This window comes from Meriones unguiculatus, chromosome 5 (genome assembly GCF_030254825.1).
Source record: "Meriones unguiculatus strain TT.TT164.6M chromosome 5, Bangor_MerUng_6.1, whole genome shotgun sequence".
NCBI lineage: Eukaryota > Metazoa > Chordata > Mammalia > Rodentia > Muridae > Meriones > Meriones unguiculatus.
The window spans coordinates 103,259,369-103,331,266 of NC_083353.1; the positions used below are offsets into that span (position 1 = coordinate 103,259,369).

General features: G+C 47.5%; 1 protein-coding gene across 4 annotated transcripts; it reads right to left on the reverse strand.

Moving 5' to 3' along the window:
* Window positions 1-213: 213 nt before the first annotated feature.
* On the reverse strand, window positions 214-29,058 carry Ssuh2 (ssu-2 homolog). 4 transcript variants are annotated; one of them, XM_021636496.2, is made up of 12 exons: window positions 29,010-29,058; window positions 25,443-25,541; window positions 24,998-25,079; window positions 23,186-23,315; window positions 21,839-21,899; window positions 20,805-20,929; window positions 19,533-19,595; window positions 17,875-17,960; window positions 16,685-16,777; window positions 15,813-15,918; window positions 14,967-15,074; window positions 214-547 (listed from the first exon to the last, which is right to left on the reverse strand). In XM_021636496.2, exons 1-12 carry the CDS (start codon window positions 29,035-29,037, stop codon window positions 497-499), a joined length of 1,032 nt encoding a protein of 343 aa, XP_021492171.1. In that variant the 5' UTR covers window positions 29,038-29,058; the 3' UTR covers window positions 214-496. The 4 variants fall into 4 exon arrangements, with proteins under 4 accessions (XP_021492171.1, XP_021492170.1, XP_021492167.1 ...); XM_021636495.2 differs by having other exon boundaries at window positions 23,186-23,318; XM_021636492.2 differs by lacking the exon at window positions 214-547 and adding an exon at window positions 8,731-9,680 and having other exon boundaries at window positions 23,186-23,318; window positions 29,010-29,037.
* Between the last annotated feature and the right edge of the window lie 42,840 nt (window positions 29,059-71,898).

Consider the following 71,898-nt stretch of genomic DNA (forward strand, 5'->3'; position numbering starts at 1 on the left):
GATAATGAAACAGTGGCTTGGAGAAGTCCAGCCACTTGCCCATGTGAAGTCAGCAGTGGAGCTGGGTTTATGGTTGGATCTCAAGCTCTTCACCACTGCCACCCTCTATCACGGGTTTAGTCAGTGACCCAGCTTAGCCTTTCCTGCTTCTTCCTAACACACAGCAGAACACTGGGACTCAGCAAGGCTGGGTGTCCGATTTTTAGATTACCTGTGATTTTGTATGAATGGCCTGCACAGACTCGGGGCTCCAGGGCTTCCCATCTAGTGTGTGCCCACAATTTTTCCATCCACATGTCACAAAGCCTTCCCTAGACCTTCTGTACATTCTCCTCCAAAAGCAGCTGGCTGCTCAGGCGTCACTCAGAAGAAGCTGTGGGGCAGATGTGTGAACTAAAGCCCTAAAGCCGTAGTGGCTTTGTTAAGTGCTTGGCACCAACACACCATCAAGCTGCCAAAATTCCCCTCCACTCCTTGCGCCTCAAGTCCAAGGTCATCATATCACTTTCTCAAGAGTGGTGAAACGGGCCCCAGAGGGGAGAAACATCTGGAAAGCAGAAAACAAACATATACTATACTTGGAGCCAGAGAAACTCGCCCACATTGTACATGATTGCTAACAAGCACCGGGCTCACCTTGGGGGATCAATGGGAGAATAGCTTTCAGGTGGGAGCAGGAGCTAGGGGTGGGGCCAGGAAATGGAGTAGAGTCAAGACCTTGATGAGAGGCACTAACTCAGTCACCTGACCTAGTTACTTCTCAAAGGTGTCACCTACCGAATACCTTAATACACCATATTTGGGGTTAGGATGTCAGCTATGAATTTGGAGGAAGAGCCCCAAACTTTCAATCCTGTTGGCCAGACACAAACTGGCTTGTCAACCAAACTCAAATGACACTTCTTATTAGTCAGAAGCAGAGAGAGCATCCCAATGGTCAAACAGAGGAAGTTTCTCATTGGTCAAACGCAAAGGAAACTTCTACTGCTTAAGCCCAAAGCAAGCTTTTCATTGGCGAAACTCAAAATTTTGACACTGCTCATTGGCCAACTCTAAAGGAAATCAGAAGCTAGGGAAGACATACCTTGGAGCGCACAGGAAAAGAGAAAAGAACTAAAGAGTGGATCTAGAGGTGGCATAGGGGGAACACAAATAGACTAGAAGCAGCCCCCACCTGCCCCATACATCCAGCAATTCCTCAATAGTTTCTGCTGACTGTGCAGCTTCCCAGCACCCAGTGCCCTGAGTTCCCTGCAAGGTCACCACCTGATGATCAGTCTCCTTCATGGAAGCATTCCCCTGTGCTTAAGTCCGCTCCCTTCTCGATTTAAACTTCTCCTTCCTTAATTATGCAGAGCTATGTAGAAAGCATCCTGTCCTCTGTTCCAAGCGGTCACCCCAACATCTCTCCTGACTGTGCAATGCCCTCCCAGGAGGTAAGCATCTGGTAAACAGCTTTCTCAGCTCGCTTTACATGTTTGTCATTCCTATTGCAGTACTTACAACCCTTATTATCTGCAGACCCCTGCTTGCGGAGTACTGCAATGATAATTTTCCCTAATTGATCTCGGTAAACAAGTGTCTGTCAATACAAATCCCATGCCCCCATGGGTCATTTGCTCCGATGCAGAGACGGGCTCCAAGTCAAAAGACAAAGTGAGGCTCTGCTGTCCCTGTGAGGGGGTGCCACTGAGCAGACCTTTCTTTGAGAGAATGCTCTCTGAGCCAAGCTGGTGGAATGAGAAAATAAATAAATAAATAAATAAATAAATAAATAAATAAATAAGCAGATGCTTGGAGCCAGGAGGATTTTCATGTTGCTATAATCAGATCGGATCTGTTTCCCAGTGAGAGTTCAGATTCCCTCATGCCCACAAACAGTCACAGGCTCAAAGCCACCTGCCCACATCTATACAACAATACCTAAGGTGAGGTCACGCTGGCTTCCACAGCCTAACTATCCTCATTCACTTTCCAAGAGTGCATTCCGAGGCTAGAGAGGTGACTCAGTTGGTAAAGCACACATTGACCACACAAGTATGATTATCTGAGTTCAATCTCCAACACCCACATAAGATGTCCAGTGCAGCTGAGAACCCACAGGCCCAATACCAGGGGAAGCAGGGATTGGCAGCTCCCTAAGCTCACTAGCCAGTCCGTCTAGCCAACCAGTGAGTTAAGAGTATAGTGAGAGACTCCGTCTCAAAAATTAAGAAGAAAAAAAGACACACAATATTAACCTTTGGCTTCCATGTGTATGTGCACACACACACACATACACACATGCATGTGTGCATGCAAACACACCCACACAAGCACTATACTCTGCACCAAGAAAGAGAACACTCTGTCCCTAAGAAACATCAGTGTTCACTTTCCCCATTATCTTCTTCTAGGAACAAGCTGATCACTGATAGACAGGGTAGACCTTGGTAAGGAAGAGAAGCCAAGACGGTGATAGTCCCAACCAGCTTCATGCAGGTTTCTAGCTAGTGTGGACAGAATTTGGCTCCTCATACTCTGTTTCCTCAGAGAAACTCCCCAGCCTGGTGGTGTCTTGCCAAGTTCATGTATGACCTTGAACCAATGCGGATTTACCGTCTTGCAGTGAAAGACTTGGGGACATCCAGACTCTAGCATGTACACAAACGCTAGCCTGGTCGTTTGGTTGTTTTGCTGTCTGCGCCCCTTCTGCCTTGCAAGACGTAACACCTACATTTCCCAGCAGAACTATGACAGTTCGCTTTGCATTGTTGTGGCGTAAAAACACCTGAAAGAAGGAGCTTGAGCGCACTGTTGCAGAGGAATCCAGTCGGTCGCAGTGTGGAAAGCACGGCAGAGCATTTCCAACCTCAGTGATGGGAGCAAGCGGCAGAGACTGTTCTCATCACTGTAGACCAGGAAATAGTATGATGGGGAATGGGAACCAGGGGTCTGGGTAGCATTCATAGGACTGCCCCTAGCCACCTTCTTTAGCTAGCAAGACCCTATGCTTCAAAGTTTCCATAACCTTCCAAAATAGAGCCACTGACTGGGGACCAGCGTGCTGTGTACTGTACGGTATCGTAAATGAGTCTGCTCCGTGGATGCTGGGCAGCAAGAAGCTCCACCCAGGCCATCACCAGCCCTCTTATCCTGTCTAGGCAGTGACAGAAACAGAAAGCCAATGATAGATTCTACTGGGGAGTGGCTCAGGTGGTGAACTGGGCCCAGTCTACCCTGCCAAGAGGCAAAGTCAGCTTCGATAACAAGGTAAGGTAAACCCAAGTCTTCCCTCCCTGAAGACCAGTCAGCCCACTTCTAGCCAGTAGCTGACAGCCAGGGTCTCCTAAAATTTATCACTGTTCCTGATGACCGCAGGGCAGGCTCACTGGTCCCCTGCCCAGGCTTCACCCACCAAACCTTGGTTTGAAGTTGGGTCCTGGGCTTCAAATTCTTCCTGTTCTATGAAATAAGGATGGCAGAGTCCCTAAAGCCAAACGTCATGGTAGAGCATTAGGTGTCACCTTTACAAAATGGCCCAGTGGCACTTGGCACCTGGGAAACTTAGGTATGACCTTCTTGCGTGTTTACTTGCTGGGACAAGTAAACAAGACAAGCGCTGGCCGGGGCTCGTGTGTGAGCTTCTGCTGCCCCCTGGTGGACAAAGCTGTTGCCTCAGTGCTTAGGTTTGCAGGTTTTCTGTGGTCTCCGGGTCTTGCGTGAGCTCCCCTGCTCCCCAGCCACCTCACCCCACATGCACAAAAAATATATATACCTGATAGGCATCTAAAATAAAGCCAGTTCATATTTTGCAGACAAAGAAACTGAGGTTTGAGATACGAAAAAAGACGGCCAGAAGAGTCCAGTGGAAAGGTTTAAGTAGAGGGAAAGGAGACAGGTGAGGTAACCACAAATAGGGACGCATGAAAAATTGGAGGCTTACTATTTTATATTTTCATGTAAATGTATTTTTAAAATAAATATAATAATTTGAATAGAAGTGCCCTCGATTGGTAGACAATACTTCTTTTAGAAGCCATGGGTTAATAAATTAAGATACCTCCCTAAGTGCTATTGGGAGGCCCCAGTATTCCCCCAAAACATGCAGAATATTGAAGCTGACTTTGGTGGCCCACCAGAGCTTGATGATAAGATCCTTTTGCAGAAGACACTAGCCATACACTTTAGATACAGGACACGGAGACACCAAGCTAGCACTGAGACAGCAGCTTCCTCCCCACTGGCTGACTTTCATGCTGTCAGAAGTTGCTAGGCCCACTGCTGAAGGAGGAAAGCCAACAGCTTTACCCAACCATGTTCCTTGTAGGGAGAAATACTGACCCACCAGGCAGGGTGTACCCACCGGTAAATAGTGTGTAGTTATGACGGGAGTAACCATCTTCTTCCTAATTGGATTTGAGGCCCACTCCACAAAAAGGAACCCATACCTGGTACTTGAAAGCTAGTCAAAGAACCTATGGCTGTGGAGGTCATGAGCGGTAGAAGGAAGATTTATGCCACTGTTTTGATAAATAGCCATGTTGCCCAACTGCCTTCCGAACACTCCTTCCTGACCCTCTAGAAGCATGTTCCTAGCAGCCTCCTCCAGAAGAGCTTCTTGCTATGGACAGTGCTTAGGAGAGACACTCAGAACTGGCCAATGTGCCACAAATAAATGATGGTGAAGTGCTCTGCCCTGGGCAGGAACACTTATATCATCTCCTCTATGGCTCAGAGAACATCTCAGAAGTCAGGGTGGAAAGAGTGTAAGATAGAAAAATGAAGAGGCATGCTACAAAAACCTGTCTTCTGGCCACGGAATGGCCCTTGCACTCAGGAACTTATTATTTCCACGGTTATCCAGAGATAACCATGTATAAAGCTAGATACATCGTCACAGATGGAAAGGGGGCTCACGGGATCCTGTCCCTCCCTGAGTGACTAGTAATAGTTGATAGTTGCTGGAGGAAGAGGACTCATTTGTTTCAGTGACATAAGTCAATAGTCAAGGCTCCATCCAAGCTCAAGAAAGAAACTCTAAATTCAATGGGTCACATGCAAAACAAAGACATGAGAGCAGAAGGGGAACTGCATGGGAAGAGTGGCTTCCTTAGAAGAGGGAGGGGGTGAGAGGGCAAAACAACTGACATTCATTGCAGGCATGTATGAAACTGTGAAGGGAGGGAGGGAGGCAGGGAAGAAGAAAGGGAGAGAGGGAGGAAGGGAGGAAGAAGAAAAAGGAAAAACTGAGGCTTGGAGAGCTCTGGCCATGGGGAGCCAGCACTGACACTTAACACTGCTGTTGTCACACAAGATCAGCACCGAAAGCTTGGCCCACGGGGTGTTACTACAAGGAGATTATAGGACCTTCAGGAGGTAGCCCCTGAACCTTCAGGAGGTTTTCGAGTCCTTGGAAGTATGTCTCTGAAGGGGATTGTGGAACTTTGCTTTCCTCCTCCTTCTGCTCATTTTGAAGCCATGAATCTACTCGCCTCTCTATATACAAAGACAATACAGCACTAACCTCCCAGCCAGTCTTGAACCTTGACTCTTACACTGAAAACTAAATAAACCTCATCTCTTTCAAAAGTTAGTTCCCTCCAGTATTTTATTGCAGTCACACAAAGCCATGACAGGCTGGGAGTTGTTGTTTTAACTCCCAACAAAGCCAGCTGCAGTGCGGCAAGCCAGCAAGATATTCTGAAGAGGCAGAGGCAGAGGCAGTACAAGTTCAAGGCCAGCCAGGAATGAAGAGCTGTCTTCTAGAGATGACAAGACCATTGCACTCTTGAACTCACAGCAGCTATTGCTGCCTACAAAACCAAGGCAACAAAGTCAGCCAACACTGCTGCAGGCAACACTAACTGAACTCAGTAAGTTACACAAGCACAATCGCGCGCGTGCGCGCACACACACACACACGCACACGCACACGGATGCACACATGCATACTCGCACATACAGGACTCAGGCCCAGCTGTGTTCATCTGGGCTTCTAGAACTGAAGGTTCAACATGAGTAGAAGAAAGGATGTCCACCACCCACAGGATCTGTTTGACTCAACCTGTACGTGCCTATTTATGAAGGATCATCTTCATTGTCAACTTGAGTACATTTGGAGTCATCAAATGTACTTCAGAGACTTCTAGGAGTGTCTCTGAGGGTTTTCCAGAGGGGTCTGAGGAAGGAATATCTATAGACCACACCATGTACAGGGGTCCAGACCTAGAAAGCAAGCTAGGCACTTCTCCCTCTCCGATCTCTCTCTCTCTCTCTCTCTCTCTCTCTCTCTCTCTCTCTCTCTCTCTCTCTCTCTCTCCCTCTCCTGCTCAACTGCTGAGTGTCCCTCTGAAGCCACTTTCTTCCAGCTAAAATATTCTTATTGAGTTCCCACACCAATAGCACAGTTGAGCCACTGGATGTCAGCCTTAAACAGCTGATATTTTCTCCCCATTCCCAAATAACCACCCCCATGGCCATTGTGGTTTAAGTGTGAAACATCCCACACAGGCTTGGTTGTTTGAATGGTTGGTACTCAGCTGGGATGCTGGTTTGGAAGGTTGTAGAACCTTTAGGGAGGTGGGTTCTCACGGGAGGAAGTGAGTAGCAAGGATGGGCCTTATGGGCTAGAGCGGCCTCTTGTCCCAACTCAATCTCTCTTCTTCCTGCCTGACAAAACCAGTCACCTCACCCTTTGGCTGCTCCAGCTACAATGTCTTCCCCACTGTGATATCCTCTTAAACTGAAAGCCAGAATAAATCTCTTCCCTGAAGCTGTGGCTTGTTGGGTATCTGGTTAGAGCCAGAAAAAAAGAAACATAACTGCCCACATACACTCAATGTTGAACACAAAGGAGAAATTAGGGAAAAAAAAACTCTCTTTATAAAAATACATGCATTTCTACCTGTAAGTGCTCAGGCAAAACAGGAAGTAGGCAGGAATGAAATCAGTTTGTGTGTGTGTGTGTGTGTGTGTGTGTGTGTGAAATTATGTATTTAAAACAAGTTATGGGGTAAATCAAAGGAACAAAGCTAAGCTCTATGTAAACACAAATGTGCTGTGAAGAACTAGTTGGCAAGATTTCTGTATTTACTAATATTCAACTTCAACATCAGTGGGATACGCACGAGGTAAGGAGGATGGCTTTGTCCATGGGATTAGCATGAAGCTTTGCTTGCCTGCCCTCTGTTACCACCCTGGGATAGGGGAGCCTAAAAAGGAAGTGGACTAAAGTCTCAAGCAATAGCCAACTTTATTCAGAACATCAGACAATGTATATTCTGAGTGTATTCTTGATGGTTAAGCAAGGTCATATGAGTTCAGGTTGTATACCAAGGACAACTTATGCTTGGAAACATCATCCAGAATAATAAGGGGTAAGGAGATGAGTAATCCAAAGTGAAGCCCCCTCCTGTTGTACTACTCATGGGAGGAACAAAAGAGCACATTCCAAGAACAATCCATGTTGTGCAGAAACAGAGATTACAAGACTTCTGTCTTGTTTACTTAGACTTTTCTAAGATCTCAGAAATCTCCCACAGCTTCATTCATGGATTGAGTTCCAACACCCTCTACTCAACAAATGCCAAAAGCATTTCTTCCCATCGTAGCAGCTACCATCCCTTTCATGATGGGACAGAAGCATTTGTAATGAAGGTCACAGAGGTGGGACAAGGTACACGGGAGTATACGCTGCAAGCTAGCTTATTAGTGCAGAGCCAGGGTCTCCACACCAGAGCATGGTGGCACTCGAGCAGAAAGAAGCAGGTTCTGCCTTGGGGACTTCTCTCTTTCCCATGCCACCACCAGCTCTGTCCCTAGGGAACAGCTGCTGTCCATGCCCTGATGCACTTCCATATAAGAGTGTGTCCCTTTGGCCATGTAGAGCCCATGGACTTGACGGCAGGCAGCCAGAGAAGGAGCCAAAGTCTGGATCTGGAAAGCACTGGATTCGATCTCAGCTCAGCCACAGGGTCCTATCCCTTGACTTTCCAGCAAAGTTTCCACTGGGCTCTGCAGCCCCAGTCCTGAGAGAGCTGGAGGCATTTTGCCCAGCCCACTGTGAACCCTGCATTACCAGGCTGTCCATCAGGACCTGCCAACGTATGGTTCACCAGGCCTAGGAAATAAATAGCCAAGCTGAAATGGGGAAATCTGGGCTCAAACAGTAGCAGAGAGGTCACAAATTCTCTGCAACTCTGTCCCCCTCATACCTCCCCCAAGCCACCCTCCCAGGACCATATCCTAGAAGGATAGGGCATGGATTAATGGTACAGGTAAGATAGAACTTAGACTTCAAGAGAGAGTCCTGGATGGCCCACATGGGAACAGATCCAGTGGCCACTGCTTCTACACAGCAGCTGTTCTGAGTCAAGGACAGGCATCATGGGATGATGGCCCTCTTGTTCTCCACAGTCAAGAGCACAGTGGCCTTCCTAGCCCATGTACAACCTTTCCAAAGCTGAGCCAGCCTTTATATCCACAGGGAGCTCCCTCTGCCTGCCCAGCCTCACCAGTAGGACCCAGTTCACATCCGCTGATGTCCCAAACCGTATCTGCTCAAAAACACCCTGTAAAACTCCTCCCACAAAACCACAATAGGGATCAGCAACGAGAGCCCCATCCTTCTATCACAGCTGTGCTGTTTTGATTTTTCTGAAGTTTGGGAACAGACCTCTATCGCCGGCTTTTTCATGTTCTCTGTGACGAAACACCTGACAAATGCAACTTGTGGAAGAAGGGGTTTATTTTATTTTCACTCATAATTCAAGGGTACAGTCTGCCACAGTGAGGAGGGCATGGCAGTAGGGGCATGAGACCGCTGGTTACATTGCATCTGTGGTCCCGAAGCAGAAGATGAATGCTGGTGCTCAGCTCACTTTCCCCTTTTTAATTCGGTCCAAGCCCCCAGCCCAAGGTTGCGCTGGTCACAAAGATGGGCCTTGACACCTCTGTTTATCTAATCTGGAAATATGCCCACAGACGTGCTCAAAAGTTTGGCTCCTGGGTGATTTGTAGATGCTAGCAAGTTCACGGGCGACATTAGCCATCACAGCATGAATGCAAGGCAGCCACCATATAACTTCCAGGTACCTTGTGGAGAGGTATCCCGTCAGTGGCTACCTCAGTGTTTCCAGCCCAGAGGATAGGAAGCAGAGGTGCTGTGGTGGAAGTCGACCTGTGAGTATCTTTCAACACCCCTATAATGCTGAACATGGCCAGAGGCTCACAGCAGAATCCACACGAAAACAGGGGTTCATAATACCAGTTCCAACACACAGACAGAGGCATTAGATTGGAGGACATAGGCAGGGTCCCCCACTGTTTACCTTACATCTCTCCCTTATTCTAGAGGAACCTGCTTAGGAGAATTCTGGCAGGTTAAACATGGGTCCCACCAAGCAAGTGCCATCAAGAGTTGAGTCTTGACAGACAGTTCTGGAGTTTGAATGGGGTTGGTTCTCCAACATCACTAACATAACTAAACTAAAAAAAACACTGCTGTCCCCCTGTCAAATGTGACTGGTGGAGTCTGGGGACGGCTGGGCCTATCAGAGGATGGTGCATCCACAGCAGTATCGCTCAGGGTAGTCAGCCACGTACACCTGGTGGTCGGTGCCATAGATGTAGTAGACAGAAGTCTTTCCTTCGTACCAGTAATGGACTTCCGTGATGGGGATCAGCTCGATGGTCTGGCGCTGAGGAAACAAATGGCCAAACACACCTCAGAGTTGCACTCAGGTCACTCACTTGCTTAGGAACCAACAGCAGCTCCCCCACGGCCTGCAGGGTAATGTGCAAAGCTGGGTGCACAGGGTATTCCAGATCCACTCATGCTTGATGCCTCTCCTGCTCTGCTCCTGTGCTAGTTCCATTGCTGTGGCTGTGATAAAAGTCCCATACCAGAAGCAACTTGGGGAAGAAAGGGTTTATTCTGGGCTCATAACTCCAGGTTACTGTCCATATCCGAGGAAAGCTGATGCAGGAATTGGAAATAGCAGAGAGAGAACAAATGCATACATGCCTTCCCGTGGTCATCATCTGTCTCTACGCTTACACAATCCAGGACTCAAACCTACAGAACGGCGCTGCCCACTGTGGGTGGGGATTACCATCCCAGTGAATGCAGTCAAGACAAGCCCCACAGCCATGTCCACAGGTCAGTCCGATCTAAACAAACCTCACTGGGAGAAACTCTTCCCAGGTGATTCTAGAGTGTGTCAACTCAACAACTGCCACTAACCATCACTGTTTCTGCCCATAGCCCAGGTCCTGGGAAAAACTAATTTATATTCAGCCACTGTCTACTATTAAGAGTGAGGCATGGGCACACACCCCCCCAAGGGACTTCAAGGAAGCTACATGACATTTCCAGGAGCACAAATGTCTCCATGAGGTACTGGAGAGGAGTGGAGAACAAAGTGTGGTCAGCCCTTACATTGCCAAACCACCCTGGGGATATCTGGAGTGGCTTACCAATTTTGATTTTGATTTTGACATTAAGATAAAGTGCTAAAGAAAGGTCAATGTTTGGTAGATTCTATCAGGCTTATCTGCTCGGGTTTACCTACCATCACACATGTGTCAGCATGGCCTCAGGGGAGTCTCTTGTTTTGCAGATGGGGAAACATGAGGCTCATGAAACCTCGGGGGTCTGATCATCAAACAGTTCAAGCCTGGGCTCCTCACACTTAGCAGTCCCCACGTTAAGCTCAGCTCTCCTCCCATCAGCCACCTCTTCCTAAACAACCTTCCCCATAAGAGGGAGTAGAAGTCTCCATCTCCCACAGAGCCTGCCTCAATCCTACATCTCCAGCTCATTCTGGAGTTCACAACCTTCCCATATCCCGGCTCTTCTGAGGAGGTGGGGGGGTCGTCCTGGGATTCCTGTGGGGGTTCCCTGCTACCTTTAGTTCCTGGTACTATTTGCCTCTTTGCAAGGGAAACACATAGTTGGTATACAATTATGACTTCTCCTGATGCTGAAGAGGCACATCCTAGGGCCTTTCTGTGGTCTGGCCTGTGCCTTCTGCTCATGCTACTTCCACATCCCACTCCCAGCATTGGATCCCAAACCCAAGAAACGGTGTGACAGGCTCGGAGTCAAATCCTCCTCACTTGCTGAAAGGGTTTCCCATTAGAAGCGCCCCAACCTATGGGAGGGGAAGCTGAAGCCATATTGCTGCCTTGGATTTCTCTCCAAACTTCCTCTGAGTCCCCAAGGGACACTGGGGCAGGATAGGGCCTTGGAGGAGGTGCTAAGGACACAGGACATTGCCCAGGATTGGGGTCGAAAACTTGGGAGTGGTGTTGAGCTCCATTTCTCTAGGCCTTGACTTTATCTGTGGAATGGGGTCAAAACTGCCTCATGGCCAGGTTGGACCCTGCAGGCCCTGAAAAGAATCAGCTGGGTGACCAACGGCTAGCCCATGTCTGAGGGGAAGCCTTCTGTTGGTGACACTAATGAAGATAAGCAGCCAGCCGGGGGCTCATGCCATCTGCCTGCCCCTCCATTCTTTATTATTTAACCCACAGAAAGCAATAAAGGCCCTTTGCCTCTTATTTGTGTGTCATTCTGAGTAAAACAAACAAACAAAAAAAAAAAACTACTGCCTCAGAGTTGGGATAACCAAATGAAGTAAGAAAACTAAGTCATATCCATAGCTAGAAGCAATAACACAACGATCACTTTGGAAAGCAAAAGCAGAAGCCTCCTTCCCCAGAAATTGTCATGCAAAACCTCCTAGATGAGGACTAACAGGTGCATGAAGGTGGAAACCAACACCGCTGCTCAGAAGGCAGGGCGGAGGGTCAGGAGCACTCAGGCTTCTGAATCCTTCTACAAAAAGCAGCAACATCCTTGCCTCCATCCACTGTGTGCTCAGAAGGTCTGAATTTGAGCCCACAAATCGCTCAGCCCCTCAGCCCTCCAAAGAGGGTCCTCTTGTCATTGTTTGCTTATGCGTTTGCCTCTTGGCTATATCCTGCAATGGAGGAGATTCCAGATAGCCGCCTGCAGCAGCTGGGACTGTGCGCATTGTGGTAGCTGCCATTTCTCATGACTAGATTCCGCTCCCCCACCTTCCGTAACAAGAATAAAACACCATCATAGATCATTGGCTCTGGCTCCAGGACCAAAGGCCAGTTAGAAAAGAGAATCCCAGATGTGACCTCAGTCATTCTGTCCCTTAAAAATATTTTCAGTGAGCACATCCCTACATCCCTTGTTTTTTTGTTTTTTTCTTTGTTTGGTTTTGTTTTGTTTTTGCAGTTCCTGGATTTTTCCACAGTGGATCATGTTGCTTGGGGTGAGATTGTGTTACTGGAGGAAGACTCTGGAGGCTACACCAGTCACTCTTATACCATGTCATCTAGGGTGACAGGTTATGAAAGAACTCACATTGGCCACTCCATGAATATGATGTCCCCAGACAGTGACCAGTGTGTACAAGCTGCTCAAATCATGTTGTCTCTCAAGCCCCAGTATTCCTGAGCCCCCTGCCATGCCCACAGTGAATACCTCAACTTGGGGCTCCTCCCTCACAGAATGGAAACCATCCCAGCAGGAGTGGAGATATTCTAGAAAGATACTTGTGTTTATCCCTGTCAGACTGTTGACACAATGGGTCCCAAGGAAGTAGAATTTTCTCCAGGAATCTTATGTGGAGGCAAGAGAGTAGGAAACCTTAGTGTCAGCCAAAGAAGTACCATATCTCCTGGGGAAGGATATCACACAAAGTGTCAGGTACCTTGCAGAAGGTGGGAGAGCCTAGAATCTGATGGGTCAGTGATGGGCAGGAGCATGCCTTGACCAGGACCTGAACCTGTCAGGACCCCAAAGACAGCCCTGTAAGGAGGGGATTACTAGATTTCTTTATGCATGCCTCTCCTCAGCGTGCTGTATTGAGTAGATCTCCTTTGTCTGCTTTCTCCTGTTCCTTGTCTTGCTGGTTCATGTACTGGAACCAGGTGATGAAGCCCAGACTTGGGCAGCCAGCATCCAGGCTCTGCCTAACTACTCAGGTAAAAGCTATAATACTCCACCCAGGCAAAAGCCAGCTCCTTGCGAGGCCAGTCAGTGCTCTGTCCCCACAATTTCCACTTTCTGACAGCCTGCTGCTGCATGCACCCCAGGTTTGAGCACCCCCCTCCCCACAGTCCAATTCTCTGCAATGAAATCCGAAGACTATGGGGCCAACTTTCCATGTCCAGGGCTTATGGGGCCACAAAGGCTGCAGCCCAGCCTCCTGGCCTTCAGGTAGGTGGTCAGCAGGGCAGGACTAAAGCTCAGAACCACCCTAGGATCAGACTGAGGTTGACATGTCACCCCACCCACAGTCACTGAAACATGTCAGGAGCGCAGAGCCACTCTGGGATCAGACTGAGGCTGACACGTAATCTGGCTTGGTTTCCCTCGCATCTCATCCCCAGTCTTTCAAGTAACCCTTCCTCAGTAAGTGACACACTCAATAGACACATCTCAGGGCTGCTTCTGTAGAGCCCAACCTGAGACAGGAACCAACCCTGCCATTATGAACACTGAGGTTCAGGGATGAGGTGGGTAGAGCAGTCCAAACCCCCACAGGGTGCCAGAGCTGAGAAATAGGTACCAACCAGCTGTGTCCTTCAGTGTCTGACTGCTGACAAGGTCCCGAGTCCCACACCCCAGAACCCCAAAAGTCTGTACTAACAACCAGAATTGCTACTAAAAGAACTGATGCCCCTAACAAATTATTACCACTCAAATTATTTCCATTTGTGAGAACAGCCCAAGAGATCAGACTGGGCCAAGGGACACCCAGATTCTTGGCTTTCTAGGGTTGTGTTAGGATACTGAAAAGCCGGAAGGTTTCAAGTAAAAGTCTGAATGCTAGGAAATCTGGAAACACCCTATCATGGGCAGACACAAAGCTGAGTGGAGACTGAGCCTTCAAAGGGCAGCCAAGTGACCACCTGACCCTTGGAGGCGATGGGGTTTGTAATGAGCTTTTAAGTCCCCGCCCACATCCCAGGGGGTCTCAATTTGTTTTAAGGCATGAGTCCCTCCCCTCTCTCTCCTTCCAACAGGAGAGCCTTCCAGAGAAAGGGCTGTGGTTGGGGGCAGTCATTGGAAAAGACAGAGGATAAAGCAGATCGCTATGCCACACACAGGTTAGCACCCTACCACAGGTTAGCTCTCCATAAACCCTTGGCCCACAGCAGCACTCAGGGAAGAAACCAGCCTTGAAGACATCTGAGGCAGCTGCCCCAGGATCACAGGAGAATGCAAGAGACCCAGAATCTAAGCCCTGTCTGCAAGGCCCAGGATCCCCACCACTAACCTCAAGCCCAGGGTATTCCCTGAGGTCAATACTGGGAATCTTTTCCTGCCACTCTCTGGTGTTTGGTTTGGTTTGGTTTGGTTTTGAGACAAGTTCTCTCACTACCCCAGACAAGCTAGGCAACCATGTCCCAGAGAGCTGCCTGTCTCCCAGGGATTGTGCCACCACAGCGAGATTTTTATGTAGGTGCTTGAGGTTTGAATTCGAGTCCTCATTCAGGATCCTAAGAACTACTCTACTTTTTGGCTATTCTGTGCTGCAGTGATGGGGCTTCTACTGGGAGACACTACTGCCACCTAATGGCCACCAGAGAAACTGCCCAAATGCAGATGTGCAGGGCCTAGGGCAAGGACGCTGGATTTCCTTTCTGCTCTCTAAATATGGGGGGTTAGAATAGAAATCACACTAGGACTCATTTCCTTTGAATACATCCCCCAGCCCTCTCTCCTGGTGACTGATGGTCCTGCCTGCCCCTTCAGCATCATATACTGGCCCTCCACTCCAGCCACACCGTCCCAGCCCAGAGGCTTCCTGGGCTGTGCACATCCCAAGCCCTCGATCTCCTGCATCCTCACTCCTTAAGGTAAAGCCTCAGTTTTTCCCCTTGGGGTGACCAGAGAAGCATCCCCAAGCCAGCCCTCATCCTCAGTATCCCTGCCTCACCTGCTGAAGGATGCGAGCACGGGAGGCCAGAGTGGTGCTGTGCTCCTCAATGCCCCTCTGGGAGGCCAGAGAGATGTCCCGCAGGGGGAAGTCCACAATGGGGTACACCTGGGGAGAGACAAACAGAGCACCTCGCTTTCTCTCCCAGAGCACCCCCACATGGAGCCATGAGGGATGCCAGGGCTGACTCCACTAGACGGAAGAGGAGGGCCAGAAAATGAAGGGAAGGGTTCCAAGGCCACACAGCAAGCTTACTGGCTCAGGGAATCCAGGACAAAAGGGGATGCAGACTGCTTACTTACACTTCCACCTGCACCTCGTTTCCCAGAGGACCCTTTCTGTGGGCCTACTATGTGTTGAGATACAGTAAGGACTAAAGCAAGTGGGTCAAGTCTCACACCAACATTGAAACTGCCCACTGTGTGGCAGGTAGGAAAAAAATGAACAATACAGAACCCCAAGCAGCAGGCTGGCAGCTTCATGTAGCCCGTGCATGAAGGCATGGACTCAGTCCCTTGGGATTCCCGCAGTCCCGGGCTGCCATATGAAATCTTCTCTCGTGTGGAGACAAGCCTGCCCTCCCTCACAGCTCCATCTTTAGCTCATAACACTGGCAGCTCAGTGCTCTTTTCCATCCCATCTACCTGTGCAGAGGGCTGATAACCTCAGGGCCCTGACACCAGGTTCCATTCAGGGTCACTCGGGGCTCATTTCTGCCTGGGTAGCTCTGTCCCCATCATACCCATCTTCCCTAACCCCCCTCCCCCAGAGGGCCAGATGCTCCAGCTGGCCTTCAGGATGCAAACTTCCTTGTCACCTGTGCGGGAAGGCACCCCCACCCCTTACCATGGTATTCTCGTCCCTGAAGAGGTTTTCCCCTCGGGCTTTGGCAAGCAGCTCTCCGGGACAGTGGAGTTGGTGTGGAGACACAAACTCAAACAGGCTGTTCTTCCTAGGAGGAGAGGAAAGGGAAGCAGAGAACTGGCTTCAAATCATTCATCCAGCTGGGGCGCAGGGGTGCACACCTGTAATCCTGGCACGAAGGAGGCAGATCTCTGTGAGGTCAAGGCCAGCCAAGAGAAATCTACACAGAGAAACCCTATCTCTAAAAGCAACAATAACAAAATCAGTGATCTAAGCTGTGTGGGAACCAGAGCTTGGAAGAGGAGTGGGGGGTTGCTGGCGGGAGTGCTCAGCCTCTCTAAGCTCATCGTCCTGGCTTCTGAAGAGCCAGCCCCCTGCACCTTTGCTTGCCAAGCATTTAGCCTGTCCAGGCACAGGGCAAAGGCTTCATGATAGGAGCACGTCCATGGCTGACCTAAGCGTACAGACATCAGCATTAGGCCCTTGGTGAGCGCTGCCCTAGCAGGTGATGATGATGGAACGTAAACTCAACATAAACTAGAGCAGGTGAGATGGCTCAGTGGGTAATGGCGCTTGCTGACAAGCCTGACAATTTGAGCTCAGAGCCTGGGACCCTTATGGAGGGAGGAGAGAATCAGCTCCTGCAAGTCATCCTCTGACCTCAGCATGAGGGCCATGGTCCTGGGACACCTGCACAAGCAGCTGCACGCTTGAACATGCTCACAATCACACAAAGTAAATAACAACAACAGCTGTTCCCTCCTGACCCAGGTGGAAGCTCCCAAGAGGAAAAGGCTCTCCGATCCGGTGTACACCCCCACCTCCTCCAGGCCTGGCATCTGGGAACCACTTACCACATGATGACCAGCTGGACAAAGTGCTCCAGCTTCCTCTCCCCCTTGCAGGTGGCACATGTCTTGTTCCCTCTCCCAGAGCACGTGCTGCACCTGTGGCCACAGTGGACAAGACTCCCTATCCTTGTGGCTCCTAGAGGCCCCACCCCTGACCCCCATCAACAGAAGGCTCCTTACGGTGGTACCATGTACCCGCCCACTGTCACCCTCCCTCCGCTGGTAACTGTGCCCTAGAATCCCCCTAGGAGCCGTCCCTTCCCACACCCAGCCCGCTTGGTTCTTTTGATTCTTGTTCCCACCCCTTCTGGCCAGCCTGGCTGGTTACCTCATCCCATCTCTCTGGCAACAATTAGCCAACACAAACATGGACCCAAGTCAATGCGATGAGAACCCCCTTAGGATGCTCTTGGAAGAGTTTAGGGAAGAGTAGCCTTTCCCAGTAACCTGGACCCCTCACCACTCCAGCTTGGATCCAGCTGGATCTGATGCCATCCCAGAAATACTTTTCTTGGACTGTACAGTTGTTTGGGCCTATGGGTGTACGTTTTTTGGCACAGCCTATTTGAGCTGGGTTATTTTGCGTGAAAAAATTAAATAAACCAGTGTCCTAACCAAAACGGGTTCCTCACGTCATGTAGAAGGTACAAGCAAAGCTTGGCCAGCAAGTTTTGATCACTAACCAACTTAATTTTGAACATTTTCACTCCTTGTAGTTTTCTGTTTCCCTCTAAAAGCTTGTAAATTGTGAGAAGACATGAGCTACAGGATGTCACCACCCCCTGTATGCAAAGCCCCAAGAGCAGACTTGGAAGTTGTGCATTGGTTAGTCAGTCAACCAACTTGCTAAGCGGCTCCCCCAACTAGGCCCTGCTCTGAGCTGTAAAGAAGCCTTTGCCTGGAGCCTGTGTTCAGAGTTAAAAATTGCCCTTCCAGCTAGCTTTTTCTCACTAGAGCCTTCACCCTCACACCTGCTCCAGCTGCTATTGATGACTTCCTAACAGGCCAGGCCTTGAGACAAACTTGCCCACATGCAAAGCCCACAATCATCCTATATGTACAGACTCTAGGTTGCAGCTGTGAGAGAGACATGGGGAACCATGCTCCTTTCAGCTTCACGGTGACCAGAAAGAAAGCTAAAAGACAGCCTCCACACACACACACACACACACACACTGCCAACCCGCTCTTACCTGCGCCTGCCAGAGCCAGAGCACATGTGGCATCTCCGAGGCTGCCTGGCCTTGCGCTTGGTGCCACTGCAGGACGAACACCTCACCTGTGGACGTGCCCAGCCTCAGACGCTGGCTCCCAGAAACAGGGCCCAGGCCACCCTGAGACCAGCTTCCAACCCAGCCCCATGACCCTGACCCAGGTCTCTTCCTCCCCTGGGCCATAGCCTTGGTAAGTGATCTGTGGCTTGTGGCTGGTGGCTGGTGACTGGTGGCTTGTGGCTTGTGGCTTGAGGATTGGTGTCTTTGGGCCCTGCCAGGAACAGGGCTTCAAGACTTCAGGTTGATAGATTCCTGCTTCTCCTCTCTGATTTGACCTCATCCCAGGGTCCCAAGACCTGCCTCCAACCAACTGGCCAGAAGTAGCCAGGAGCTCCTGGTGGCAACTGGCCACAGTGAGGGATCCTTTTTAGGAAAGTACCCAGGGGTGGATTCCTGGCATACAAAGCAAGCTCAGAGAGAACAGAGAGGAGGAAGGGATCCATGGAGGAGGAAAGAACAGAAGGACCACCAGGAGCCAGGTGGGGATAGAGTGCTACAGATGGAACAGGGGACAAATAGCTGGAGGACACATGGAGAGGAAAGAAAAGGCAGGATCAGCCCACTGGGACCAGCAGTGAGCAGGTGAGAGGTGAGTACCTAGAAGGAAAGAGCAAGGAGAGATGGCAAGTAATCAATGTGTGTCTGATGAGCAGGCTCCAATTGGAAGCCTTGCCTTGAACTTCTGGCCTCCAGCGCCAACAGATTCTGACCTTTGCAAACGAAGGATGTTGTGATGTGCTGCAGCAGCCTGTGCAGATCATCCAAGCCCCTTCTACCTCACCTCCCAGGCTCTGAACCCCTCTGAACCCCTCTGTGTCCACCTCCCAAGCTCCTGGCCAGCCTCCACAGAGGGCTCTGTTGTGACTGCCTGGCCTTGAAGCCAAGCAGCCACCAACCATCTAGGGACATTCAGCAGAGTCCCTTGCAAAAGGTCATCCGTGCGGGGGCTGTTACTGTTTACACTTCTCATGGAGGGGTGAGGAGAATCACAAGACTATCACAGGAGAATCGAGCCACACCCTACTACCTGTTATATGCAACTCTGCCTCAGGGAGGCGCTAGAGTATCTATGTCTGGGTAGAGGAGGGCAAGGGGCTCCATCTATGCAGAAATGCCTCCATCCCTGCAGGGTAACGCATTTCAGGTTCCAGCATGTTAAGAGAGAAGCATCCACACCCCTGTAAATAACCCCTATCTATCCTTCTAAAGGATGCCAGTAAACTCATTAGTTCCCCAGAATGAACTTTGATGGAATTGTGCCTGTGTTTGTGGTTGGGACCATCTTTCCTTGGGAAGGCATTTTAGGAGCCTGGTCCATTCTTTTACAGGCCCCAGCCCTGTGCAGTTCCTCAATGCCTGTCAGGAGAAAGGTGATAAACTTCTAAATTGAACCATCATTATCAGACTGTCCCAGTCATGGATAAAACAATAGGAGACCTAGAAAGAGAAGCTGACCCACCCAAGGTGACACTATTGGTGCAGGCAGCCTCTAGGCTCTTACCCACTCTGTCATCCCTATGCCCACCCCAACACTCGCACAGGATTACTTGCTCATGTGGCTCATACCCTTGACTCACCACGCCAGCCCCATGGCAGCCGCTGCACTTGTAGCGGCCGCGCCCGTGGCATTTGTGACATTCCTGAAAAGGAAGAGTTCTCCTTGGGTGGAGGTCCTTAAGCAGGCTCCCTCCCAACCCTGGGATGCCATTGAGAAATGCAAGGGGAAGGGGCCTTTCCAGGGAGCTGGAGATCAAAAAGGGCCCTGAATGCCAAGCCTAGGTCTCATCTCAGCACATCCCGAAGTCCAGCTCATGCTTTCCCACATGCTAAGAGGGGGTTCTCTGAGTTCTCAACTAGCTCATGCTCTAGTTTCCTGGCAGACTAAGCCCCAAAGGCTAATGGCATCTGCAGCCACCCAGTAGCTCATTCACGTGGGCCTTGAGAACATAGAAAATGGACAATGTTTGTGCAAAAGGCAAGAAGCCAGCTGCTAGAATCTATCATTAAATGAACATTTTTGCACCATCCAGAAAAGAAGAGAAAGCTTTTGTGACCTCTTACATATATGGTAACTATGAGAACTCATAGAGTCAAATTACATTCTTATATCAAAGTCCTAATGAGAAAATAAACAACTGTGAGACCAGAACAGAACGAGGAGATCAATCAACCAGGGTTTCCCACACTTCCTGCTAAGACAGCTTTCTATGCAACAAACAGATATGAAGCCTACTCTCTTATTGACATCCAAGGAAAAGCCCAAAGGGTATGGGGGTGTGGGTGTTGTTTACTTGTGTGTGCACAGGGGGAAAGCAGAGGTCACTGTCAAGTGTCTTCTTCAATCCCTCCTTACCTTACTTTTTAAGAAAAGATCTCTCCCTGAACCTAAAGCTTGCCGGTTTGGTTACGTTGGATGGCTAGTGAGTCTCAGAGGTCCTCCTGTCTCTGTTTCCCCAATGATGGGGTTACAGGTACAAGGCCTCACACCCAGCTTTTTCCATATGTGCTAAGAATCAAAACTAAGGTCCCATACTGGCTTAGCAAACAATTTATCCACTGTGTTTCAGATTTTAGTTCATGTCAGTTTCATTGAGTCCACCACTTACCTTACTGTCAGTCGAAAATCAAGCAACTGCACATAGCTGCCCTAGGAATGTTGCTATTTCCAGCTGGCGATGGTCCACTCTCTGTGTTGACACCGCCTCACTAAGATGCATGCTGTTCTTAAGTTGGCATAACCTACCCGGCTGAGCTTGGGGTGCCTTTTCCCAAAGGAGAAAGTCTGACGAAGCATGGAGAACTGAGAGACAGGCTTAGAGAGCAACCCGGATGATCCAATCAGCCATTACCTTGACCAGGGAGGAGTGAGGCACTTGGAACTTTCTGGTGTCTTCCTGAAACATCGGAGGCACCTGGACCTTCATGTCCCAAAGCCTGGGGGAGGCACCTCTCTGTGGCCCATCCACGGAGTGGTCTGCCATAGAAGGGGTCATTGTAAGGACAGTAAAGGTAAAGCTTCTGAGTATCCACCAAACAGTTAGGCATCCTCCTTGGTGTGCATCATGAGCTAAGATGTGCACAGGTCTTTCTTGGCCTCCAAGGTTAAGCATTTTGGACCTGGGTTTGAATCCTGGCTCCTCTACCTCTGAGCTGTGTGACTCTAGGGAAGCGATTTAACCTCTCTGGAATTTAATGATCTCATCTCTAACATGAGAATAACAGGGCACTTAGCATATGGGATCTCAGTGACCAGCTGAAGAATGTATAGAAAATGTCCAGCACAGGACGGGGACACTGTGAAGGAACCATCATCACCATTCCCTGTACTCCACCATCATCCTCTTCCTCCAGACAGCATACTCTCACACTGCAAGTACACAGAGAGGGCATGGGAGGCTCAAAAGGCTCATGTACCCTCCTTGGGAGAGAGGAGAAAAAGAAATCCTGGGCGCCTGGAGAGATGCCTCAGAGGTTAAGAACACTGGCTGTTCTTCAAAAGGTCCTGAGTTCAATTCCCAGCAACCACATGGTGGCTCACAAGCATCTTTAGTGAGATCTGGTGCACAGGCACACATGCAGGCAGAACACTGTATAAATAAATGATAGACAGACAGACAGACAGACAGACAGACAGACAGATAGATAGATAGATAGATAGATATCCTGGAAGGCTTCATAGAGAAGGTGACACCCCCAGTTGGGCTCTGAAGAATGGACTAGAGATGGCTAGCAGAGAATGCAGAGCTTTCCGGGAAATAAAGAGAAGCCTGTGGAGCACTTCGGAAAAGGTGGGAAGGCACGGTAAGCGCGGAATCTCAGGGTCTAGAAATCTAGAGCTGTTAGATGGAAGTTGAAGCGCACCGAGTCTCTGCAGTTCACTCACTGGTAACGGGCTGAAATGTCCACTCGCTGACTCTGGATTCGCTGAAGGTCTCCAGTCGATACTGCAGATGAAAACACAATTGCATTGCAAGCAGTGTCCTTTCTGATGACAGTCCTGTGCTGCAAAAGGGTGACACTTTCACCCGCATGGGCCACTGGGAACTGAAGTGTGACCACCCCTACTATAAGACTCCACCCAGGGCAACCCCAGCTCCCCATGAAATTCCACAGAGGAACCATCTACAGGGCAAATCCTGTACAGGGCAGTGCTTGCCAGTGGTGCCTGGAGGCCCCAGGTACCCTGCACATCACAAGGTCCTTTGCCTTAATCCTTATGCTGTGTGTGTGTGTGTGTGTGTGTATGTGTGTGTGTGTGCACACGCACATGTTTGTGGAGGTCAGAGGAAAACCTCAGGGGCTGTTCCTCAGGTGCTGCCTACCTTCTTCTCTGATTCAGGTCTCTCTCTGGCCTGGAACTGGCCAACGGGCTAGACTGTCCAGCCACCGGCCCCCTGGATCCTCCTGTCTCTCCCTCCCCAGAGGTGGAGTTATAGGCACACACCACCACACCCAGCTTTTTTAATGTAGGTTCCGAGGACTGAACTCTGCATTTTACTGACTGAACTATCTATCACCTTGCCTTCTTTCTCTTACGAGGGAGGAAATGGAGGCTCGGTGAGGCCAGCTGCTTTGCCTAGGTCACACGGCTGCAAGCTGGCCTCTTCCTGCTCACTCCAGACCTCTCCACTGCCATGGCCTGACTTCTGCTTGATGTGTCCTTGTCAAAGGAAAAGTCTATGGCTCTAGTAAGTGTGACCTGAGATTCTGTCTGTGGGACCTGTCAGTGTAAGAGACTGAGGCACCTTCTGAGTCTGGATGCCAGAGGTGAGATTTTGCCAATTCAAAGGCACAGGCATGGTTTGAGAGACACGGGGGTGAGCCACGATAATGAACTAGAAGGTTCTTCCTCAGCCTATGCTTCATGGAAAGGTGCAAGGAGGCCTGGGATTCAGGTCAGCAAACCTGACTTTGAACCCAAGATCTCGCATTTCTGAGTATTTAGTCAGGTAGCTCAGCCTCTCATGATCTCTGGTGCTGGCTCCAGGCACTAGAGACAACACTGCATTTTGATAGACAGTGAATGGAGTCTGGTGTAATCTCACCTCTCTCCTCACCTCTTTTCACCTGTCTAGTGAACGTGAGGTCGTCAATCATGATGGAGACTCTTGTGTCCTGATTATTATAGATGCAGACTAAGACGGTTGTAAAAGACATGGCTTGCACACACACCCAGAACCAACTCCCCCTTGTCCCAGTGTCCCCACAGCCCTGGGTATGGCCTCCCTACCCTGCAGAGAGTTTGCTGCCTCAGCTCCTGAATGATAAGGTTGCCAGCAGCTGCATTGCTATAGCAGCACTTGGAGTTCACGAAGCTGAGCAGGGCCTCACGGGCCACCTCCTCGGTCACCGCAGGGACTCTGCTGTGGAGAAGACAAAGGAGCAGATGTCTGGGTGGGGCCTGTGGACCCACCACAACCATCCCCTTAGTGTGTAGGGGAATACTGAGGCCCTTAGAGAAAAAGAGTCAAGGCCTAATGGCTTCAGGAGTCAGTGCAGGAGACATTTAGCCAAAAGGACAACATGACAGGATGCTCAGGGTCATAGAGCATTCTAGAAGACCTCAAAGCCATATTAGACAAAGTATGGAGCTCAGGAAAGAGGCTAAATTATAATTTTTTTTAAAGTAGTCACCGAAGAAAAGTGAATTAAAGGGAAGAAAGGTGAGTTAGGGCTGACAGTTTCCATGGTCACTTGGCTCCAAGCATCTGAGCTGAGGGAAGGACAGAGCAGTAAGTACAGGAAGGAGCCAGGGACTTACTTCCTCCAACAAGACCCACCTCCTCCCAACAGTCCATTCAGCTATGGCTAGCAAGAGGTAAATCCAATGACGAAGTCAGTGTCCCATCACTGACCCATCACTACTCAAAGCCCTTCAGTGATGGGGGTGGGGAGATCAAGTCTCATCTCCAAACTGTAGCACACAAGTGACACTGCCTCTACAGATGGGGAAACTGAGGTCTAGAGGTGATGTCACATGGTCATAAGGAGGCAAAAAACAGATTAGATGAGGTCCCGTCCCTTGGGGAACTAGATCTTGGGCAGAAGAGCTGTGAGGAGCATGAAAGATACTGCTGAGGGCTGGACCAGTGGACACAGCCTGGTGGAGTAGGCCCTGGCCAGCCCTCTCTCGGGAAAAGCTTTCTCCCTGAAATCCAGGTGCCTCCTTGCTAATGCCCTTCCCCAAAACATCTCAGTAAGGAGCCTTTTGTCCTCTGCCTCCCTCCTCGCCATGCACACAGTCTCCCCAATGCCCAGAAGGCCTTGTGTACCCTCCTCCTAAACCCCACCCTTCCCAGCACAGCCGGGCCTAGTGTGGTATCCCAAGTGGGCAACATTGCTCGCCAGCCAGTGTCACATGGGTTTATTCTGGGCCCAGGAAGCAGATACAGGATAGAAGTGCATGCATACAGATGGACAGGGGCCCCAGGAGACCCCTCTAGGGAGACCACAGGGTGTGTTTGTAAAAGGGCCTCACCATATCCCTTTTACACAGAGCTGGTGACAAGCCTTCTCAAAACAAAAAGAAAACACATCTCTCTCTCTCTCTCTCTCTCTCTCTCTCTCTCTCTCTCTCTCTCACACACACACACACACACACACACACACACACACACTGGGGATAGAGACTGGGAAACAGGACTTCAGCAACAGAGAACCAGAGTCAATGTTTGAGCAACATGAGCCAGACAGCCGTATGTCTACTGAGCTCTGCAGCAGCAGGCAGGGCAAAGGCTGCCACGGACAATACACACACAAATGAGTGTGTCCAGATTCCAGTATCACAGGACTTGCAGAAACAGCCTAGGGGCTAGGTTCGGGTGAGAGGCCACAGTCTGCAAAGCCCTAATATAATTTGTGGTTTTCACCCCAGGGGAGCCTGGCACCCTCCAGATCCCCAGGCCACATCCCCAGGGAGATCTGGGTCAGTGGGTGTGGGATAGAGAAAGTGTGCCCAGGGGATTTCGAAATGAAGGCAGTGTCAGGGTTCAAATAGAGTTCCTGTGGGCAATAGGGCATGTGGAAATACACTGAGACTCACCTGTGCTCCAAGACGGAGGACCAAGAGGTGGGCTCCTGGGACCTCCCCAGGGCCTCCAAGGGTGGGAAGAAGACCTGCCTTCCTAAAGCAGAGGGAGGAAAGACATCAGCCCAGCTAAGAACAGGCATTGGTACAGTGAAAGAAAGGTTGGTCTGGTGCTTCTTCAAGGCCAGCCATGCTACAGAGAGACCCAAGCAGAAGGAGGATAAGGAGGAAGAGGAAGAGGAAGAGGAGGAGGAGGTGAAGGAGGAAGAGAATTCTTTTCAGGGCCACAGAACTCTGTCCACTCTCCATCCCATCCCACCTCCTACTTGGCCATGACATGGGCCTCCTCAGGACCCCAGGAGAAAGGGGAGCTAGCTCAGCACTGATCTATCCATCATCCCACACCAACCAGCAAGAGTCCAGCCAGAGGAAGCTGCAGGAACTATGACCTCTGACTTACCACGCCCTTGAAGAAGCCAGTCGTAGCTGGGCAGTCCCTCCAGGAGCTCATCAGGAGGCATCACAGGACTTTCAGCCTCAAAGCTGAGGTCAGCCATACCTGTCGAAAAGATACAAAGAAGAGGGAGGCAGTGCCAACCTTTGCAGCCTCAGAAGAGATGGGCAAAGTCAGCAGGGACTTCCGGGGATGCTGAAACATGAGAGTAGGTACACACAAATGCCTCATTCTTTTGGGGAGGGCACCTCTTTCAAACCCTAGATTGGGCTGAGGGTGTAGCTTAATGGCAGAGGGCTTCCCTAACGCACACAGAGACCCTGGGTCTGGTCCCCACTGTAGAACAAACATGAGGGGGATCCTCTAGACCTCCACTTCCACACACATTAAATACAACAGCCCATTCCTTCTAGGTTAGCACAAGTGGTGAGCAGAATGCTAAGCAGGCCTTGCCCTCAAGGAGAACAGCCAGGCTGATGGGGAAGGCAGTGCTGAGGGTTGCTGAAGATTGCAACTTGTGGCTGGAGACAGTGCCAGGAGAAAAAGGGTGCCGTGAAGACTGAGGCTTCCTCCCTGCCACCCTCCAAGGTAGGAATGCCCTTCTCTAACAGTGAGACAAGCCACCGGTGTCCCTGAGGCTTTTTCTCAAGGTCCAAAACATACAGGGGAAGGTTTGTAGCTAGAGGAAGCATTCTACTTAGTGGGAAGAGGGGCATTTGTGATACCAAATGACAGGGTCCTAAGATCTTCCAATGGTCTTGCTTTGAATAAGGTTGTTCATTTAAAATGTTTAGCTGCCAGGGACCAGGCATCAGGCATTCGTACAGAGATAGGTGAGACTGTTTGCGGGGTTAACAGTTACTGGCTGTCACTGCTGGCATGAAGACGACCACACCCTACTGAGTAAGTGCGGCTTTGTCTCAGTCCAGCATTCTGTAGGAAATGAGATGGGGGTCAAGGTTGGCTCCTGGGCTGTATCTTGCCATCTGTTTTAGAAGCTCACCTGCCAGTTGATGAAAATGCTCACCTGTGGGGAGGTTCAGGAAGGTGGAAGCTAGAATGGGGGTCTTTCTGGGCCAGGGCCCACATAAGCTCATCCACTGTAGTTCCCAAGAGCTCAGTAAAGATCAAGGTCAGGGCTGAGTGTAGCCAAATCCCAGAGGGGTCAAGGGTCACCATAGTTGTGGCTATAGGCCTGTTATCTCCACCATGCCATGCCATCTGAGGTATCACAAAAATCTGTGGAACGTATAGCCGCCCCCCCCCATCAAAATGAGAATATTGCTGCTCATATAACAGGGCTGTGTGAGACAGCCTCCAGCCCTGAGCTTGGCATACAAAAACCACTCTGTCGCTATGTGAACTTGATGTGTGTTCCTTTAAGCTAGAAAGCAGCAACGAAAATGTCAAGTGTGGAAAGAAAGGCCATTCCTGTCTCCTGGGATGGCCCTGGCTGTCAAGCAGCCTTGGGTCAGCTAGGGCATCAGACGCCAGCCCTGGAAGGGAAAACAAAGAAAGGCCATGTGGCTGCAGTGGCCTCCCAGAAACTAATAAAAGGGACAGGAAGATGGGAAGAGTGGCAGGCAGGTGACTGGAGCCCCATCCATCACCCCAGGGTGGCCCTGACCTCTGGGGCAGTCCCAGTACCTCAGTGCTAAATTCATGTCACCATTTTACCCAAATAAGAAAGGACTCCGGGATGACCCCCAGGAGGGCACATTTCCCGTGCCACAGGACAAACACAACAGAAATAAGAGGTTACCAGCATATAGAGGTCACAGCACACTGTCCCCAGGGGATTAGGGGGGGCTATCTGTCACACACAGTGCTATCTAAGGTCACATAAGAATGGCTTCCCCATGCTATGTTATTCCTGCATTTCCCTATTCATAGCACAGCAAAACAAAACCCACAGATTCAACCTGAGGCCACCAGCCCACACAGGAATAACAGAAAGAAGTAAGTGCCCATAGCTCAGGCCCTGCCTCCGTGGCCCCATGGCCCCCTGCACCTGTCTCTAAGTCCTCAAGCAATCTGCTGCTGAGATTTGCCTTGCAAAGACAGATGGAGAGGTGGGGGTCTTTGCTCGCCAGCCACAAACTAATTTTCTCTTGCATAAAAAGAATCGTTCTTGTGAAGGAAAACATAGCTAACAGAGAAGCCCTCTCATCTTACGTCTTCCACAATGTTATTCTCTCTGGCTCAGAACCTTCTGTGTATTAACAGGGTCCCATTGTTATCCTCTCCAGAGAACCAGGATCTCAATGCACATATGCCCATCACATCACAGCCACATCTTGTCCCTTTCAGCGTGTGAGAGCCCCTCTGGACACTGGGAGAAAGAGCGGGCATTCAGTAGACACATGTGAACATCAGGTGTGCAAAGCATCCCATAAGTGCATGAGTGTATGTGGCTAGAATCTCACTTAAGCATGTATGAAAGACATTCAAACCTCTCCACCACCCAACTTCCCACCACACCCCTGCCTCTGGACCTCTCAGCTCTCTGCTTCAGTCCCTAGCCTTGGAGAGTTAAGTTCAGAGAGTTTGAGTGAGCTGAGCTGAGTCACCCAGCAATTAGGAGGCAGAGCTTGGAGCTGAATCTAGATCTAATTTGTTAGCCTAACCTAGTGGGAAGGGAAAAGCCATCTGTAAATTCATGGTCTGCTAAGCAGGCATAGCTTAAAGGGAAAAGATGCCACTGGGTATGCAAACACCTTCAATTCCAGGGTCCATGAAGATGTGCCTGTGTCACAGACCTCCCTAGGGTTCCTCATAAAAGTGTGGAGCCTCTCATTGCACCCCCAGAAACCATTCAATGACACTGTACCCATACAATCACATTCAGACCTCCTGACCCAATTTCCTTTTACATGTGGAAAAACAAAGGCTCAGAGATACTGTTTCTTGGCCCAAGACCACACAGTCAATCCAAACCAGAGCCCGAACTTGAACAACATCCCCCAATTCTCCATCTGCCGCTGCCCTGACCACCACCACATTGCTTGCTTACAGAGAGGAACCTTTTCTTTATTTAAACTCAGTCTGTTTCCTCTGAAACCTGTTTCCTTCCTCGGATTTTCACCAGCCCTTCAATCTCATTGTATTTCTTTCCTGCTAATGAGAGACTGAGGTCACCAAAGCTGTGACAACAGCAGTAATGAACAAGCAAGAGAGGATGAGAGGATGGAGATTTCAATGGTGATGCTGTGACATAGGCTGTATCTAAGAGCGTTGCAGAAGAATCCTGAGGTTCAAGCTTCTATGTGGATGGAGAAGGGGGTGGTCACTGCCACCTGGAGAAGGAAGGAAAGAAAGAACAAGAAAACATGGACAGGGCGCAGTAGGTACGGAAATGTCGTTGAGGTAGCTGTGGCTCTGCCTATCACCCCAAGGAACATAATAGAGAGCCTGTGGGCTGTTACCAACTGTCTTTCCAGAATGAAGGAAGAGAAAAGGAAGGAAGATAGGATGATCAGGACAGAGATATTGATGGAAGGCAGGTGAAGTGGAGCCAGATCTTGCTCCATGTTGGTTGTGAAAGTGGCCCGCTCCAACCCAGGCTCTACTCACTGTCATCCTCACTCGGGTCCCTGTCCATGGTCAAGACGTCCAGCCAAGTGAGAGCCTGTGCTTCTAAGGACTGAGGTTCCAGTCTGAGGGACTCCCCTCAGCCCCTCCCAGCCCATTGTTATCGATCTGCCCATAACAGAGGCAAAGCCGCCATGTGTCAGAGCAGAGCCCCGCCCTATGTCCCAGGTTCTTGAGAGTCCCCCAAGAGCCCTTCACTTGCCAAGCTCACGTGAAAGCTTTTAGAGACCTGGGTCCCTGCTGCATTCTGTGTAGAGTACTCACATCCTGCCATTGTTCCTAGCCAGGATTCAAATCCTTCTGTCTAACACAAGCTCAGCTCCCAGGCATCATGGTACTTACTCCATGCATCAGTTGAGGGCAAGCTTGCAAGTCCCTTAGCAGCACAGGGAACTAAGAAAACTTCCTCTTAAGGGGAAGAGCACATAGGTGCTAAGGCTGGCTGGGATCCCTGATGTCTGAGCAGCTGTCTCTTGAAGGCTTGGAGCAGGAGGGCACAGAGCACATCACAGACAAAGCCAGATCCCACCTCATTCTGTTACCATTCTACCTAGCCCCTGGGGAACACCTGTGGGGTTGTTTGGGGAGGTGTTCTGAGAATGGAAGACAGGACCTCAAGCATTTAGAGGCAAACTGTACCACTGAACTGAGCCCCAGGTTTCTCTGAATTGTGTGTGCATGCATGTAAAGTTGTGGGTGGGAGAGTGGGTTCGTGTGTGTGTGTGTGTGTGTGTGTGTGTGTGTGTGTGTGCATATGCTTGTATGCACCCATGTGGTGAAGGCAGAGGACTGTCGATTCTCAGACCCTGTCCACATTTTGTTTAAGATAGTCTCAGCAGACTGGAACTAGGTTAGTTGCAGGCTAGGCCAGCTAGCTAGGGATCCTCTCTCTGCCTCCAATCTCACCATTACCACAGTTATAAGCCCAAACCATCGCATCCGGCTTTTTATGTAGATTTTGGGAATCGAACTCTGGTCTTCATACTTACACAGCAAGTGCTTTACTGGCTGAGCCATCCCTCCAGCACCCTCTGCAGACTTGGAAAGGTCTTTACAAGCCTTTTTCAGTGAAGCAAAAATCTTTCATCCCTCAGCCTTGGCAGGTCATTCCACTCCTCCAGATGAGTCTAAATATTGACCACTGAAGTTGGTCTCCCAGTGATAGACGTAGAATGTTTGAAAATTATTCCCATTCTCCCCTGTGGCCTTAGCAGGCTTCCTCTGAGGCTGGGAGTATCTCTAACCAAGGTCATGCTGCTCTGGTCTGACATGATTTGCCTAGCCCACCAGTCCTCATGGAGATGTATCATGACAGTCCTTAACCAAGTCAGAGTCATTGACTTGGAATGACTCTGGAAAGCCTGCATTGAGTAGCCACAGTGTATAAGAGACAGCTCCTATGCTGTGTGAGCTACCTTTATTCTCTCTGTTGCCTTCCCCCTCCTCACTCACTGCCACCTCAGGAGGATGCTGGGATCAGCAGCAGAAATGCCTCACAAGCTTGACTTAAAAACAGAAAACTCAATCCTCATAGATAGGTTTTTAGTACGGGTAAAAGTGCCGGAGTTCCTCAGCATGAGAGTTGTAGACATTTTAGCTCTGCAGACATAGGAGTTTAAGAACAGCACCCCGAGTAAGGAGCACAGTCTTTGGGTGCTTGCATACACCAAGCAGTGTTTCCAAGCCAGGGGAAGGGCATCCATGCCTATAGATGACCATGGATGTGTGTGTATGTGTGTGAGCATGTTTGAGTTCAGACCTGACAGATGACAGACAGATGACAGACAGATCAACAGACAGGTACACAGATGACAGGCAGATAAACCAATGACAACATGGTTGTAGTTTAGTTAGAGTGTCCCGCCATTTTATCTGGGGTATTTCATGCGGCAAGCCATGCTAACCTAAACTTCTTTGGCATTTGGAAGAAGCAGTCATAGGGAGTGATTTCAACAGCAAGCAGGAGGGAGCGGAATATTAAGTAGGGCTGAGTACTGGGAGTTACAGAAATCTCAAGGCTGCAACACTATTGGTAACGCTATCTCTCAGGAACCAGGAAGTACCCATCAGCAAGAGCCACAGTCCTTTGCTATACCCCCCAAAAGTTTAAGAATTCATAATAGCTCTTAAAATGCATTAACAAATGGGGATTTAGCTCAGTGAAAGAGCTCTTGCCCAGCATGCACAGGAAGGAAAAGCTTCTAGAACCTTCTAATCTTGCTTAGGGATTAATAGGGGAGGAGACAGCGTGTGCCATAGCATGTCTGGGCAAGCTGGGCTCAATCACAGCCATTAACACGTCGCTTCCGTGCTGTGAGCAAGAGCAAGTACTGCCTATTTGAGAAATCAGATCCAGGTGAGGTTAAAGCTGCTCCCACTTCCCACCAGGACCACAGGGTGGGCAGGGTGGGGGAGATCCCTTTCAGCATGGTAATGGGCATTTTTGCATTCTTTCCGTATCCCTGAGTGTTGTGGCAGTTCTCTTTTCCGGTACCACAGCTCCTTAACACCTCGACCCCCATGAGTTCTTCCTGACACCTCACACTAAGCACACAAAAAAAACAAGCATCAAGAGAGCCAAGAGCTGCCCCCTCCCACGGGCTGACATCTGAACACCTTGTTTCTGGAACTCAACTCGGTTGTAGTACCCTCTACTCGGTCTGTAGATCCCAGAGTATGCCATGGTGGCAGGGAGTATTAGGAACTGGCTGGGCTCTCCCTGGCAGCCTAGAAGCCATCTTGTATGGCTGTCTTTGAATGTGACGGGAAGGAAGATGCCCAGAATGAGGATGGGGTGAAAGGGATTTCTAAAACTGTCTTTAAGTGTTTTAAAGTCTGTCCTGGGATAGAGGCAGCAAAATGAGTCCTGGGACATGATAGTGGGAGATATTCTAAAGGGGGCCTTTGTCTCCCCTACCAAACACCCACATCTGGGTGACCGCATAGGAGCTGACTAATGCATACACCAATAGTAGAACACAGTAGCTTGCGGCTTCAGAGCCAGGTAGAGCACGCTCAGAGCCCACCTGTGAACACTGGTTTGGGAGTAATACCTGAAGGACAGAGAGAAGGGCAATTGCCTGCTCAGCCTCACCTTCTGCCTGAGCCTGCCTGGCCAGTTCCCTCCACCATCAGCAGCTCGGCCCACTTTCTCCCTGAAACTACAGCTTCTGCAGGGAGCTGACAAGCACTGGCCTTTCTCCATTCAAATGCTGGCCACCACATCTGCCTAGAATTCCCACGTAGTTCTCTTCCTGGGGTGGTTCCAGGCTTCTGTTGCTCTGTAGGTGGACGCATGTCAAATATATGAATCCAAGATCCTTCTGAGGAGCCCTGACCAAGCCTGTGTGGGGCAGACCTCTGAGTGTAGATGGTTTTACAAGACAACAGGTGACTCCAGCTTGGGTAGTCTATACTGAAAAACACTAGATGCAGACAGACGGACTGACATAATACACGCACTGTTCTTCCATTCCTTAACAGTGTTACTTCAATAGGTAACCAATTAACACATGTTTATAACCACTCCAGAAACTGAGGGAGGAGGATTGGGACACGTTCAAGGCTACCCTAGTCTACATAGCCAGATCTATACTAGTCAGGGCTAGACTGCAAAGATCTTGTCTTGAAACAAAGTGAGTCAGTGGAATCAAGAGCTTTTCTCCTGAGGCTAGCCCACTCTGTGTGGGACTTTCTTCAGCTCAGATGAAAACCCAGGGGAAGCTAGGCGCCTAATGAGGTCCCCTCCTTCCAGCCCCAGGATACAACCTCACTTTCCTCCTCCAAGACACAGATCTAACAGGGCAATCATCTTTACAGCAGAGCTGAGAATTGGTCATTTTGCAATTGTGGAACATCTTCCCCAGTTCTGTGCCAGCCAGCGGCAGGTAAAACATGAGCAATTCCAGGACTTTCAAACAAAGACACGTCATTTTCTGCTTCACCTCTCCTTCTGATCCCCCCAAGTCTGCCTGAGAATTTACTCAGAATTTTCCATTATTCAGGGTTCATTTGTTGGCTCCCTGTGTGGAGAGGGGAAGGGCTTCAATTCTTGTTAGCAATAAACCATGTGCAAGAAGGTCGCAGCTGTGGTAACATAAACGTGTTTTTCTTCAAAAAGAAAAAAAAGTCATTGAAAACGTAACTTTTGCCATCTTACCATTTTTATGGGAACAGACTAGTATCAAAATGAGACTGTGGGGGCTGGGAAGATGGCTCAGAGAGCAAAGTGCCTGCTGTGTAAGGCTGAGTAGGCTGAGTTCAAGTTCCCAAAACACAAGTAAAAGCTAGGCATGGCAGAGCTCACCTTTAATGCCAGCACTGGGGAAGCAGAAATGAGGAGCTTGCTGACCAACACAGCGAGCCTAGCCTAGCAGTAAGCTCACACACATATATGCAGCCATGCACACACACAAGCACATATGTACTGCACGCAGACTGAGATTATGAACCATGAGCCCTAACTCTCCGCCTCCTTCCTGCCCCTGGGCGTCCGAGACCACTTTCTGTCTCCATGTACCTACCGGGTGCCAGGCTCTGCCCCATACCCCTTCAGCATCCATCTGAACCTAGATCCACCCAGAACCTGACAGGAGCCAACAATGTCCAGAAAATAATTTCTGCTTGGGCCTGGAATCCATGATAACATTGTTGTTGGCTTATCTGCAGGCTGGCGCATGGAGACCATGGTGCCCAGGGCAGAACCAAGACTGGCATGTAGGAAAATGCTCCTGACGCAAATAAGAAATGGTTCCAAGTGGGGTATTCCTGCCACACAGGGCACCTAAACACCTTCCTCTCTCTCTCTCTCTCTCTCTCTCTCTCTCTCTCTCTCTCTCTCTCTCTCTCTTTCTCTCTCTCTCTCTTTAGCCAGGGAGCCTGGCATATCTTGCAAGCTCAGCTTGCAACCTCCTGAGAGCACAGGAGGAAGAGGGACAGAGACTTCCACGTGCCCCTCAGATGCCAGAGATAAAGGGAACTGACCCTCAGAGAGGTTTCCTAATGTAAACTTTCACAACAACCCTGTAAAAGAGACATTGCTCTCTTTAGAGATGAGGATCAGGATGTAGCTCTCGGCCACTGCTCCAGTGCCAGGTGGGGCTACCATCCTCCCTGCCGTGATGATAATAAACTGTATTATAAGAGTTGCTGTGGCCATGGTGTCCCTTCAAGGCAATGAAACAGTAGCTAAGACGCTCCCTGTGTGTTCCCTTCTCCCCTAGATCACTGTGGTATATTCTCATTGGTCTCCCAGGGGCTATACGCTCTCCATCATCTAAACTGAGCACTTTAACAACTAAAAACTGCATACTATGTTCTGTCCCATTCCCAGCCTGACTGCCACCTCCAGGGGACAGGAAGTCAAGCTCTTGCCATGATCTTAAAGAACAAGCTGCACCTTCCCCTCTAGTGCCTCTGCCCTCATCTCTTTTCCACTCTTGATGTCATCCCTGGCAGTCTCCAACCTGCTCCTGGGCCACAGTAAGCATGCTGTAGCCACAGGACCTTTACGCATGCTAAGCCCTCTGCCTGGAATGCGCTTCCCCACCTCAGGCAAATCGTTAATTAGATATCACCTGCCCAGTGAGAATGTTCCTGCCCTTCACTGAAATTTCTTTTAGGTCAATGTATGCTTATTGCTTCATATTGTACATGTTTATGAGGTACATACATGTGTGTATGGTATAGACGATCTATGGTATACACATTTCAGTACATGCACACAGTATGTGTCAGGGTGGTCGGTGTTTCCCTGCCATCTTCTCTTTGTGTTTCAAGCCTTTGAACTTCTCTCTTCTAGATCATCATAAAATATGCAAATTGTTGTATAGACAGAGTTCCACATAGACAGAGTTCCCCCGGTGCCTGCTGTCCCAGTTGTGGCTCAACTGCTTGAGTCTCTCTCTCACACACAAAAGGAAGTTGATGCGTTTAGCATCTCTATGACAGCACGTTGTATTTGCCTGTTTCTAGCTTATTTTGCAACACAGATTGCCCTCAGCCTCCATCGTGTTGTTTAAAATTGAACGCCCACCACTGCAGCACTCACTCCCCCCTTTCCTCATCTCACTTCTATTCACAGAACACATTTGTCTATCTTCCTGTTGTTTTGTTTAAAATCTCTTGGCACCCCGTGATCTGGACGTAACTATGAAGACAAACAAGGGAGGGAACCAGATTTGGGGATACTTAGCCTCCTACAGCATGTTTGACACCCTGAACAGGACCTGGCAAATAACAGCCGCTGTACAAACCTGTGATGAACAGAGAGCAAGCTCGATATTATCATACAGGGACCGCATCTCCTCGGCGCCCCGTACTTCTGAGCTGTATTCTGCAAAGACGAGCTCTGTGCTTCCAATAGGACAACAGAAAGAAGAAAGACCATCCATCGTGCTGAGCATCCATAAGCCTCAGAGAGATTATCATTTTCAACACGGCAATGGGGTCTCAGAGCTGCTGTGTGCAGAGAGGCAAGGGAATGGTGCAGGGTTTGTGGGAATGGTGCAAGCCCTGCCCTTTGTGATCTGGTGGTTCTGGCTCCATCCTGGCCATGCCTATCGTCACTTTCCAGCAGGTCACTGCAAAAGGCCAGCCTGTGCACTGCAAGCTAAACCCACTGGATCTAGTTTCTAGTTTCCACAGCTCAGGCTACTGTCTTCTCTGGACTAGAAAACTGGACAGGGTCTCATGTGGGGGCTCTTGGCTGGCATAGAGGACAAAACTGCTTGTCATCAGCAAGCTGAAAGGCTAATCTCATAAGGCAGAAGGCTGCCTGGCAGTCATTCTACCCACGTCGCTCTGTCCCTCCATTTCTCTCTCCCTTCATACTAATCAGATCCATTTTTTTTTCCTCCAAAACCAATTCGGAATTTTAAAAGGCCAGACTATTTGATTGCTGAGATTTCCAAACACAAATTCAATTTGTTTTGCAAGGCGCCATCAGCCTTCACAAAAATCACCCACCAGCCTTGCACTGGGAGCTTTCAGCATCAAAGCCTCAGGTCTGGCCTGGGGAGTCATTGTCACTGTGGATCGGGAGGGTTGAAATATGAAATGCCCCCTACAAGGTTGGCCCCACCCACAGAGGGTAACGCTATTTTGGTAAAATAGTAGAAACTTTGAGAAGTAGGACTTGAGTGGATGGGTGTGTCCTTGGGAGCTGCCTCCTGCCCTGGCCACTTCTAGTATTTCCTCGGTCTGCTTCCTGTTTGCCACAATGTGAACACACACACACACACACACACACACACCACATCTCCTGCCACCATGATCAACAGACCCAAAGATCATGGACTTTAATCTCTGGAACCATGGGCTAAAATAAATCTCTCCTCTCCAAATGAGCATTTTGGGTCATGTCTATGCAAAAGTAACTCACCATTGCCCCTGGAGACCTTCTTATTGTGCACATAAGGAAATGGGAGGACTTGCCTAGTCACCTGCAGAGAGCACCCAGCTGTGGTACAGTGTCTTCCCTGATACGCATGCTGGCACCAAGCACTGATGTCCCAGATGTAAAGGACTCAACGCCACCAAGGGAAGGGAGAAGGAGCCAGGGACCAGGAATCAGGTGTGGTTCTACTCGTTGTTATAAGCCTTTTGTCTTTGCAGGGACCTTGGTGGGGACAGAAGCCATAAGTTTACATCGACCATGGCCCCGTGAAGGTGCCCCCAAACCAGGAGCCTGGAAGGAACATATATGAATCTCCTTATCGTCTTTCCAGAGAATGAGGCAGAGCTCTCCAAGGACCAGAGGGTCACAACAACTCCTAGGCAGTCTCAGTTTCTTCTATCTCCATGGAGATGGCTAGCTGTACCCCCCCACACACACACACACACCTCTCCATCCCACCTCTTGTGTGCATAGTAAAAAGGTAGGCCAGAGTTTTCTAAGGTCTCCTGAGGCCATGGTGAGTTACTTTTGCACAGATATGACCAAAATACTGATTTTGAGAGGGGAGATTAATTTTAACCCATGGTTCCAGAGAGTATAAAGTCCATGATCTTCAGGTCTGTTGATTTGGAGCCGGTGCCCAGCTCCTTCTTACCTCCTGGGTGCCCTTGAGTCCTTCACATCTGGGACATCAGGCTTAGTGCCAGCTTGTGTGCTATGGAAGAAACTGCACCACACCTGTGGTGAGGAAAAGCAGCATGGTATCAGGAGCAGGTGGCATGTCCCACACTCCCCATCCCACCTCTCAATCCCTTTAAGCACCAGGGGCCACTCCAAATGCGCTGGTGGGGTGGAAACCAGGAAAAGGTGGAGAAAAAGGGCCCATCACAGAGGAGAAACTGAGCAACTGAACCATCACAGGTACACTCAGGGCCCAGGGAATACCTCAATGCCCTTTCTCCCTCCCCTGCTGAGTCCCAGGCCAGACCCCAAGGAGGTACATAGCTCCTTTCTCCCCAGTGCCCCAGGGCCTCGAGTGTATGATGAGAGTCAGGGAATCCTTCTGACCCTAGAATGGACATGTACTTATCAGTCTTTAGAATCTTCCAAATAAATCAGCCACAGGCCTTTTATGTGGCAGCTACTTTTCCCACAGTCTAACACTGGTGATCATAATGCCTACTCACCTAACAAAACTCTGACTCCTATTTTTGCAGACTATCCTACTTGCACATGTACACACACACACACACGATAAGAGAGAAGTAGCAAAATCTTCACCTGTCTGCACTAGAATCTGAATAATTCAAATACAAACTTCAAATCCTCGATGGCTCCCTATCACCCCTACTAGCCTTATTCTTTATGCTTTCCTCCACCCCCGGGTTCTTGTCCACACTCCACTCCTGTATGCCCCCGGTATGCTCTAAGTCACAAACCAAGCCCTGGTGTATATAGTCTCCCCACCTGAAGATCTGCCCCCTTGGTTCACTGCCTATCAAATTCATCTCCCTAGGACCTTCTCAGCTTCCTTCTCCTATGAAGCCTTCCTTGATGTCCATGAGCAAAGCGCGTGTTCACTCCTTTCTGCGGGCTCCTCTCTGCAAGGCTATGGATGTGAGAATAGGGCTGATTGATTTCCCCTGAGAATAGGGAAGAGGACATCCCTGCTCTGGTTAGGACTATGATGAGGATGACTCCTCCTGAGGACCAGCTACTTGAGTGGCTGTGCTGCTCTGTGACACCTCACTTTAGAACTAGCTCAACGTTCAACTGACTTGGCAGTCCAACATAGAGGGGCATACATACACCTGCAGTCTCAGCACTCGGGGAGCCCAGGCAGGAGGATCTAGGCTACACAATAAGACAGTAGCTCCAAATTCAGTGTCTCAAAAAAAAAAAAAAAAAAAAGTGGGAAGGGACTGAGGAATTCATCCAGAATCAACTTCACATTTACACATACCCACATGCATGCATAACACGTTCCGAAGAGACATATTCGGATTTAGTGACCTTCAACTCAAGAAGTATGCATCTCACTAACGATGACCACAGAATCTAACATCAGTCACACACCTCAGAGCCTAAGCAGGAAGGACACCCAAAGGTCACCTGCCCAGATGCCCCATATTCCTTGTTTCTTCTTTAGCTCCAGGATTCTTCTTGATACTTACAAAAAAAAAAAAAATACCATAACATCACGAAAAAAATTTAAAAAAACATGTATGCACAAACAAAAACATTAAAAGTTAAAACTTATAACTACCCCACTTCTAATGCATATGTAAATCCAAATGCATATTTGAATGTAAATTAGAATTTCTATAAAGCAAAAAGGAGGTCATATGAGAAATAGCGCTCAGAATTATTTGTTGAAAAATTAAAATATATTATGAACATTTTTCTATGTCAGCGTGTATAATATATAACAATATACATATAATATTATATAACTTATATCTAAGCCGGTTGATTTTGTTGCTGGTTTTGTAGCAGGTTTTTACCTTTTCCTTCCATAAAGCCCTGGGCTAGAGCGCAATAAAATAAAAAACAAAAACAGATCTTGTTTACAAACAAGTTCTTACTCATAATTCTCATTTCCTATTCTTTTTTTCAAACATGAATTTTTATTTTCTCTTTTGTTATTAATTACAGTTTATTCACTTTGTATCTCACCTAAAGCTCCCCCCTCCTCTCCTTCCAAATCCACCCTCCCTCCCTCTTTCCCACACATATCCCCCCCCCCCAGTCACCTGATAGGGAAGGTCTTCCTCCCCTTTCTTCTGATCCTAGTCTATCAGGTCTCATCGGGACTGGCTGCATTGTCTTCCTCTGTACCCTGGTAAGGCTGCACCCTCCTGAGGGGGAAGTGACCAAAGAACAGGCCAATCAGTTCATGTCAGAGAACTGTCAGTTCATGTTCCCATTACTATGGAACCCACCTGGACACTGAACTGCCATGGGCTACATCTGTGCAGGGGTTCTAGGTTATCTCCGTGAATGGTCCTTGGTTAGGGATCAGATTCAATCATTTCCTATTCTAATATGACTTTTTATATTTCACAAATTTTATTGGAATATCACACATGCCCCAAAACCACACATACAACTTGATGAGTTTTCACAAAATAACCCCACCCATGTGGCCAACACTCAGATGCAGAAAAGAATATGGGTCAGGCCCTCACTGCTTCCCAAAGCCCAACTGATCCCAGTCCCAAAAGCCTGCCTCCATACCCCATCCCAGTCCCAAAGCCTGCCTCCCCACCCATCCAAGGACAACTTTCTGCTGACTCCAGTGCACAGCTCACATCTGTCTGCTGTTGGTGGCACAGGGCAGAGATCCACACAATCCACTCAGGCCTCAGACCAGGAGTTTCAAGATAAAAGCTGATTTTCTCACAGCTCTGAAGACCAGTGGGAGCTAAAGGAGCCAGTGTGGGTAGGAACTAGGGAGGGCCCAAGTTCTGGTATGCAGGAAGCTGTCTGCTTGCTTGCTGTGTCCTCAGGCCAGGCAAAGATGGAAACACACAGAGACAAAGTCAGAAATACAGAGATAGAAACACACAGATTAAGAGCACTAATCCTACAATTAGAGCCCCACCCTCATAGCCTCATCTCATGATGATTCTTTCAGACAAGCCCTATCTCCAAACACCTTGAGGATTAGGGCTTCCCTGCTTGAACCAGGAGACAGGTTAAGCTATAAAGGGACCCCTTGCTTGACTCCCATGGACTAATATGATGTGAGAATCTTCCATTGTGTCTCTGCCTCATTTTTTTTTTTTTGTATTTGTTTCCTTTGGTTGTTTGGTTAGTTGGTTGGCTGGCTAGTTAGCTGGTTGGTTAGTTTTCTGGCTGTTTGGTTAGTTGACTGGTTGGTTGATTGGTTGGTTGTCTGGCTGGCTGGTTGATTGGTGGGTGGGTGGGTTGGTTGGTTTTTGGAAGGGTTGCTAGTTGATTGGTGGGTTCGCTTTACTGATTGGTTGGTAGGTTGGCTGGTTGTTTGGTTTTACTGGTTAGTTGGTTGGTGTTCTGACACAGGATCTTGCTCTGTAGTCCAGACTGACCTGGAACTTATGATCATCTTCCTATCCCATCCTTCTAAGTGCTGAGATTGGAATCACGAGCAACCCTGTCCAGTGCCTACTCGCTGTGAACACTCCATAGTACCCTATCTTAGAAATGTTCAATGATGCGTTTAGCTTTTTCCCCTCTTAATGGATACCCACCTTCTTTCCTATTGTTTCCAGTTACTGTCATGATCTTTAACAATCTATGAACATATGTGCCTTTCCTTAGAACAGACAACCTAGGAACAACTGGCTCGTTTTACAGACAGATGCTGGTGCCTGGGGAGCAGGAGTGTCTCAGTGGGCAGAATTCTCAAGGTCATCTCCAAGAGCACAAGGCTGGCAGCACAAGGCCCTTATTTCCATCCCTGACAGGCTGGCTCACACACCCCTCTCTTCTGTACACTGTTGAAAACACTGGCCTGAAAATTAAGCACACATCTTCATTGAAACCCCAGAACTGTGTACAGACAGTTTTTAACAGGCATTAGAGCTGCCAGCTTCCACAAAGGCCACTCCACTCCACCTGTTTACAGAAAGGCAGGTCACCTAATCACTGGGTCTCGTCACCTTTCAGCTTTGGTCCCCAGAAAGCCCTCAGTGAGTTTGAAGCTGGAAGCCTCCAGCTCTAGTCAACAGGACTGCCTAGACAGACAAACACAGACTACATTTTTACAAGCTCATTCTGTTTTTTCCCAAGCCCAAGGTACTGGGGAATTTTTAAGAACACCTTCCCACACCCCATGCTCTTTCTTCCTTCCCCATGCAACCACTGGCGCACAGGAGAAACTGAATTTCAAAAGAATATTATTCCAATGAAATATAAAACTGTGCCACCAGAAACCAAGGGCCTGCGTTGTTTTGGTTTTTAACAACATGTGCCCCACTTTAAGTGATCAAGGGGAGAGGGAGTTGTCGGGTCCGTGCAATGCTCAGAATACACAGCTCAAAAGGACTCACATTTGAGTTGACAATGGAAAAACTTCAACCTCTGGGGACAGATGCCCCCCACAGTTCCCACCCCCTGCTGAATTTCTTTCTAGCCATTTGGTCTCCCCAGGAGCCGGGGAAGAAGGCTAGTCGAGACTCATTTTCATCCCTATTCCTACAACACAGAGCAATGCAACCTTCCAGAGTCACACTGAAGACTTATATTGGGTGTCCCCTTTGTCCCCCTAGCTGTCCTGACCTGGGTCCTCTATGTCCCCTAAGCCCTAAGGCTACAAGACATTTATTTTCTTTCCTTTCATTTGTTAAGTATAATTTCAAAATGCCCAAGGAACAGGAAAGGGATCCAGGAGCTATGGACTATGTGTTCAGACCGTGGAGGAGCCCAGTGTCCACCAGGAAACTGGGATGGGGAATGGAAACGAAGTCAGTTCAGTGCTCTGGCAATTCCACCCTTGTCTTTCAGCACGAGCAACTAAAGAACCATTTGAGTCTGAACTTTAAGCATGGCTCCCATGATCTCAAACTCCCTCTGGGCTTCAGTTTGCCTGCTTGCACAATCATGCCACAGAAAGGAGACCTCTAGAAACTCTCTTTCCCAAACTCCAAAACAGAGGATGGGGAAACTGGTTCTGACTGAGCTTGAGCCAGGGTTTGTTGGTTTAGTAGTCTATCTCTCAGTTCTTGGCCCCCTTGGTGATTCCAGGCCAAGACTGGCTGCAGAATGATGAAAAGCAGCCATTCTACTCCTGTGAGTAACTATAACAATCCTTGAGACCAGAAGACACCATGGAGAGCAAGGAAGATGTGGTCCTTACTGTGCTAGGAAGGAAAAGAGGCCACAAGCTTCATACACATCTCATTTAACTCTTACTACATCCTGAGGTGAGAATTTAAACCATGCCCAGTTCAAAAGTCAGGACTCTGAGGCACAGGAGGAAAATGCTATATCCAGGTCTTCCAGGAGGAAAACAGTAGAATCATGATTAGAGTATGTGTTCCTTGGCCTCCCCAACTTCTCCATCTCCTCTTTCACAGAATTTCAAATCATAATAGCATCTTCAAATCTTAATGGCATCTCTTTTTAAGTATCTCTTTCTTTCTTGACTCTAAATTCTGAGGTAATATCTAATGGTCCTCTGTAATCCCCATACTACTCTCAGTGTTGCTGAATGGAAGGAAAGATGGATGAATGGACTTATGGTAAGACAGACAGAGGGACAGAGGCATATAGGTAGATGGGCAAATGGAAGGCTGGATGGATAGGTAGACAGGTGAGTGGAGAGATAGGTAGGAGGATGCATGGATGGGTAAGTGGTGAATGAATGGATGGATATATGAAAGAACAGACAGATAGATGGACAAATGGATGGGTAGATAATCAATCTTATAGGCAGTAAGAAGGCACTAAAGACTTGAAAGAAGGAGACTACACACAGTCACAAACTAGGACCAACCTTCAAGAAGCTCCCAACCCACTCAGAAAGGGACTTCATGGTCTCACAAAACATCTCTAGTCCTGAAATGTCACTTGTACAGACAGAGATTGTGACAGAAGCTGGATAAGAAGGATGGCCCCATGTTCTAGGTGGGAAGATGTTAGGAGACAGCCTAGAGGAGCTATGGCTGAGGCTGGCACTGAAGCATAGCAGGAATCGGATGAACACAGAGGAGGGAAACAAAAGCTAACTGTAAAGACCATGGTCTTCCTGGTATATCCCTCCAAGGGGAGAGCAGCCTCCATGCTTCTGCTCTGCAGGTTCCTGACACCCTACTTTCCTCTTTTTCATCAAGAGTTGGTTCCATGACACCCCCTCACCCTAGAGCATACTGACACTACCTGCAGATACCCACACTCTGTGGGGATCTATAGTCTCTTCAACAAGAGGTGGCCAGGAACGCAGACATCCCCATAATGATTTAGCCATGCTGGAGCCCAAGAGGCAAAGTCATGGCCTGGGCCAAAGCTATTGCTATGAGGTTTCCGGTCCACTCCTTGCTTCCATTCCCCTTCAGGGCAGGCATGGAAAGTGGCAAGAAGGGCACAGACTCTGTTGTAAGTAGCCAAACCACTTCCTAGCTGGGTAACTCTGGGTGAGTCACTTAACCTCTCTGAGTTTCAGCTTCACAAATGGAAAGTGGGGTTGTCCCTCGCTGAGACATTTCAGGGTAAAAGACAGTGAACAGAAAGTATTCAGTCGACACAGAGTCTAACAGCCATGAACAGGAGCCACTGCTATGACAGGCTAGCCATTACCATTGTTATATTGGGGAATAAAACTAAATCCTCCTGGCTTCTTGCTAGAGCAGTTTAGATGCTCTCCAAGTCTCCAGCTGGGAGAGAACGAGGAGGACATGTGGCCTTTCCAGCCACAGACATCTCTAGGTGATCCATATCTACTGGGACTAACCACTAGCCTGGGTGCGGGGTGGGTAGGGCAGGCTCTGAGACTCTCTGACGCATTCTTGGGCTCCCCGGGGGTAAAAATAGCTTTGCTTTGTTCTCCTGGGCACACACCCACTGGACTGGCAGCATGCCCACTGGACGGCAAGCGGTGGGCTATTTCAGGCTGCAAAAACAAGCCTCTGCCAAGCCCCGACCTCGGGCCCCCAGAGAGCGGTATTAATAACCCACTATCTCATTCTCCCAGGCTGCAAAGAAAAGAAAGAAAGCAGAGCTCTGAGGCTGACCAGCCCTTGTGTCCCCTACAATTCCAGCTGACAATGCCCACGACGGGACACTCGAATGTCATAGTCCTGCAAGTAAAACAAAACACACAAAGCCCACAGTCGTCATAGTAACAATAACAGCCGCAAATTGTTCTGAGATGTTTTCACTGGCTTCCTGCTGCCCCTGCTCCTACTTCAGGGGCTCATCACTCCTTTCTGTCATACACTCCTCATGCCTTATGTCATACTGGAGCTTCTTCTCTATCTGTTCTTACTCTGGTGCATCATCCTAAGGCTTCCCACCTCTTCTCCACCCACCTAACTCCTCCCACCACACAACTCTCCTCCAGCAAGTTTTCCTCCATCTCCCCTTACCCAAAATGGAGTGACTCTTTCCTATCCAACCTTCTGTCAGACCCAGAGTCCATGAACATGGGACACCTCAGCACAGGTGACCTTGCAAGACAGAGATGTCAATGTCTATGCTGTGTCATCTCAGCTTGATGGTTAGATGCTTCCTGAAACAGTGGTTGCTCTCAGCCTCCTGTGTGTCCATTCATGGGGCATCTCTGCTCTGTGCACATCCCCCAGTCATAGGATCAAGTGTCTATCTGTCTACTCATGAGATATGCACACATGCATCCTGAATATTATGTTACCGTACAAGTTCTCTACAGTGAAGAGCTACACAAGTTGGTCAGACACTGTTGCATTTACTTTCTTTGGGAAGACTTGAACAAATGTTGTTTCACTCCAGATGGGGCATCGGGAACAGACTGAGTCCACTCAAGTCCAACCAGATAGACCCATGACTTTTCTAGACTTACTTATAAAGAGGATACTTAGAGCAAGGTAGGTGACCCCAAAGCATTATTGCAAGCCTCACTCTCTCATGGATGATGACCTCGTGGAAGCTGCAACATGGTGTTCCTCCCCCCCCCCATTTTAGTCAGTCTTCCATTCCCACTATAGTCCAGCATCTCCCAAGATGACTTGAAACTGGCAGGCACAAGGCAGAAGGGAGTCATGGCTAGAATCCCAAGTGAAAATTCCGTGACCCTCTCCTTTTCCTTCTTTCTATGTGGAGTGTTGACAGCCCCATTATCATTGTCATAGACCTAGATATCACTGCACTGCCCTTTTTATTTTGTTGCCATGGCTACCAAGTCATGGTGATCTCCACCCCCAAGGGGTCAATAGGATGATCATATTATGCCCATAGGAAAGATTCATATAAAAACAGATTCATGCGGTCACAGGAGAGAAAAGCAGGGGGAAATTTTACAACAGCCAATAAACAGTATAGAAGAAAAGGTGCCAGGGTCATAGGTATCATCCCAGGAGAGGCGACACCTGCACTTGTTCTTAAAGGTCTTAATGACAGAGTGGAGGTTAACAGGCGACAAGAGAAAACATTCTTCAAGTCTGAAGACAGCCCTGGAAGGCCTGGCTAACACCCCACCCCCTCCTCATCTCCTTCAGGTCTGGGTCAGTCAGATGTCTGCAAGGAAAGCTGGCACCCAGTCAGGATCACAGACAAAGGGCTTTAGAGAAGCCTGCCACTCTTAACAGAGGACTGAATTCTGGATTCCGGCACCCACATTGGACAATGCACAAGTGCTGCACACAGAAATAAATAAAATTTACTTATCTTTTTAAAGTACCTGCTTTCACAGAAACAGCCATACATAGAGGGGTGGGGTGACACAGGGCAGTGTAGTGATCTGGCTAGTTTCAGTGGAGATTCTGGCTCTAAAAGAGTGAAAGAATTTATCACAGTACAGGAGAGCAGGAGAGAGGCCCTGGCCAGAGCAGGAGCTTTTTGTCCTAGGACAGACAGCCCAGCACTGACCCATCGGTACCTCTAACATCAGCTTCTTCTAGCCTCCCCAAGAATTCCTCACATTGAACATCCCAGTGACAGCAAGGAACCCAGGCCAGTGAGCAGGGTAGGAAGGGTAAAGATGATTCGAGAGAGCTAGACCAGGCTGTCAAGGCTTGTCCAGTTAGCTATGTATCCCTGGCTTCTATGTTCCTTGACTAACCACTGTCCCCAAACCTACCCTGGTCCTTCATGTCCCTGTGCCTTCGCATCTTCTGCTCGCTCTCTTTGGATCTCCTTTGCTCAGCCTCCCAGCCATCAGAACTTCATGCATCTGTAAACCATACATGGAGTCTCCTTTTTCCTCACCTGCCCACAAAGCACCAACCTTCTTTGGCACCTGCACTACCTCACTTTCTCTATGCCTTCTTTCCCTCGAGTCAAGACTGGGGGATACAGCTGATTTATCTTTAAAAGCCTGAAGTGCGGCCTCCTTAAGTCACAGTCTCAGAACCTGTCAGCACTATAAAGGGGTAAGTGCAAACTCACACATTCCCCAGCCAGTGTCATGGTTGCAAGCACCTGAGATCATTGACCAAGACAGAAGACTTAATTACTTACAGAATCAGCAGGAGCCAAGTCACCAGCATTTACAGGACCACATGAAGAGGACCAGATGACAATGCACACACAGCACCCCACATTGCTGGAGAGCCATGCTGAGCATCAGGAATCCACATATTTCCTAACGGGAAATTGGCCTGCCTGAAACTGTCACCAGAGGATGCTAGTCATGTACCATGTAGAACATAGGGCAGAAAGTGTCTTCACTCACAAGAGAGGCCCATAGGGACCTGTCCTCCTGACAAAACTTGGTAGAAGACACCTTGGGTATGACTCTGCCCTCCTGAAACCCAGATTAACAGTGAGAATGAAGGGTGCCCCAGGTAAGTGCCTCCACGATTCTGCCTTCCTGAGGATGCTGCCACCCATACCAGAGCTGTTGTCCCTGACAAGAGAAGGAGCCATTAACATGAGGTGGTCAGGGAGGTGTGCTGTGTTCACCCCCGAGAGTAACCTGAGCAAGCAACAGCAGGTACTGAGCACGGGAGCAACAGAGAGGTAAGGAAGAAAAACAGACATGGAGAAGGAGAAGGAGGATGAGAGCAGACCAGGAGGGCATGCCCTGCTCAGAGGCAGCCGACAGAATTCCAGCTAGGAAGTCAGAGGGCATCATTACCTTCCCCCAGCTGCATGGACCACTTAGGCAGATGTCACTTTCTGACTCTGACTCTGGTCCCCATCCCAAGCAAGAAAAAGGGATGAGATGACATCCATGTGCCCGAACATGGCCCAAGGCTCAACGTGGTACTGAGTTGGGATCAATCATTGTCCACCAAAAGCCGAGATGAATGTGTCACTATGTATTCTTTCCAAATGTAAAACAAGTACCAGGGTCACATTTAAACTCTGGTCTCTGTAGAGATGGGGTAGAGATGGGGGGAGGCTCTCTATGAAGCATCATACAAAGATACAAACACACACAACAAGCAAACAAAAACAAACAAACAGTGGCAGAAACCAAAGCAGCCTGTTCAATGTTCACGGGAGTTCAATGCCAGACACCAAGCCTGGATTTCTCATGTACAGTCCCACCTAATCTTCCTCAGGGATGGAGACATCCATAAGTACCTTCTCCACTTAACAAACTGAAAGCTGCAGTTCGTGAAGGCAAAACAACTTTGTTTCAAGTTTTAAGCCAAGCATCAAGTGTCAAGTGTCAAGCCAAGTCTAAGCCCAAAGGCCAATTTTTACAACACATGAATCTACTGCAAGGAGCCTTGGGAATCATCAACCATCCCATTCAACAGTCAGGCAACATACCAGAGGACAAGGGCTGGGAGAACAGTAGGTAAAGTATTTGCCACACAATCATGGGGACCTGAGTTCAGATCCCCAACACCCAAATAAAAGCCAGGTGTGCCTGTAATCCCAATTTGGGCTGGCAGAAGCAAAAGGGTCTCTGGGGCTTGCTGCCTAGCTAACTTAACCAGTTAATATAAGCTCCAGATTAATGAAGAACCAGATCTCAAAAATGAGGTGGAGAGTGATAAAGACATCTCAGTGTCGACACATGGCCTCCACACGCATGTACACATTGCACATTATACAGACCCCATGAAGATACATGCATACATGATAGAGAAAAAATAAACACAAAAATGCCATGAAAACATGGAAGAAAATTAAGAAGTTGGGTTGGGAGTAGGGCATGGGTGGCAACCATCTGTCCCAGACAGGTGCTATATGGCTAGGAAGGTTATTTCCAATTCGATCAAGGAAGTCCAAGAATTCCAAGAGCAATACAAGCAGCACTGTCCACCAGGGGTCGCCGGGAAGTCACTAACTGGTTATGTATGCCATCTTGTCCAAAGCCATCCTTTCCTCAGGTAGGGTCTCTAGATAAGCAGTTCCCAGGAGTACAACTAATGACCTACATGGTGCCATAAAAAACACACACATGGCAACTTATTAATACCCTTAATTTAATAATACCTCTTCTAAACATTTGTTTTCTACTTGTTTTACTGGAACAAATAAGAGATTTGCTTTCTTCCCAAGACAGAAATATATTTTCCCTTGGTTAAAAAAGGAGGGATTTACCCCAGCAGTGGTGCCACACACCATTAACCACTTGGAAGGCAGAGGCAGGCGGATGTCCATCAGTTCAAGGCTAGCCTAGTCTACAGAGTGAGCTCCAGGACAGCCAAGGTTACACAGAGAAACCCTGTCTCGAGAAAGAAAGAAAGTAAGAAAGAAAGAAGGAAGGAAGGGAGGGAGGGAGAGAGGGAGAGAGGGAGAAAGGGAGGGAGGGAGGGAGGGAGGGAGGGAGGGAGGGAGGGAGGGAGAGAGGGAGGGAGGAAGAGAAAAAGAGACATAGTCTGTGATTTGTTTTTTTAATTCCAAAATACACCTTCCTGTGGAAGGGCTTAAAGACAATCAGTGAAGACTGCTGGCCCAGGTCAATCATTGTCTGCTGAGCAGGGTGGCCTTCAGAAGGCAGTGTGCACATCCACACTCTGAAACAGTCGAAAAAAAGGCAAGAAGCTGCTTGCAACTAGTTGGAACTGATGTGTTTCAGATGCCGAAAGAAAAGGAGAAAAGGGGAGGAAACAGACACAAAAAAAAAAAAATGGAGGCTGAGGATATAGCTTCGTTGATAAATGGCCTGTCTGCATGCACACAATCCTGGGTTTGACCCCCAGTACTACAAAAACCAGCAGTATATGGTGCACACCTGAACTTGAACCCTGGCACTCGGTAGGGGGAGGAAAGTCAGGAGTGCAAGTCATCTCATGCTACAGAGCAAGTTGAGGCCAACCTGGGATACATGAGGACCTGTCTCAAAATAGAAAGAAAGAAAGAAAGAAAGAAAGAAAGAAAGAAAGAAAGAAAGAAAGAAAGAAAGAAAGAAAGAAAAGAAAAGAAAAGAAAAGAAAAGAAAAGAAAAGAAAAGAAAAGAAAAGAAAAGAAAAGAAAAAGAGGAAAGATAAAGGAAGGAACGGGAGGATAAAAGAAGAAAGAATAGAGGGATAGGAAGAGCACAAAATGCCTGGCCCAAAAGGTGTGGGTCCTCTATCTTATTTCCACTATAAGGATCCATAGTAGCACAGCCTGCTGAACTCAAAGTCTGCAGGGAAACCAAAATTTAATACAGCTTGTTCAACATCTCTAATTAGGAAAGAGATAGTCTGACTACAGTTGAATCTTAAATAAGAATAAAAATGAATCTTACTGGAAAGGGAAGAGGTCCTCCCCTATCAGTGGACTTGGAAAGGGACAGGGAGGAGATGAGGGAAGGAAGGCAGGAATGGGAGAGAATGAGGGAGGGGGCTATGGCTGGGATACAAAGTAAATAACCTGTGATTAATATTAAAAAAATAAAAATTAAAAAAAAAATGAATCTTACTACCAAAGACCATAAGCTCTGGGAAAGATTGCAGAGATCACAAAGGCTATTCCCTGAACCATCAACCCTAAACCAAACAACCCCTCCCTCCTTTAATATTCCTGGGAAAATCTAAACAAATTAAATGCCACCAGGTAAGGAAAGGCAAGGCTGTGGCAATTTTAGAAGGAAAACGTTTGTTCTTCCTATAAGAGAAATGTTATTTCTTGTGTGCCCAGGTCTATTCTGTTTTGTCAAAGTGGTCACTGAGGGGCTGGAAAGATGGGAAACAACTAAGAGATGCTCTTTCAAAAGGACCCGAGTTCAGGTCCCAGCACCCACACCAGACAGCACACAACTACCTCTAACTCCAGCTTCAAGGGCTCAGACACCTTCTTCCAGCCTCCACAGGCACCACTGGAACACACTCACACACACACACACACACACAGAGAGAGAGAGAGAGAGAGAGAGAGAGAGAGAGAGAGAAAGAGAGAGAGGGAGAAGAGGATGAAAGACACAAATAAAACTGATCAAAGTATATATTTTAAATGGTAGCCAAAGTATCGCCAGGATAATTTTCAATAATGAGGCTGCTAATGGTCGGGGGTTTTTTTTGATGCCAAAAAGGATAAACACACAGAAAATGCTTCTTTGTACTCAATAGATCAGAGGAACTTAGCCTCCCCCTCATCCCCCAATCTTTAAAGCAAATTATTTTCTAGTTCTAACCCTGTCATAGATTTTTCATTTTTGTTCATGGATAAGTACATTAAAATATATTTGACAGTGAAAGTATAAAATCTAATGTGACGCTCCATGGCTTCCATTTCAAATGGCCACTCTAACTGTGGAGGAGTTCATTGGGGTGTATGGTCTTTGGGTCTTATGAATTTCAGCATCTGACTTGTCATTTACAACATCTTTTGTAATGAAGTTTTTTCCAATCTTTCATAAAGGCAAATGTTACTGCATTATCTTCTGGATTAGGTCAAGCCTAGTTCCAAGAATACCTTTGGGAAATCTGGCAAAGATGGAGGGCAGATGAAGAAGGAATTCCCTGCAGGAAGTCAAATGTGCCTTCCAGCCAGAATATTGACTTAGGTTGCTGCTGCTGTTACACAGTGTCCCAGACTGCATAATCTATATGGAAAGAAGTTCAGTCGGGTCGTGGTTACACACGCTCAGGCGGCTGCACCTGGCAAGGCACTGGTGCTGTTTCATCAAGTAAAGGAAGTGGGGAGGAAGGAGAAGGCATTCCTGTTGGAAGAGAGATGAACCTTCATCGTGTCTAATCTTTAGGGCTTCCATGACCCACATGCTGCATCACCGATGCACGGAGGAATGACAGTTCTACCTTGTGATGGAAGCACATTCAGACCGCAGCATTATTGGAGGAGGGGTATAAGCATTACCAAATCTAAACACTAACAGATACTTAGGACTCATGCAGTGCACCTATGAATAGAGGTGATCTGTGATTTCTGATCCTGTGCAACTCTGAGACATGGAATAGATGGGCAGCTGGTCACAGTCTCGTGTTTCAAGTGTTCAGCTCAGACAGGCCTACTCTCTTGGTCTGGGCTCCCCAGCAGCAGGTGCTTGAAGAAAACACAACTGTGAGAAGTTTAGGAGACAAGTAGAGGCAGTGAGAATACAAAGCAAGGGAAGAGAGAAGGAAAGCAAGACAGGGTAGTTCACCATCGAACCATGGGTGCTGACTTGCAGGGGAGTGAGGAGGCTTTGTGCCCAGACCCTGAAGTCATTAGATTCAAACTCCTAGAAGTCATATCTTCTTGTGACTGTGGACAAAAGTTCAAGGATTGTCCTGGAGGAAAGCAGCAGGTGTAAGCATCCTCGGTCAATAATCTCTTTTAGGAAGCGCCACCAACTTAGAACCAAGTCTTCGAACACATGGTCATTTGGGAGAGCTCTCTCAATCAAATCAGGAACACTAAATACATTAGTGCCAAATGACAGAAGCAGGTTGAGGTCCATTGACATTGTTGAAAATTCTGGCCAGGCCTAGGCAAAACTTCATGTAATGATGGTATTTTATAAACATCAAGCCAATGGCTCAGACATGAATTTTTTAAACATTTTCTATAATTGAACCATCATGTTTTTATAAGGACAAAATGTTTGCATGTCCAGTAAGAACACCACAATTCTTAACTTGTGATAGTCTTGATTCTGAGCCAGGTCATCAGGAGCTATTTGTTGGTGCTATGCAGTATGACAGCATGCCAAGCGCAAAGCGTGCATCTTGTGCGATCAAAACCACGGCTACAGCAGAGTCTCATGATGCAACACGGGTAAGTATCACCAGAAACAACTGGGATTCATTACCAATTTGATTCTGAATTAAGTCTTGTCATTGAACATCTGGAAACTTCTCACAACCCCCACATTCCGTTCTATTACCCATATGGAGCCATGATGCACAGCGTAAATGGCTGAGTTTTAAATCATCTGCATATTGCTTATCGCACCTACCTCAGTGTACAAACATATGAAGAGCGTCCTAAAGTGACAAAGGAAATAGGCTATGTGTCTTTAACACTGGTGCAAAGTTTTTGGAATAATTACAATCAAGAAATTGTTGAATCTGTAGTTGTGGAACTGACAGGCAACAGAGGGATGACTGTGTGTGTGAGTGTGGGTTTGTGCACAAGCTTATCATCCTTGGAAGCCAGGAGAATGCATAGGATCTCCTAAAGCTGAAATTATAGGCAGTTGTGAGCTGCCTGATATAGGTGCTGGGAGCTAAATTATAGTTCTCTGCAAGAGCCATGTATGCTCTTAACTACTGAGCCATCTCTCCAGCCACAGAAGCTACATACTTGAACACCTGGATATTGGATATTCCAAAATTAGAGTGACTGTGGCCTCTGTCAGCTCCAGCCAGGTTAAGAGTTCAGCTGGCAATAAAGACACCCAACTATCCAAGATCAATGACCTAGGGTTCCCACCTGTGCCCTCTTCAGAAGCAGGGTTCTGCCCATGCTGTTCTTCACTCTAATGCTAGGGACAAACAAGACACTTACAATCTTTTCTTTTCTGTTTGTTTGTTCTGAGGTGTTTTTTGTTTTTGTTTTTTTATCCAAGGTGTTGATCTTGAACCCAGCATTGCTCAGACAGAATCGGAAGCGGCCCAGTCTTCCCCCCTCCTTGTTATTCTTTAGGTTTTGACAGTGCTTCACATTATCAGCAGGCGTGGGCTCTGGGGCTCTGGGGCTCTGGGGCTCTGGGGCTCTGGGGGCACAGCGGCTTCTTCAATACAGCAGGCACAAACACTACCCATGAGCACAATTTTCCCACATTGGTGATAAATAGACCTTGAAATTTGATACTTTTCTTCACTGAAGCCATCTTTTCAGCCTTCAGCTGTAAAATGAGATCCTACAATATTCCGAGTTTATAATTCCCCCCCCCACACACACACATAATTGAAGTTTTGGCAATACCCAGGTTCACAGACTTCACAAATCTCCCTAGAATCATCAGGTTCTTATTATTTTTCTGATAAAAATACTATTTCGGACTGTTTCCATGACCTAGGTGGATCCTTCATTCTATCCATCAGTTTTATCAGTTTCATATACAAAAACAACTGAACTTTATTAAAGGGCGGAAGGCCTTATGGGGGACAGAAGGGAGAGAGGAAAGGAGGGAAGGAACTGCAGTCTTCTAAAGGTTTTTGCAACTTGAATAAGTCCAAGTTGTTTGATGGAACAACACAATTTCACAAAAATGAAATACCGGAAGCACATGTGGTGCCTCAGCATTTGCTGATGAACTTCGTTTAATCCCTGTGACTTACATAATTACAGGCAAGGCTGATTCTCATGGCTTGTCCTCTGGCCACTTACACGTGTACACACACACACACACACACAGGAAGTTAATAAATGAATAAATGTAATAAAAGAAAAATACCAGTCTACCTAATAGAAGACAAGTAAAACTTTTAGTTATCTGTACTTTGTTGTATTTTTAAACTATGAAAGCAACATATAACATCTACAGGAGCCAGGGACCAATCAGAAAGAGCCCCCAGTGGCCAAAGTAGAACAACCCAAGAAATAAAACAAGTAATAATAATCATGGATGATAACCCAGAGAATAAAATAAATAACCACAAGCCCATATAGGCATAAAAAAAGATTGAATAAATAAGAATAACTGGGGAAGATGTGGTACCGCCTCTCTGTAGAAGAACTCCAAGTCACAAATGGAGTGACAGAATGAGGAAAACTGGGAACTGCTCCAACAGAGCTTCACAGACAACTGCTATGGAAACCACCAAAAACGACTAAACTCAGTGGTGGAAAGTGTAAGGGAGAAACACTAGTTCATATTTTCAACAAATTCCCTCCCCTGTTACTTATCGTTTACAAAAGAGGAAACAGAAGCTTGACAGTAGGTGAGCAGGCAGACGGGGTCTTCACACGTGGTCAAGGCCAACCTCACCAGTAGCAGACAGCACCATCACGCACATCACCTGTATAACACTCTCTCCCCTCAGTCCACTAAATCATGAGAAGACAATGGGAGAACAGAGGAACATCTCCACATGCAGAAGAGTGAAATCACACCTATCTCATCCCGTTCAACTATCAACATAAAGTGAGTCCATAGCCTAAATGTATGACCTGACACTCTGAAATGACTATACGAAAACAGAGGAAACACACTGAGACTTTCAGTAGTGACAATGGTATTCTGGATAAGACTCTAAAAAACACATTCAACACAGGCAAAAAGAGACAAATGAGAGCTCCCAAATCCAATGGAGCTCTTCTACAGCAAAAGCCATTAACAGAGAACACTGATATCCACACTATAGCAGAAAGTAAAACATTAAAAACTCAATGACAATATTCCATTTTTTATGGGCTAATGGTCTCACTAGATTGCTCAAAAACAAGAATACATTTTTAGTTGGGGTTTCTATTGCTGTGATAAAACACCATGACCAAAAGTAATTTGGGGAAAAAGAGTTCATTTCAGCGCTCAGTTCTCAGGTCACACTCCATCATCATGGGCAGTCAGGGCAGGAACTGAAGCAGAAACCACAGAGTATCACTGCTTACTGGCTTGCTCCTCATGGCCTTCTCAGCCATGTTTCTTATCCCATCTAGGAATATCTCCCCAGGTGTGGGCTGGGCCCACCCACATCAATCCTTAATCAAGAAAATTACTTACAGACTTGTCTTCAGGCCAATCTGATGGAGGCATTTTCTCATATAAAGATTCCCTCTTCCTAGAAATGTCCAGATTAGTGTCAAAACCAACCAGTACAAGTACGAATGATCAATAATTATAGGAGAAAAATGTTTACTGAGAACTGCAACTAAACCTTGGGGTAGACTCTCACCCTGATCAGGCAGGCATTTTAGAAAAGGGAAGAAGGCAAATGTGAGTGAGGGTGTGAGTTGAGGGTAGGAAAGTCAAAGAGTCCTTGAATAGGAAGATATAATATTGCTACATGACCCAGCTGTGCCAGCTCTGAATATATAGCCATAGGAAATGCTACCAGAGTCTCAAAGCGATGTATTCCTGAATATTACAGTAATATGTGTGATAGCCAAGACGGGAGATCAGCTCACCATCAGTAGGTGGGTAGACAAAGAAAATGTGGAAGTTACTCCATGAAATAGTATTCAGCCATAAAAGGAATGATGTCCTATTATTTATAGCAAAAATAGACTGTCTAGAAGAGTTTAAATCTTTCAAACATGAGGAAATGATAAAGAGATGAGAGTCTAATGTGTGTTGATTTGATCAGCACACATTAGATATAGGCATGAAAGTGTCATAATGTTCCTTATAAATGTATAAAATAAGAAATTTTTTAAAAATGTCTAAATGAGAGTTTGGCATTGGAAAAAAACCCTATAAATGATAAATTGCACAAATTTAACAGACAAATATAAATATGATATGTGTTAATCAACTTTCAGTCATGGTGACAAATCACTTGATAGAGACAACTTTAAAGGGGGAAAAGATTAACTTTTGCTCAATGATTCAACCCATGGATGGCCTGTTGCTCTGAGGAGGGAAGTGCAGAAGAGTAAAATGGTCACCACTTGAGAACCAGGATATGAAAGAGACAGAGACAAAGTCATATACAAAGAAATAGAGAGACAGGGAGCAAGAAAGATGTAGGAAGGAGGGAGACAGATAGGCCAGGGTTCCTTCCCAAGGGCACACTCCTAATGACTCAACTTTCTCTCAGTAGACTCCATCTCCTAAAGGTTCTACCACTAGCCGACAGCACTAGAGATTGGGAACCAAGGCTTTAACAAACTAAAGCCTCCGGAGAATATTCCAGATCCAAACTAAAGCAAAGACACAGTATATATAACTTATGCACAAGTGTGAGTGGATTTGGGTTGTGACAAGGTCGTTGACATGACAACGCTCATGACAATGACAAACAAGGTAACACCATCAGTGTGAGGCAGGCTCCCATATCTGCTGCAGGTGTGCCTGGTCTGTCCTCCAGCTACACTGAATCAACATTCCAAAGATAGGCTCTGAATTAGATTTAATCTGAGCTTCTGAAGCAGCCTCTGAGTAGAACGGCTCCTTTTCTGTAAAGAACTGACAAAACCGAAAATTGCGTGTTTTACATAAGTGCCGGGAAAGGGAGAATGACACATTTTGAATAAGCCATCAGCTGCATTTGTGAATAATGCCTTAAATAAGTCATTCCTAGCTCCACACCCACGGGCCGCCTCGAGTCTGTAGGAGCAGGGAAAATTAAATGGCTTCTACCCCCAATGGTTCAGCTAGCCGGAACTGAAAGGGAGTTTTGTTGTAGGCTTGGAGTGTCCCACCCCTGTTCTCCAGAGGCTTGCTGTCTGCACAAGGACACGCTGAAACAAACTCTATGATGATCCTGGTTTTATGGGGGACGAGGCTCGGAGAGGCAGCCTGCAAACAAAAGTGTTTAACAGAGTGTTAGCACACAGTGAGCATGTGGCAGAGCAGAGTGACAGTTAAATTATCTGTCACCCTTTAGCACAACATCACAGCTAGTGAAGGGAAGACAGCGAGGCTGCTGGGAAAATGACACAGCGGGTCATCTGCTGTGCTGACATCACAGAGGTGACTCCTCAGGATACTACAGGGGCTATCCACTGCCCTCATCCGCTTGTCCCTTCACTCACATGACAACTATTGTGTAAGCACCGACTCCATCTCTATCTCCAATGGCACTTTATTATTTGTGTATTCCTGGAGGTAGGCTGATGGCCAGCAAGCCTCAGCAATCCCCACAGCACTGGCTTTACAGCCACACCCAGGATCCGAACTCAGGTCCTCACGCATACACAGCAAGCTCTTTCTGACCCACTGAGTCACATCTCCAGCCCTAATACATATATAGACCCTAACTAAAGGAAGTAAGGTAGAAAATTATAGAGCAGGACACCTGATATCTTCCTCTGGCCTCTGCTCAAAACCACCTGAACATTCTAGCTTGCATTTACCACATGCACAAAGGAAGGAAGGAAGGAAGGAAGGAAGGAAGGAAGGAAGGAAGGAAGGAAGGAAGGAAGGAAGGAAGGAAGGAAGGAAGGAAGGAAGGAAGGGATAAAACTGAAAATTAACACAGCTACAATAATCATGTACAAACAGTCCTGGAGACAACCAGACTCAACATTTTAGTGTATTTTAAAGATAGCAGACAGCAAAAGCAAGGCCATCAACATCTTTATTTGGCCGACACGTTTTATCTTTACCAACATTTTATAATTGTGACATTCTGCATAAGTATCAAGATTTAGAACTTCCTTTAAAGCGTTTTTGGTGAGGCAGCAGTGCATCCTGTCACTGGATGGGAACCCCTTTTGCATGAGGCATGTCCCTACATCTGCTGCAGACCTCACCACTCCCTATTATGTCTACCTGGTCTGAGAAGCTTGAATTGACCACTGAATCCTGTAATTATTCACGTTAGAATCATTGCACATACCATCCCAGTCCTTTATCTGTGCAAATAATTTGTATACTTCAGACAACCTGATATTAATGATTTTTCACGTGCACATCTCATTAAGTTCTTGTAAATGGTGTACATTTTGCATAACATTCTAGTTCAAAAAGATGTGTACTTTGACTTATTCCTTATTTTTCTATTGTTTTAAAGATGCATTTTTAATTATGTGCATGAATGGGGAGGGAAAGTATACGTGAGTGCCGTGTCTGCAGAGGCCAAAAGATGGCATCGGATCCCCTGGAGCCAGAGTTGCAGGTGGTTGTGGACCACCCAGTGTGGGCTCTGAGAACCAACCCTAAGTTCTCTGCAGGATGGGGAGATGTCCTTAACCATGACATCTTCTCAGCCCCGTACTTTTAACTGTTATGTAAGATTGCAGTAGTCTCTTTTAGATAATTAGACCTTTTATTTATCTGTGTCAGCCTCAAATGATTGAAAGACTAGCCTTTTAGAGTCCCCAGTGCTGAGGTTCATCCACTGGCCCCTTCTAGTTTCTTGCATGAACTGAACTATGCTCTTGCCCCACACATTTGCTTCACCACCTTGCTGGCTGTCCAAATCCATTCCCAGTTCAGTATCCAGGGGCGAGACGTTCCTCTGCCCACAGAGACCCAAAGAGGAATCAGCTAGACCTAGAGATATAAAGAGCTGGCCCTCAGGGCTGTGATTACCCCTGTCGTACTCACCACAGAACAGAGTACCCACAGGAACCCACCTCTGCTCCCGCCTTGTCACATTCTACCCACCGTGGTCAGATGTCACCTCATGTGGGAATTTAACCTTTCAGGGTATGACTCAGATTACAAGAAAAAGCCAAAGGGGCTTTGACAAAGTCGAATGTGTTGTCATCACCCACTGCCTGAGCACAACTCCTCACTCAGAGCCATGACTCACATCCCAGACAGAATTTTAATGAGGTTGGTTATCTGATAACCTAAATCACAGCAGATAATGAACAATAACAGATGTAGAAAGGACAGGAAGTCACGAGGCAGCTGATAGAGATGCAAAGTAGCAGTTGACAGACATGGGAGAAATGGGGGAGGCGTTGCTGTCTAAGCAGCTCTAAGATTCAAATGACAGCCAGGTAGGTGTGGTAGTGGTGTATGCCCTTAGCCTTTAATCCCAGCACTCCGGAGGCAGAGGCAGGCAGATCTCTGAGTTTGAGGCCAGCCTGGTCCACAGAGCCAGGGCAGCTAGGACAACCCACAGAAACCCTATCTCAAACAAACAAACAAACAAACAAACAGATTCAAATGGCACAGCAAGCTGGGTAACTCTGAAAGATTCTAGAAGAGACAGGGTGGAATACATGTCAAAAAAAGGTGAAGACTAACTCTTCATCATTAAGCTCAAGAATCCTGGACTGTGGCACCATAATGGCCCAGGAGTGACAGGGGAAGGGTTGAAAAGAGTTTCAACCTCGGATACTTCATATAAGGAAGACAGGCATTGGCTCCCCGCCCTCTCCCAACCTGACACCAGATAGCAGGCTGCCCCTCCATCAACCCTGGTAAAATTTTATTATCTTTACAAGTAGCAGGCTTCACTCCTTGTTTGACCTTATAATGTTTAATCCCCACCTCAGACCTCCTAGTCCCTGAGTATGCAGATGAAGGATCTTTCAACACCCCTGTTCTGGCTAATTGTAATGGCCACACGAACCTTGCCCCAGAGACCAGGCCCACCTCTCCAAGGGCATAAAGACCCCCCCCATACACACACACCATAAACTGAACCAGCTCTCCAAAGCTGTTACCCAGTGTGTTGTACTTCTTGCCCACACACTCACTGCTGACCAGGGGCCTACATTGCACCCACAAAGCCCGAGTAAGCGTCCCTCCCTCCAGCCCAGGATAGCTATCCCAAGGTGGAGAAGTGGACACGGAGCAGCACTGGACCTCAACTACTCAAGGCTGACAAGACTCCTGCTCCTCAGTCTTGTGCCCACTGTACCTTGATAAGCCAGAGACACCCAGCCCACCCAGCTACACACTGAGGCTCACAATCCTCCCAGCCTCCTCGCTAGCAACCTTTGGGATTAAATGTTTTCAGTGGGAGCAAGCATAGAAACTGTTATTGCTGTGTAACTGAGAAAGGGAGGAGGCCTGCAGAAAAAAAAAAAAACAAGATAATGCTCTGCCTTGTATCTAATCACCTTGCCTGCTCATGGAATCATCTAGAAAGTTTGCTGGATGATGGCGATTTATGTCAGAGAAGCCTGGTTCGAAAATGAAGCAAAGGAAAAAGTGGCTAGAACATGGGCACTAATAGATTCTTCTCACAAAAGCCTGGAAGTAATGGGATTTTTGCCAAGAAACTTTTATAATATGATCTATTATTTTATATTTGGGAATATCTGTAGGGAGTTGGTTGATTTTCCTTACCTTGTGTGAATCTGGTGTGTCCTATTGAGGCAGCTTTTATCTGGATCCTGAGGTCAGCCATGAATCTGGCACATTCATTGGTCAACTGAAACCTCAGTGGGTAAGAACACTGGGGTCCAAATGCCACAGAGGAGATGAGGGCCAAATGAGGGCCAAAAATTAAGGTTCAAAGCCAGACCTCTCTCCTTTTAAGGCTTTGTGTCTGAGGGTGGCCCTGTGTTAGCCAGCTTCTTGGCACAATGACAGAATACCTGAGATAATCAGCTTCAAAGGTTTTTTGTGGCTTTTCCTGGGGAGACATGAAGAAATGTCTAGTCATTTCAGATGAAGAGCAAATGGCAAACCAAACACACAATTCTACCCAGTTGTAGCTCTGAGGACCAGTGGGTTTGGTGGGTGGGGAGATTACTTCGAAGAACACAGATTAGAAGCTACTCACAAGAGCATGGATGACTCAAAAGGCAGTGACCTGGGAAATCCTGCCTAGCATAAATAATCAGGCAGGAAAACTACATCCCTATTCCAGCTTTTGTCACTTCTCTTCAGTAGGTTGCTGAGTCTTGTGAGCCTGCCTCTTCCTTCTAGGCAGGAGTGTTTCAATTGAGAGAAAAATCACTATATAACCAAATGAGAATGATTAATTTTAGTTCATGATCACAGCAGTCCATGTTTGTTTGGGCCTGTGGTGCCACCGTTTATCATAGTGAAATAGACCTGTTTGGCTCACAGAAGCTGGGAAACTTAAAAGAGAGGAAAGGGTGAGAGTTCTCTGAATTTTCTTTATGACCTATCCCCCAATAACTAAGAACTTCTAATAACCTTACCTCTAAGTCATCATCCCAGTAGAACCACTGGCTGCCACACATGGGCCCTTTAGGAATACTTAGCTAAACCACAGCAGGCTGTGAAATGCCAGGGCTGAGGACTTGGGTATGTCAGTTGACAATGCCCATCCAGAATCACGTGGAAGTTTCCTTTTCTTGATAATGGATCATCTTGATTTGGAGGAGTCCTTTTAAGAGATATGGTAAAAAAAAAGGGTTCAGAAAGGCATAAACTGGTGTTGCTAACTGGATTTACCCTAGAATACAGGGAAGGATGAAGGGAAGAAAGAAATAGAAAAGAGATGGCCTGAAGTTGGTGAATCTTAAATGTTATCGTATGTTGCATCATAAGGAGCCTGGGGAGGGATGCCAAGACTCACACAGAGATGCCCACTGCCCAATCACAGTTGCAAAGCAAGGATGCAACTATTCTCCTTCTCCTTATCCATCTGCACAAGGGAAAGTCAACTATGTTCACAAATTGCCACACATGAATGGAATTTTGATCCATAGAGAAATTAAAGCTTCATTCCTGCACTGTCTCAGTCTCCTTCCTATGACAAAACACTCTCGACAAAAGCAACTTCAGGGAAACAAGGTTTATTCTAGCTCACTGTTTGGAATACAAAGTTCATCACGGCAGGGGAATCACAATGGCATGAGTCTGAGAGCTCTGGGAACATTCCACTAGCAGTCAAGAAACAGGGAATGAATGACCCACACTGCTGCTTACATCCTTTCTCCATTTACACAGTCCAGGATTCCAGTCAAAGAATGATGCCTCCCATGGTGGTTGAGTTTTCCTACCTCAACTAACACAATCAAGACAATCTCTCACAGGTACACTCAAAGGCCTGTCTTCCACAGGACTCTAGAGTCTGACATGTTGAATAACAGTAACCACACGTCCAGCAAAAGCAAACTAGAGAAAGAAGGAAGCTGGAGTGCAAAATGGTGGCACTTCAAGGCAGAGTTAGAAAATACACCCAGCTGTCTTGTCTCCAGCTTGGCATCTAGAATGTAGGAGAAAGATGGAGAAAACTTTGGTCTGAGTAAATGTACAAACTCCAAGTTAAAAATAAGCCCAGGAAAGAATGTCTCTTGGGAATGCATAGGAACTAGGGCACATTGCATTGGCAGTCTTAACTCCCTCAGGGAAAGGCAATGGTACTCCAAGTTAATACTGTCTCCATGACAAAAGCAGGGGACACCATCCTACATCTGGGCATGAGAGCAATTGCAAAGAATATGATTAAATCTCTAGATGATTCCAACACACAGTGGATGAGCCAACACATAAATGACCAAGTCAGATGTTTTCCCCAGCCATCCTTCACTCCCCAGTTATCCAACCAATATGGCTCCTCTTCAGTTCAGCAATCACTGACTTCCAGGAAGCTCTCCACACTGGATTCTAGCCTGGTACTTAGACTGACCATATGGTTTGAAGAACATGAATGAGAAAACAATTCTAAATGAATATTACACCATCCAGAAAAAAAAAAAAAACGGAAATTTAAGAGTGATAGCTATGAAAATCGAAGCTTACCATCCTGATCCCTGGGGAGTGACTGGGTGGCTACTGTAAAGACACTAGATGGAAGCAAGGCTTCTGAAAAAAAGAAAGGTATGAAGATCTTAGGATAATCAATACATGGTCCACACTGACATTGTTTAGCTAACAGCTGGCTTCCTATTCCACTTCTGCTCTCTCTTCTGTGGAATACATACAATCTGCTCTCCCTGTGCTAAATTCTAAAGTGAAGTTGGACTGTAGACTTGAATAGTCTGTCCAGCCTGCTGGCCTCTAACATGGTAGTTAGAATAGAGGAAAGAGTTGGAGGGAATTCTGGGCTTTTGTTTCCAGTGTCTCCCATGGTTCAAGGATAGATAAAAAGATGGTTTGGAATGACACCCAAAAGGTTGGGACCTATAAAGAATATGATAAAGGAGGATGACAATAAAAGTTATCTAAATGTGTATTGTGACACTCACTGCTAAAGCATGTCTTATAAGACTGGCAAGATGGCTCAACAGATTAAAGTGCATGCTGCTAAGTCTATCCACCTGAGTTTGATCCCTAGGACCGACATGGATCTGACTCTGACAGGTTGTCCTCTGACTTCCACATTCATGGACACACACACACACACACACACAAAACATGTCTTGTGCATCCCTTCCCTTGAGTCTTCCAACAGACCAAAGATTATGATTATTACCCCCACTTCGCAGATGAGAAAACTGACAAATGTACTCAAGTCATGTTGTTAATAGATTTCACACCAAAAATCCAAATCCAGAAGTCTGACTCCAGATTCCTCAAAAATCATTACAACAAAGAATAATATCATGGTCATGGTCACACTGTAATTATGCAATCCCTCCAATAATGAATGGACTATAATCTGAAATTGTAAGCCAAAACAAACAAACAAACAAAAAAAGACTTTCTTCCCCAAGTTGCTTTCTGTTAGACCACTTGGTTACAGCATGAGAAATTAAACTAGATCAGGTCATTAATATTGTCACCCAGTACATTCAGTTCTTCCCTCGGCCCATTGACAAAGCATTTTATTTCCATCTCACCAATGAGATAACTGAGGCTCAATGAATCACTAAGTCTAAAGGGCAAAACCAAAAACATATGACCTTCTCAACAAATGTACTTCAGAAGAGGTGCAACGAGCTCACGAAAGATTTTAGAACAGTTACTTGTCAACCTTGCAATTCAGCTCGGCACGGCGATTTTGAGTTGGGGTGTGTCATGAAGAAATCTAACCATAGAAATTCGGGCGATGCTTATTTTTCAAACTGATTTCTTTTCTTTGTCTGTGTAGTTCTCGTAAGTGCTGAGTTAACAGGTGTAAGCCATCATAGCCAACTTTCAGCATGATATTTTGTTGTGACAAGAAACACCGAGCTGCAGAATCTCAAAATTTACAATCTCAAAATTGTAAATCACAATATACAAGTGATGAGCGAAAAGAAAGGAAGGATTTGAGTTAGGAATGGAGCTCATGGTAGGGTTCTTGCCTAACATATGCTGGATTTAATCTCCAGTGATGGGAGCGGGGCATTCCTACATCCTGAATCTTCTACACACAAGGAGATAGTGGGCTCTGTACCAGAATCACTGCCAAAAAAAAAAAAAATCTTTCCAAAGACACTACTGCTGCCCTCCCCATATCCTCTAATTGAGCCTCTGAATCAAAAGTATGTTTGAATTAATTGGACAATTATAGCAACACTTAGCTACAAGGGAGGCTGGGAAGTGAGTGTCTGACTTCGAATGACAACTCATCCTGATTGGTCTCAATCCTAGAAGGCCCCTCAGTTCCAAGCACACCATGGCAACTATCTGATAAGTGTGAGATGGGCTCAGGCTCTTGAGAGAAGGGATGATGCATCAAACCAAGGAAGGCAGTTCAGATTGCAGGTGGCCATGACAGAATGCCATGTCCACCATAGTCTCCAAAATAAGTCAAAGATCCAATCCTAATGAGTCCAAAAAAAAAAAAAAAGAAAAGAAAGAGAGAAACCTTTCCATATCCAGAGAAATGGGCTTAGTGCACTCGTGAGCTTTCTTTCGGATACCTTATTATATAGCTTTGTAGCACCAGGATTTTTTAAACACCACAAGGCCATGATTCTTTCTAGTGGTCGTCCAGTCTTTCCAAGGGCTAGAAGCATGAAACAGAACATTTATGGATGAGCTCCACCACTGCTGTGGTTTAAATAAAACAAGCTTAGTAGGAGCCCAAAACTGACTGCCACATCCCATCCTATTGGGATAAAAGAGGTAATTCAGAAACAAAGAAAATTGCTTTCCAAGAAACAATCTCACCTTACAATTCTTCTTGGAATCTCTAATTCCGACTTCCTGAATATCCTGACATAAATAACAAGGGACGAACTGTGGGCGTTTCTGGGACTCACCAACAAATCTTTCTAATCTTCTTCCAGCCCCCTCACCACACATCTGTTAAAGAATAAGCATGTGACCACCACTTGGCCAATCATAGGCCTCCATTACCCCAACTCAAACTCTGATCCAATCCAGGCTAGTCAGGTTCTTCCTTGGGATTGTCCAGTTTAGGGGCCTGCCTTGGCACAATAAGAAACTGAAGGAGAAAAACCATCTTCCCTGCAGGGAAGGTGCACCTTCCCTTGTCATCACAGAGTCTGTTGATGACAAGAAGAGTCCTTTGGAAACTGGCAAAAGAACTCTGAGAGAGATGGAGAAGGAGAAAGACGTGGAGAGGGACAAAGAGAAAGCATCTGTCCTGCTGGCTGCCTGCCCCAGCCTCTAAGTCCTCCATCTGTGAGCTACTCTTGTCCCTCCATGGCCAGGGGAGCCCACAAGGGTGCCTTGCTTCCTTCTCATGAAACCATTAGCTAGCATGTAGGCTGAAGCTATGAGAACTGTAGGGTGGCCAGCAACCAATGACCGGAAATAGGGCTCTGCAAATTGCTCTGAAAAGTTGGATATAGAAGTTATTGTGTCACTTGCAGGGGTGGCCAGCACCCAACTATGTGTAGAACTCTACCATTCTGACTAGTTTTCTTAGCCTCACTCACTAGAGTCACCCACCATGAAACTCAGATTTAGAAAGAACAGACTTCTCTGCACCTCCTCAGGGATGACACGTGGCAAGTCCCTCCAGCTGTACACGCCATGACTGCTAAGTAAGATCACAGCTTCCCCCTCACACTCTGTGTGTGTGTGTGTTGGGATGTAGATGGTGAGATGCGTGTGCATGTGTAGGTAGGTACATAGGGAGGCTAGAAGTCAACTTTGCTGCGTTTGTTTGAAGCAGGGTCTTTCACTGGAACCTGGAGCTTACCATTTAGGCCCGGGTGTCTGGTCAGCAAGCCCCAGAGGTCCAGCAGTCCCTGCTCCCTCAATACTAGAATTGTAGGTACTCACCACCATGCCCAGCTTCTTACATGGTGCTTTGGCTCGAACTTGGATCCTCACGCTGGTGCTGCAACTGCTTTCCTCACTAAGCCATCTCTTCAGCCCTCAAAAGCCAGAGAAAGAGAGGCCTTTTAAGCGCATGCCCACAGACTCCAAGTCTGAGACTCTTTGTGTTCTAGCACTGATGTTTCAGTGAGGAAAGGGAAATTGACAAAATGACAAGAGGTAGAAATCAGTGAGCGGGTGTTTTGCAAGCTATTTGTGGGACTCAGTCAGTTCCTTGGCCCAAGTGGAAGCTCTAAACAGTTGGCCTTAGCTGGTCCTCAGGGGACCCAAGAGTGTATCTTGGCAAGTATAGGGTGTCCCAATAAGTGAAGGGAATCCAGGCCCAAGAGCCATCTCTTTTGCAGTGACTGATGGCACTACCAGTCTTCCTGTTGGCCTGAAGTATACTTTTTAAGGTTCCTCTTCAGCTAAACTTCAGTCAGAAGGATGGAAAGGAAAAGGGGAGGTCAGGGAGAAGGATGAAAGAATGCCAGACTGTATACTTGGCAGTGGACTTGAGAAAGAAAGTACACAAAAACTCATTCCTGCCTAGACAGCCAGCTGAAGCTTAAATCAATTCATCTCATTGCAAATTAAACCTTCGATCCCCCCAAGAGCTCAGCCGCTAGCGACACCATGAACTTATCAAGTTTCATAAATTAAGGCACACAGGGTGCAGCTCTCAGCTGAAGAACTGCATTGACTTGAGGGGGAGGTGAGAAGAAATACAACCATAGATCAGCAAATAGGAACACCCGTCAGAGCTCATCTCTATATAAAGAGCTTAGGCAAGCAATTAAAACCTTCATTTAGTGTGCAAAAGACAGGAAGAGAAAAGTTCCCCAGGAAAAATGAAAATAGTAAAATGTCATAAAAAATATATGTCTGCGTCATCAACTAACAAGGTAAAAAGTAACATGTCTCCAGGCTGGAGAGGAACTAGGAGTACAGGTCTGTGTTACCATGACCAGCATTAGAACATATTTTAATATGAGTAATGCAAAAGGAAAGGTTTAGGGTGATGAATATTTCACAGACTCACGTACAAGGATAAATGATGTTTGTGGTGATGCAGAGCTGTAAGGCAGTGGAGACTGGGTGGTTTCCAGCCTTGCTTTCCTCATCAAATAATGTGAAGCCAGGAAATCATTCATTCTGTGTGTGTCTCTGTCTCTCTCTCTCTCTCTCTCCATACATATATTTTTTTTTTCTGGAGATGAAAATATGCATGTAGCCCAGGCTGGTCTAAAACCTACTATGTAGATCAGGCTGGCCTCAAATGCACAGAGATCTACCTGTCTCTACCTCCCAGCTGCTGGGATTGAAGGTGTGCGCCAACATCTTGGGAATGAAGAGATTCTAAAGAGGCCCTTGTGTTTCTCACCTGACTACCAGGCTATTAAAAAATGCACCCCAACAAACTGTATTTTTCCTCAAGATCCTCCTGCTAGAAGAAGGAAAGGGCAAAATCCTGACATCGGCCTAAAGCGAATTTGCCACCCAGAAAAAGATTCCACAGGCTTCCACACCCTGTTGGAACACCTTGCAGGAGGAGACTGAAACCCAGTCAGGGATTGGTGAGTGCTGGGCAGGAGCACACCTTGGCCAGGACTGCTTGGATGTACACATCCCCCATCCTCTACCTAAGCTTCAGTCTCACTTCAGGACCCCCAAAGATAAACTCAAGGGGGGGGGTCAGTGGCTCTGTTTGTCCCTCTTCCCAGGATGCTCACATTGAATAAATCTCTTTTTACTGCTTTTTACCCTCAATATGTCTATTTTAATTGCTTTACAGAGAACAGGTAGCTGAATCTGGCTTCTTGGGGCACAGACTGTGACTCCGTGTTCAGTAACAAAGGGGGTGTGGGAAATACGTGCCTCTTCTTAAAAGGACACTGAGCCTTTGAATCAGACCCCGCTCCCGCCTCACTGAACTTCAGTTACCCCACACACACACACACAGTCTCAATACCCTGAGAGAACTTTAGCTTGTGGATTTGTGGGTCACAGGCCAGCCCACAAAGCTGGGCCTACTGTGTGAGCAGGCTACCCTCTCATCTGACGCTGTGAGCTGCTCCAGCCTATCAGCCCTGGTGTAGTAAAGCCTCAGACTGCCCCAGGCACATTGCCTTGGCCTCATTCACTCCTTATGTGGCTTTAGAGAGGCTCAACAGAAACCTAGCCAGAGACAAACACCTAGGTCCCCGCTCTAAAGGCTCTCCGCAGTTTCCCAAATGCTCCTCCTAGGTCCATCTAAGAAGACTGAGTGATGCCCCCCTAACCTTCTCCCACAGCACCCACCCCCACGTGTTCCCTCTGACGATCTAGGCCTTCCTTCAAATGGGTGACAACACACAATGGGTTTGACAGCTAAATATCTAGCTTGGTCTTCATTTAAATAAATGAATGCTTACATGGCTGTTACAATTGGAACATGAAATGTCCCTCCTGGGCTCCTTATTGAATTCTTTCTTAGTCTGTAGCTGGGGAAACTATTTTAAGGAGCCCTGGGAACGTTAGGGGTGTTCTAGATGGAAGAAGTGCATTCCTAGGCTTGTACTTTAAAGGTTACACTTGGTCCTCAGTCCTTTCCTCCTTCTCTGCTTCCTGTCCACCCTGGCAGGAGCCACTCTGCATCTCCACACCCTCTAAAGCATGATGGGCTGACACCTCTGAAACCGTGAACCAAAATAAACTTTTCTTCCTTTAAGTGGTTCTCCTCAGGTCCTCGTCATGGTGACAGAAAGTCTAACACCCCTTGATAAATGACAGAAGTTAATTTGAGGGCACAGTGTCAAGCCCTGGAGTCAGGGCCTCAAACTTCGGCTTCTGGTAGCCTAGATGAAGTGTCAGCACTTTGAAAAGAAGCAATGAGAATACACAGCTTTGCATGGCACACAGCCCCAAAGCAACAGGATCCCAATTCTAACCTGGGACATGAGATCCTCAAGCCTAAAGCTATTCCCCAAGGGCTATGGTGTGGGCTCTTTCTGAAAGTGAGGGATGTCCTCACTTACTTTGCCTGCCATTTGGCCTTCCAATAGAATACAGGAACTTTCGCAAACAAGACTTTAAATGTTCCATGTGACACATGCCTCAGGCGGCCAATAAATGAATTCCTTGCTGGCTAAGAAACTTCCCCAATTCTCCACTCCTGTGGAATCTGATACAAGGAGCCAAAACTTCTCTATTCCATGCTTCTGCTCAGCAGCCTTGAGCACAGATGACTTGAGTCCCCATCTTCCCTGTATCCCATCCCTCTCCCACGCTCCCTGCCAATATACACACACTTCCACCTTAGACTGGACCTCTATGACAGGGATCCTGGCTTTTTAGAGTCTCTGAGCCCAAGGGAGACTTGAGCTTAGGACAGTGCTGCTCTCAGTGACCTGAGTCCCCAACAACACCAGTTTGCTATCAAGCAACACTAAAACCCCAGTTCTTCAGGTTGGTAAGTCCAGCTCCTCATCTTGACTCTATCAGTCAGAGTACAGACTCAGTGCTAAGGGCCTTCTATCTGGGGCTCCTTTCGTGGCCACGGTCCCTCCAGACACAGATGGTGGAGGAGCCTGGTGTGTGCACCTGTGGCTAAACCAGTCCAGCTGCTGCTGCTCCATCTCTGCTTTACTCCTTTTACTGCCAAGGAGAACACCACTCCCTCTCCACACCTTGTAAATCCGTGAGTTTCCTCTTCCCCCCTGGACAGCCAGGCACCTGAGGCCTCGGATTCTGACGGTCTCTTTCTCTCTAAAAGCCCTTCCAGCTATGGGCCACCTTGAAGATACTAGAATGTTCTCAATAAGAAATGGTCCCCATTTGGGCTGCCCTGTATTGTAACCTTGGATGAGTCTCCAGAACTGTTTCCTCTCTGGACATTGGCCATTGAGCATGGGACTCCTGCCAATGAGCCAAGCTGATGTGACTGACTTTCTTCATCTGGGCAGAGGTCTCACCTTCACACTACTGACTGGATCTCCCTTTGTGGCAGAGGCTTTTTTATGTGTCCAGAATGTTCAGCGGTAAGACATCTTGCCAAATCCAGATACCAAGAGCATCCGTAGGACCTAGATACAACCAAATGTCCCCTCGTGCCTCTGGGCGGCAGCCACCGTTTAGATACACAGCTGATGCCTCCTGTGTTGCACTGCCAGAGGGAACTGGCGTGGTCTGGGATCAGGGCTACCCAAGAATGAATGATCCAAGTCTCCAAGCCAGACATAGGAAAAGTGTGCTTGCTGTCACAAACAGCATATAGATGTGAATCAGTGGTCAGGTCCTGAGATATAGAGGGGTTCTGCATTTGAGTTCTGAGGAGATTCTAAGACTATTCCAGAATATGTTGCTTATATGAAAGATACAAAGAAAATAAGCTTCCGGGAGGGAATAGATGGAAGAATGAATTGGTTGCTGATGTCTAGAGCGTGATGCTAATGGGGACTTCAAGGTGGCAGCATTAAATACCACATACTTAGGGGGTAGGGGTATTTACACAACTGGTTTCAGCCAGCCAGTAGTTACAGGCTCTTCACATGGGTGGTGTTTTCCCCAAAGCAGGCTCCGGGGACAAGGAAATGCCTCCAGCATGAGATGAGAGAGTCAGCTTCAGGAAGTCAATCATCTATACACCTTGGCATGGCGGGGCACCATAGTATCTGATTCTGTCAAATATGTTGGCTCCCTGGGCCTGTTGGACTCAGCCTATGACTGTCCAGGTCTTACTCACTCTGGATGTTCTTTGCTGCCTTAGTCTTCAAGTGAAGGTTGGGAATTTTTTTTAATGTGTTCTTTAAAGCAATGCCTAATGAAGCATGGAGAGCCATTCTGGTTAGCTGAAGGGTCAGAAAGGCAGACAAGAAACACAGGTCAGAGCTCCCAAGCTGCCCAACCCCCTTAGCCCATCCTCCATCAACATGTACCCTTACTAAACTTCTAGATCTCAGAGGTAAGTTTGCAAATGCCAAGTCACCTGTTAACTCTATGACCCTTGACCTCGCTGAACCTCACTTCCTGATACATAAGATGAGGCAAACTGAGATGAAGGTCTCACCTCGCTTTGTGATTAAACAGAATCCCAGATGTGGTGAATGTACCTGGCTCCTCTCCCAGATTCAGCTACCCTGCTTTAAGAATTATAGTGTGCTCCTTCAGCAATGGGAGTGTTCATTCATCTTTGTTTCTCAGCTCAAGGAAGAGTGATGACAGCAAAAATCCTTTCTGCTCTGCAGTTGGCAAGTGCCTTCCAGTTTAATTCATCAAATTGTGCCTCTCCAGGTCCACAATGGGCCTTTCTGGATGGCTTCCTTAGAAGCCAGCCTCTCCCCTACCCCACCCTTGGCCTGCAGTTCTTCCAAACAGAGTGGCCCACCTGCAGATAAGGACTACATGGCCTTGAACATGTCTGTCACCCAGAGACTCAAGCCACTAGCTCATCTTGCTAGAACACCCTAGTCTGAATGAACCCGTTGGGTTTTCTGCTGCTTCTCCTCCCATGCCTTGTAACAATCAATATCATAGCAGGGCAGTGGTTGTATGGATCACAGAGGACTGTCCTCAGCTTCCCCCTCTTTCTCAGGCACCATGAAGGGTCTGGGAGGATGTGAACCAGGCTGCTCAGGGTTGTCTTTATGCCTTTCTAGAAGACACTGAGCTGGGAGATGTGTTTTCTTCTCTCTGGGACTGGTGAGCAGACAGTGATTCTTCATGTCATGTATTACAAAATGAAGAAGGAGCCTGTCTGAAAGAAAATGCCCTGATGTCACTCCTTGATCCAAGCCTGCAGCCCAGGAATCCAGGACGCTTCAGGTCCCTGAGCCACACCAAGTCCT

Coding starts and splice junctions, on each gene's coding strand:
- Ssuh2 (XM_021636492.2), bottom strand. CDS start 29,037: ATGGACAGGGACCCGAGTGAGGATGACA. Junction 25,542..29,009: donor GGACCCGAGTGAGGATGACA/GTGAGTAGAGCC, acceptor TCTTTTCGACAG/GTATGGCTGACCTCAGCTTT. Junction 9,681..14,966: donor GTGCTCGCATCCTTCAGCAG/GTGAGGCAGGGA, acceptor TTGTTTCCTCAG/CGCCAGACCATCGAGCTGAT.